Source organism: Mytilus edulis, chromosome 11, assembly GCF_963676685.1.
Source record: "Mytilus edulis chromosome 11, xbMytEdul2.2, whole genome shotgun sequence".
Lineage (NCBI taxonomy): Eukaryota > Metazoa > Mollusca > Bivalvia > Mytilida > Mytilidae > Mytilus > Mytilus edulis.
This window is the reverse complement of record NC_092354.1, coordinates 9,110,218-9,182,306: the sequence shown is the minus strand read 5'-3', so window position 1 is coordinate 9,182,306 and position 72,089 is coordinate 9,110,218. Positions and strand designations below refer to the sequence as shown.

General features: G+C 33.2%; 2 protein-coding genes and 2 pseudogenes across 2 annotated transcripts; 2 read left to right on the top strand and 2 right to left on the bottom strand.

Annotated features, from left to right (window-relative positions):
• LOC139493960 (uncharacterized) overlaps positions 1-145 on the bottom strand; it is a 5,456-nt pseudogene extending 5,311 nt beyond the window's left edge.
• A 14,467-nt stretch (positions 146-14,612) lies between these two features.
• LOC139493959 (uncharacterized) lies at positions 14,613-15,932 on the top strand (annotated as a pseudogene).
• A 16,627-nt stretch (positions 15,933-32,559) lies between these two features.
• On the top strand, positions 32,560-39,658 carry LOC139495071 (uncharacterized). The gene is made up of 6 exons (XM_071283224.1): positions 32,560-33,187; positions 35,144-35,620; positions 36,164-36,643; positions 36,993-37,119; positions 37,564-37,694; positions 38,198-39,658. The coding sequence occupies exons 2-6, from the start codon at positions 35,288-35,290 to the stop codon at positions 39,362-39,364; spliced, it is 2,238 nt and encodes a 745-aa protein (XP_071139325.1). The 5' UTR covers positions 32,560-33,187; positions 35,144-35,287; the 3' UTR covers positions 39,365-39,658.
• A 1,772-nt stretch (positions 39,659-41,430) lies between these two features.
• LOC139494746 (probable ATP-dependent DNA helicase RecS) lies at positions 41,431-42,452 on the bottom strand. The gene has a single exon (XM_071282946.1). It carries the CDS (start codon positions 42,306-42,308, stop codon positions 41,499-41,501), a length of 810 nt encoding a protein of 269 aa, XP_071139047.1. The 5' UTR covers positions 42,309-42,452; the 3' UTR covers positions 41,431-41,498.
• Positions 42,453-72,089: the final 29,637 nt, after the last annotated feature.

Genomic DNA, 72,089 nt, shown 5'->3' with positions numbered 1-72,089 from the left:
CTATTACTTTGTTAAATTTGATTGTTTAACTGATGCCTTGTTCACACATACATTTGATTCGAATTGAATTTGAATTTATGTTCTTGAGCGGTATTTGCGAAAAATACCAGTCCTGAGAATGAATTTCCCTCGCCTTACGGCTCATGAAATTTTACATTTTCTCGACAGGTATTTTTCGCAAATACCCCTCCTTAACATGATATATCTGTTCAAAATAAAACAGAAAACAACGAGGTAATGCAGGTTGATTTCCCTAATTGCATTCACACACTCTTGTTTTTCAATTTGAATTAAATTGAATTGGCTTATTCACATTAGAAATGCGTTTTTTTAATACGAATTAAAAGTTAATGTCGTTAGGACAGTAAAGTGAATTTGTAATTTGAGTTATAATTTACGTTTGGACTTAAACGTTTCGAATGCAATTTAAAGTAATTGGGTAATGCGAATTTAATTAAAATTATGTGTGAACGTAGCATGAAACATGTTTTCTCACACTTTGATCTTTTAATTAAAATTCTTCACACGTATACACATCTATGCACTAATGAAATCAATTATTATTTTTTGTAGAATCTCAAGACTTTTTGGATGAATTCGCTATAAAAGCCGTAACAAAGTTTTTAAAGCGTTCAAAGAGTAAAGACTTGCCAGAGGAAATTTACACATACAATCATGTAACAGAACCAGAATTGAATTCAAAACGATGCAGGACAAGCACCAAAAAAATAAATGAAAGTAAGGAACAAGAGAGTCAATTTAGCAAAAAAAAGCAGAAAAAAACAAAGATAATGATGAACCTAACCAAGAGCCACCCCTTGCAGTTACCAACAAATCCAAAAAATATCTGAAGCAAAATGAAAATGTCAAAGCCACAGATAAAGTAATAAATCCTACAAAGATTAAAGCAAATAAGAAAAAGGCAGAGGAGAATGTTGCTAAATCTCAGGACAACCAGATGTTTGGCTTATCAAATTTGGAAGTCTAGTTTAGCGATGAGAGTTCCATACATAAAGAGACAGTCCTGTCAACATCTGAAGACATGATAAATAACTTGGAGATGTTGCCCTCTAAACCAGCATGTTCTGCAGACCCTAACTTGACAGCATCATCTACAGACAGGAGCAACATATTGCCATCCTCACCTTCGATACTTGCAGAAAGTAATAATTCTGATACAGAATGGTACATACATGCATTGACTTGACTATTCATGTTGGAATACAAATGATTCATTTCGTGAAGAAAGGTATAAAATACTTAATCTAATTATACCAATTGTCTTTTATAATATACTATGTATTTGTGTTTCGTTTGTCCTGTCTCGGTATGTATTATCTTAATATGTTTGTATATATTGTCCTCTTGTACACAAGTATGTGTCTGAGTTTATGAATAAAATCTTGAATCTTAAAATTTCTGCAGGGGATAATGTTTAATTTTGATAAAATGGTACACAATAATTTGACTATACATGTAGTATTCATAACTAACAAATATTTTAAAATTTGTATGTTTTCGAATATCATGAATATAGTTGTGAAAATGAAAGATCGTGCTTCAATAGTGCAGAAAATGTCCTCTCAGTTTACAAAAATAAATAACCGACCAAAAACAAATCCTCCTCGCCCCCTTTCCCCCCAGAATAATAAATGGTCGTTCCCTAAAGGAGGAAGATACAGAACATACATACTATGATTGACAAAACTATTTTATTCAATTATACTACATTTGTGTTAAGTCTTTTTTTATGATATTCATTTGAAGTGAAACTGTACTTGTGTATCCCGTCATACTTTGAACCACATAATTATTTTATGTTATTATTTCTTTATGTTAAGTCTGGTTTTTTTTTTGCTTTTTGGATTCCCTTATTAATTCCTTATCAATATAAACTAGTGTTTTGAAAAGTTAATTACTTTGAAACTGAGAAGCGAGCTCCCTTAAGAGTGAATAAAGTGAGACAACCAAGTTAATTAAATGTCATGTAAAGCTGTCTACAATAATTTGTGCAATTTTGAAATGAGCCAAATATAACGTATGGCACCTACTTGGATACAAACGTTACAAAGGTTTGAAAGGAACAATTTCACTTTTTAGTTTCCTATTTCATGGTTTGATATCCAGAAGAAGAAGAGCAGTAAGTTTATCCACATGTAGATACAAGAAGATATGGAAATTCACTGTAAATCAAATGTGTCGGGGGATTTCTGTGAAGGAACAGTGTTTCTTTTTCTTTACTTGAACGCAACTCTTTGTTATCGTTAGAGACAAGACTTACTTGTTATACGCCTGTGGTTGAATTACTGAAAGCGTTCCTTGCTAAAGACATTTCACTTTGAAAAAAAATATAATGTGCATACTTTGTGACTGCCTGTAAAGATCGTGGTTAATTACGCATTAAAGAACCAATGCCTCTGTCATTGTAAAGTGCTATGATATATCTTCGACTTCGAAACGGAACAATGGGGTGACCAATATTGTGACGTACAACATGCAATGTCCAATAGGAACAACCTATATTATTTATAAGTGATTCATATATTTTTTAATTGAATTCCATCAGGATGACATACTAACTATACCAAATGAAGCTTTCGTACCCAGCAAAGAAGACTTCTCTCAACTTAACCAGAAATACAACATTTTAATTCAAAGGGTTCTTGTTGAGAACATAATACAGTTGAAAGAATGCAAGGAATTTGTAATTTATCATATACCACATCAATTTTCAAAAGAATCCAGAAAAAATGTTCTGTGGTAAGTTCCAAGTGTCAAGTTCTTCAAACCAATTTTAATTTGAACAGATGTTCAGTTTATCAGCATTAGAAAACTGAGCTACTACTTAGTATTTTCCATATTAAACAGGGAAAATTAAAGTTGTTGCTGCTCATGTTATATATAATATCATATAAGATGATTTAAAGATAAATAAGCTAAATGGTTACAATCAATTCAAATTTAATTTAAACACGTGTATTAAACAGGACAAACATTAAAAAAAAGTGTTATTATGTGTACTTTTATAGTGCATTATTGATAATCAATGATAATAATATTTTTCAGATACCATTTGGCATTTTGGAGAAAGATGAAAATAAAACGGGAGAAATGATAGAAATTATAGAACATCTACAACAGTATACACACAAAGCACAAGATTAGATTATGCCACTTTTGATGGGAGGTGATGGACTCTCGGTTGCAAGAGGAGAAGGAGCACAGAAAGCCAGAGCTGATGGGATTTCACAAGAAAATCGCCTAGAATGTTTTATTTGGAAAAGCGAAGACTGGCATGCCCATGTCATATCATTGCAGGTGAGAATTAGTATTGGGGTTTTATTTTTATAATAGCATTTAAACTTATAGCAACTTGCACTTATTTTAACATCCAATTCAAAGTATTTCATTGTTCAAATAACAGAACTATTTTTTTCATTATATAGATACAGATTGTCATGTTGTATATGACTGCTGAAGAGACAACAAGTATTAATAAGCATGTTTCCCATATAAACTTTAACCATCTGAGTACCTGTAAAGTTTTGTACATTTCTTTGTTTAACTTGTTCAATAGCATTTGATATCACCTTACCAATACATTGGAAAATTAATTTATAAATGGTACCCCCCCCCCCCCCCCCAAAAAAAAAAACCGTACAGGACCCTCCATCAATCTGATTTAATTAAAGTTATATTGTTATACATCTTGTCAAAGATACTTTTTATTCCACTAACTTTTCACATTTTTATCTGTAGGACACATTCAATCAGCTGTTTAAAGGAACTTCCTCACCAGAAAAGGGAACATTATTTCAGTTACGAAACCTTTTTAATTGATTGATTGTTGGTTGTTTAACGTCCAGTGGCAAATATTTCATGCATATTCAGGACGAGAACAAGTTCACAATAAATACAATAGGTAGGTTGATACGATGGAGGCCATCATGGATGATGGTCGGGGAAAATTGGACACAGAGGTGTTAAGTCTGAGGTATATATATAGATAAGGATACATCACAGACACTTCATATGAAACAGCACTTCAACTTTAAATTTGACAGTATCAAACTAGAATTCACTTATGATCGTTCTGAAAGTTGGAAGCCACATTGAAAACTAGAGTTGGGATTTACAAAACATAATTATACTGTTTTTGCACAGAAATAAATAATTTTTGTGAGAAAAAATATGAAATTTTTTTTAAGAATTGAACTACATGTATACTTGATATAACAAGGTAGGTGCATTTAGATACATTTAAGGGAGATAATTTTGTCCCATTTACTTAATTTATGAAATCATAACAGTGCAGAGTTGCAGTTTGTACTAGCTAGTCATTATATCGCATATAATACAGACTTGACACGCCTACATAGCTAATGCATACTCATGACTTGATAGATAAGTTTAGGACATGTAAGCATAAACTGGGAGTTGTAGAAATGTAGAATAACTGTGCATATGAAGTTTTGAAAATACAAAATACTGGAAATTTAACAAGTTTCTTTGATAATTGTATTTCATGTAACCTTAAATCGGACATTTGCTTGAGATAATTTTCTAGATTTATTTACAGTTCTATAAGATGTTAATCTTGACCAACCAAATCGATCATTTCTTCAAGATAAACTTTTAGATGTACTGACAGTTATATTAGATGTAAACTTTGATCAACCAGAGCTTCAATGAAATATTACAGCATTTTTACCAAATTTTACCACTTTTTGGATAATTATACCGCAGCTTTAAAAAAGGGAGTATACTGTTTTACCTCTGTCTGTCCTTCCGTCAGTCCGTCAGTCAGTCAGTCAGTCCGTCCGTCCCATGATTATTTTTCGTCGCATTTTTCTCAGGAACTACAATACAAGGATTTCTGAAATTTGGTTTCAGGGTTTATCTAAGTCAGCCAGGTTATTTAATTTCACTTTCAGATATATTGATGATGTTCTTTCCATTAAAAATCCGAACTTTTCTGATTGGGTTCCATTAATATACCCACCAGAACTAGAAATTAAAGAGACCACAGACACGGCTTCCTCCGCCTCATTTTTAGACTTATACCTCGAATTTAACATACACAGTCATTTCGGTACCAGAATCTATGACAAACGAGACGATTTTAATTTTGAAATAATCAATTTCCCCCACCTTAGTAGTAATATACCAACTTCACCTGCATATGGAATATACATTTCCCAACTTATTAAGTATGCGAGAGCTTGCAGCTCCTATTCAGACTTTGTAAAACGTCACCAGTGTCTGAGCAGAAAGTTGATGAACCAGGGGTATGTCAAAGAACGTCTCGTCCTTTTCCTAAAAAAGTGCATCGGAAGATACCCAGAACTTGTTGATAAATATACCGTATCAACTTCACAAATAATACAAGATGGTCTTGAAGTATAGATTTTGCGTACTGACGTGGGTTATCATCTTAATAACGTGTTATAGAATTATTTTATTTGTCTTTATTAATATTACTTGTGTGTTAAGTCAGTTTTTGAGATATTCTTTTGAAGTTACTCTGTGGTTATTTAAAACATCATACTTTGAACGACAAAATTATTTCATTTATCAATATTACTTTTACTTATGGATCTTTTCATACTATGAATGACAAAACAATTTCATTCAATTATACTACTTTTTCTGTTAAGTCTATTTTTTAATACTTTCATTTGACGTGAAACTGTACTTATTTATCCCGTCATACTTTAAACCACATAATTATTTTATTTAATAATATTATTTTATGTTAAGTCTGTTTTTTTGTTAAATCTACTTTACGTGACTCTGCATGTATGTAGGCCGTCATACTTTGAACGACAAAATTATTTTTATGTCTACCTGTGCGAATTTCAAACCCGCAATTTTACACCAGTACTGAAAACCTTCTATCATTTAAAGGTAGACTTAACATATATGCCTTGTTGTGCTTCTTCGTTACATTTGATGTTTCATAGTGATATTAAGATGATAACACAATATTGACTTTTGTACCCCTATTTTTGACGAATGTAGGACAGAAAGTCACAGGACAAAAAGTCACAATTCATTTATTCTGATTTTTTATTTGAATAAGAAATATTTAAGAAGTATTTAAAAAGGAAGACAATAGTTATATCAAAGATGGACTTTTTTTTGTCAGAAGGTGTATAAAATGGCAACTTTTAGTATTCAAAAAGGAAGACAATAGTTATATCAAAGATGGACTTTTTTTTGTCAGAAGGTGTATAAAATGGCAACTTTTAGTATTCAAAAAGGAAGACAATAGTTATATGAAAGATGGACTTTTTTTTGTCAGAAGGTGTATAAAATGGCAACTTTTAGTATTTGAAAAGGAAGACAATAGTTATATCAAAGATGGACTTTTAGTTATTCCAAATGTATCCATATCAAAACAGAAGTTGGACTTTTGATTAAATTTGATCCTCAAAAGAGTACCTTTTGTTAAAAAAATTAACAATTTTATACCTTTTAGAAACAAAATATTGATAAAATAGGAACAAAAGAAAAGCATGGTAGGCAAGATTTCCATATGCATGGCACCTCTTTATTGTTGATGAAATATGCAGAGCAAAACTATGTTTGGGTATCAAAGCAAGTTCAAAGCAACTCTTGACATAAAAGAGATTTTAATTTTTAGCTACCTCGAGTATTGCTTATCCAGAATGCAGCCGTTTTGTACTTCTGCACGTCTGTCTTAAGGGGTCAAGTCATATCACAAATGCAAACCTATAGCTAATATCTTAGTCAAATAATAATGTTCCCTGCTCCAATATATCCTCATCAGTGGTTTGTCCTGTAGTTAAATGTGTGTACTGTTTTAGTTTACCTGTTGTATTGTGTTCAGGGTGTGCTACCCTCAATGAAGCATTTGAATTAAGTTTCTTTTGCATAATCACCTGTCCAATGGCAAGTTTTTAATACATTGTTGCATCTGAATAGACTTAACTGATGTCTCCTTGTATATGGTGATTAATTTTACTTTAAACGCTTTGTCTGTCAATAAGTGGTATTTTCAGATAAATGAATGATTTTAAAAGATTTATTTTACCTGCCTTCACTTATCCTGTATAATTAAGCCGTCAGGTATACTGTAATACATACAGATATGTATGTATTTATTTTCGCGATAATAAACCAACTGTGAGATTCGTGATTATAAATGCGAAAATAAGTACAATTACAGTATATTTAACAAGTGTTAGGGTCTGGCCATTTTTTGTGACAGCAAATTGTAAATAATGATACATACCTCCCTTTTCCTTTCATACAGAGCTCTTTTTCTCTTTTCACCCTCATACTTGTTTTTGCTTATAGCAGGTTGCTGCTGCTTCTTTGTTAAGAAATATCTTGCCATGGCACCTACAAAAATCAGTAGCACAATCAAACCTGTGACTATATGTTTTATAATAAAAAATCATGATGTGCAAATATATATATACTGCAGCTGTGCTATTTGAACAGTCAAATTGCATTGACCGTATATTCATTTGTGATATACAGTCACTGACCATATATCACCTTGTTTATGACGTTGACAATTTGTTTCCGTAGAGTTTTATTTATGACGTCAATAAAACATACAGGTTCGCGGAAATTTAACGTAGTCCGCTTCAAATTAAGAAATGATGTTTTTTACCCAAAATACTTCATTTAAAACAGTTTTAAGAGTTGCTGTACATATAAAAGAATAACCATACATTGTCTCGAAATATCAATGTTATTTTAACTCGGCTCGAAACATGTACCCAAGCGCCTGTGAATTAAGTTGATTAAAATTATGCATTGTGTCAATGTGTGTGTAGCATTCAACTGTTCATTCAAATGGATCATTGTTTTACAAGTTTTATGCAATGCATTTGCAATATTAAATATTTGGCGTACGTTAGAAATGATAGCAATTGGAAAACAGGAATTAAATCAATGCTGCCGTCTTCAATTTCTTCATTCTCGTCTTCTAACATAGACAGAGTTAAAAATGTTGTTAAGAATCTCTGAGGGTCGACTACAATTCATTGAACTAATATAAGTTCAACACATTCCGATGGAAAACGTCCGTAGGTGGCCTGTTGCAAGGCAAACTTTCTGTACCTATCCAATATACCCTTTTTGGGGAAGACGGCTTCAAGCCGTCAATCCCCAATGGGGTTGACCAGAGTGACATTCCCTCACATCATTCATTTTGTTTTTATAGTGTGGAAAACCCCCCAACAAATCTTACTGAGATTGATGAGAAGGGGAGACACAAATGAATAGATTGACTGTAAACACTTTTTTACATATTTCCCTTCTGTTTCTCTTGAAATTATCGTATATTGAGCTCTCCTTTACACTATTTACGTTTCTTTTACAATCCGGAAAAATCAGTATGACGAGATATTCTAAATATATCCAACCTACATTATATTTTATAGTGACGTCATTGTTGGAATTCCACACTACGTTGAAGCAGGGATATCCTTCACTGGTTATTTAAATCATTGAATGATTACATGTGATTCTTCCGGCGGGAGTCAAAATCTCCCGCTTTTAAGACCCTCTTCCGTCCCTCCCGTTAAAATTTGAAATCTTCCTCTTTTTGAGAATGTCAACCTCGAAAAATCTTCAGTAGAAATTTTTGTTTACAAAATTGATACTGACAGGAAAAAAGTCCGAGAAACTCAAAATTCATATTGGAAAAGTCCGAGAAAAACGGAAGTTTCCTTGTTTTGATGTCAAAAGGTAAATAGCCTCGAGTTATCTATGAAGGTGTTAAGGATTAGACTGTATAAACAGCAATAAAAGAGTATTGGCAATTACCTGGTGATCAACTAGCAAGTTTAGGACACATGTCTGGATGATTAAAAGTGAAATACTGACAATGGATTAATTAAAGTTGTATAAACAACGACTTTTTTGTGTACTGTTAAAAACATTGAACAGTTATATTACTTAACCTCAAGACAAATGTCTTAATGATCTCAAATATGATATGTATGCCTACTACACTTGTTGCAAAGCTGACTATGGTGACCATAATGACTTGAACAAACATATGGATACAGCAAACCCACCAGAAAGCTCACAACTCTATCAAGTCAACACCACTGTTTAGTTAGTGGTACCAAAATTGACAATGTAGCTTAAGCAGAGATACTTTTTACCAACTATATATGATGGCTAATCACTCTATCTTGAACTTTATATATAATAAATAAATATTTAAAAAAGCCTTATCTTCTATTTCTATCAAGTAAAAATGGCTATGGAGTTCTAGAATCATTAACAAAAAAGGAAAATATGCAGTTTAAACACCAAAAAACCATTGCGTACGTCGATAAAAATGTTGATAAAAAATCTCTAGTTATGAGGCAAACTCCAGCTGAAAATTTCTAAATCTCCAGTTGAGACTTGACAACTCTGTCACATGTCTCAGACATGAGACATTCTCAAAGATTGTGCAATAATTAAAAAATCGTATTTGTTTAATTTGTAGGTCATCAACTTTTAAAGTAAACAAAGTCCGAGGGCTACATGAGATTGGGGAGAGAAACCATTTTTACCATTTTTTTCTGCAAAACTTTTGTTTTCTTTTCTTTTCAGGAGCACCTCAATTTATGAGTAATTGTCCACTAAAATAAACACTTAAAATGTAACATTTAGTATATGATAAGTAGCTATATATAGTCTTCCATTAAAACTTAATTGTGTGTACCAACATAATCATTGTAATGGTAACAAGAAAAAATTAAATTCCAAATGTTGCATTTTGTTGTTTAAACCTATTCATTCATGAAATTTTACAAATATTTTAAAATGTAATATTTGGAAACAAGCTTCACACAGTTTACATTAATCATATTGTTTTTTTTATTAGTACCTGTTCCCGTGTGATGAGAGTTTCAACTGGGAACTTTATCACTGGAAATTTAAATCTGAATAGATTTTTCAGTCCTAACTTCTTAAGAAATAAAATAAAAGTCTCAAGAGTAGTCACAAAAATTGGAAAATGGCCCTAGCCTGCAGTTCAGTCGTACACTATTAAGATTTCAAAAAATATTGTAGTTGTTGTTAAATGACCAAATTCAACTAGTTGAATTTTAGATAATTAACTATCAACTTTAATTGAATGTTTATATTTAGAAGATGCAGATCTCTTCCATTGGTCTAAATTGAATCCTAAACTAAAGAAACGAAATTACATTAAACAACAATTGATTTCAATATTGTCAACCTTTCTACATGTTTCTAACTATCAAACGATACCACACACCCCTCTCTCCAAAAAAAATGAAATAGAAACAAGGGCCGTCTTTCCCCTCAGAGCTATTCAGCTCTTTGATTTTCCGGTGGCAGTCCAAATTTCTCCGACCATCATCCCAGGTGGCCTCTATTGTATCAACCTACCTATTGTATTTATTGTGAACTTGTTCTCGTCCTGAATATGCATGAAATATTTGTCACTGGACGTTAAGCAACCAACAATCAATCAATCAATTGAGTGAAATGGTTAAATCCTTCATCTTTAAGATCGTAATATGCTACCGATCCGTCCGAAAATACCATACCTCTTGATTAAAAGAATAGGCGTTTGCTTATTTCTTCTATCTACTGGAAACAATATCATCCGGTTGGTAGATCTCTCCCGCATATCCAAACTACACACCCGGTGTCATTTCCCTTGTTGTATTCACCATCTCTACCAAAACGTGACTCATCCAATTCAACATCTCCATCAAACATAAAGAACATGTCATCAGGGACATATTGAGGAAAAAGTCTAAACTTAAATGTTGAACTGCAGCAGCATTTTAACAAAGCTCAGTCATTATTGTCCATTGGGAAAATAAAGTCGCAATTCTAATCATATCTCTATACTGCAACTTCTCGGTCCAGAATAACTGACGTATAAATCTACGTCATTGCACAGCAGGACCTTTACATCTCTGAATTATATGCCATAGCACAGCTGTGATCCTGTCTCTGCTTCTTGCCATTTTTGAAAGATCTTATTAATTGATTTGTGAAATCAACTCACAATGTTGATATACGTTTAACAATTTATTTTGTGTATTTCTTATGTACAATTGTTGACTAATATATAAAAGGAATATTTAAACAGAAAAATCTGAATTTGAGGTTTTTACTGGCAGACTTATTTATTTATAGGTGAAACGTCTAACTTGATATTGACCTGCATTGAAATTTAAAAATCAAAATCATACATTTCAGAATGTAGAATTAAGTATCAAGCTCCCTCTAAATGTCTATATTTGTAACATCTGACCGGATTTTGCGATTGGAAGTCAAAGTCAAGTCATGTAACTAATAATGTAATATTTTATATTAAATACCATTAACATTTCTATACAGATCACACGATCTAAGCTGACATTGACCCTGTTTTTAGGTGAAAGGTCAAGGTCGTGCAGTTCAGATTACCACATTAATGATTTTATTCACAAAAACTGAAGCATGATCTATACAGAGGTTACAGGTTATGGTCATACAATAATAAAATGCAATTTTTATAATCTTTCACCCCCAAAAAATTGGCCAAAAATTCCTGTCATAAAACTGACCCTACATTGGCATTACTTTACGTGAAAGGTCTAGGTCATACATTTACGTGGGTCGCATTCATGATGTTATTCACTATAAAAACTGGAGCATTATATATATAGAGGTTAAAGGTCAAACAATGATAAAAGGCAATTATAACAATTTTCCCCAAAAAAAATCCTGGTCCATTTTTTATAATATCCCAAAAACAAAAACCCTTTTGAAGGTGTATGATTGAAAAATTGTTGTACATCGTCAAAGTGTTTGTTTTCAGTGAAATCATTACTATTTTAAACAATTATATTAATATTCATGGTTTAGTCCCAACTTCTATGTTAAATGAAATATTTTTTCCATATGGATGGGACTAAACCACGATTATGTATATTAAGTTTTGAGGTTGGTATTGAGTTTTTGACTCTTTGTGTGCATTTAATATTGTTATTTTTTTTTAGAAAGGACAAAATAATGCGAGATAAATTATTGCGATTTTTTCAGGAAAATCTGAATACAGTTATATGAATCCGATATCAGATTGCAAGTTCTTATTATAACGATACTAACCCAGTCACATTATTCACATCAATATTTTTTTTAATTAACAGTAATACATTATCAGTAAAAAGTGGTTGAATGTTGTTAACTGGTAATGAATGAAAGAAACGAATTTGATTAAACATTGTATACATAATACATGCATACTCAGGATAAGAAAAAAATCACAATAAATGCAATAGGTAGGTTTTGTCATAATAGAGGCCAATTGTGATGATGGTAGGGGAAATTTGGACTGCCACTTGAAAATGAGGGTATATTGGATAAGGTCAGTAATTTTGCCTTGCAACAGGCCACCTTATATACAATGACAATAAGAACTGGTCAGTTCTACCTACAATTTCTGGTATAATTTTAACCATAGTTTTAGGTATAGTTAGTTGTTGGATTCAGTAGCGGAACTGACAAAGAATGTTGTTAAATCGAGCATTGTTGTTGTTATCTATTGGTGTTCTGTTCTTTCTAGTTGACAACGTTTCATATGATGATGGACATTAAAAAACATCGGCTTCCTTCCCTTCTACCTCTAATGCCGTTTCGGATGAGACATTTCCTAGCATTTGGCTGTTTTTAGTTTTTATCCTGAATACTATTATAGATAGGTGTTATTGTCCTTCATAGTCATTTTTTAACAGTTTTCATAAAATTTGTAAATTCTTACTAACATTTTCCACTGAAACTACTGAGCCAAGTTCATTATAGATAGAGATAATTGTAAGCAGCAAGAATGTTCAGTAAAGTAAGATGTACAAACACATGACCATCAACAAAACACAATTTTGTCATGAATCTATCTGCTTCTACTGTTTAATATTCATATAAACCAAGGAGAGCCTAACAGGCTCTTTACAGACCCTAGTTTTAATGATATATATGTGGATGTATCAGCAATATGGGCTTGCGGCACTTCTGTGTGACATAATGTACATATGCTTTTTGACTAGGCATTAATTTGAATATTGTTTTAACTTAATTATTACAGACATTTTATACTTTGTTTTACAATATACTAGTTACATGTACATGTTCAGTCAGTTCAAATTTTACGGACGCCATCTAAGTAGCAACATTCCAGCAGCACCTGCATACGGGGTATATTGATGTTTCCTTAAATCGGTCATTTCACCAAGACAACTTTCTTATATGTATTGATGTTACCTTTAATCGATCATATGACCATAATACTTTCTAATATGTATTGATAATTGTATAAGAAGTCAACTTGAACCATCCAAACATTTACTATAAAATTGTAAAAATTTTCAATAAATTTTACCACTTTTCGGATAATTTATTCAGATGTTACCTTAAATTGGCCATAATCTTAGGATTATTGTAATTAATACAACAGCAAACTTGTTATTGATATATTGATAATTTTTCGACATTTTACTGTAAATTTGACAATTTTTTGATAATTGTAATTGATGTTACCTTAAATCGGTCATTTGACCAAGACTATTTTCTAATATGTATTGACAATCGTATTTGAGGTCAACTTGAACCAACCAAACCTTTACTATGAAATTGTAATATTTTTCAGTAAATTTAACCACTGTATGGATAATTTATTCAGATGTTACCCTAAATTGATTATGTTCTTAGAATAATTGTATATAATATAACAGCAAACCTGCATCTGGTAAACTGATAATTTTTATGAATTTTACTGTAAATTTGACATTTTTTTTATGATTGTAAATGATGTTACCTTAAATCGGTTATTTCACCAAGACAATTTTCTTATACGTATTGATAATTGTATTTGATGTTACCTTCAATCGGTAATATGACCATAATACTTTCTAATATGTATTGATAATTGTATAAGAAGTCAACTTGAACCAACCAAACATTTACTATAATATTGTAAAAATTTTCAATAAATTTTACTACTTTTTGGATAATTTATTCAGTTGTTACCTTAAATTGGCCATTTGACCAAGACAACTTTCTTTTATGTATTGATAATTGCATTTGATGTTACCTTTAATCGGTCATTTGACCAAAATACTTTCTAATATGTATTGAAAATTGTATTAGAAGTCAACTTGAACCAACTAAACCTTTACTATAAAATTGTCAAAATTTTCAATAAATTTTACCACTTTTCGGATAATTTATTCAGATGTTACCTTAAATTAGCCATAATCTTAGGATTATTGTAATTAATACAACAGCAAACTTGTTATTGATATATTGATCATTTTTTGACATTTTACTGTAAATTTGACAATTTTTTTGATAATTGTAATTGATGTTACCGTAAATCGGTCATTTGACCAAGACTATTTTCTAATATGTATTGACAATCGTATTTGAGGTCAACTTGAACCAACCAAACCTTTACTATAAAATTGTAATTTTTTTTCAGTAAAATTAACCACTGTATGGATAATTTATTTAGATGTTACCTTAAATTGATTATATTTTTAGAATAATTGTATATAATATAACAGCAAACCTGCATCTGGTATACTGATCATTTTCATGCATTTTACTGTAACTTTCAAAACTACCAGCAAAATTTGCTGACACATTACAGTACATAATGAAAGCATCACCAAATAAGAGACAAGCTCTAGAGGAAAAGGGATTAATTGCAACGAAAAACGATAAATGCAATCGAAAAATTATTGAAATAATGAAGGAGAACTTCAGAATACAAAGTTAAAAAAATCACTTCTTCCTGGATTAAAGGTAATGAAAAAGTATCAGCTATTGAAAACAACAGCTTTAAACCTTGGGGTTAGCCAGTCTAGTCTGAGTAGAATCCCTGACGAACCAAGAAAGTCTAGAATTAATCCAAATACAGAGATGCATGTGAGTAATTTCTTTCAGGATACAAGTACTCCTGTCCCAGACAGGAAATCTGTCAAAAGGAAGGAACCGGAGGGAAGCATAAAAATTCTCGACAGGCCGTTGAAATCAGTTTATTCCGATTATAAAGAGGCGGGAGGTAGTTTAGGATTTTCTACATTTGCCAGAAAAATATTTTCAAACATAAAAACAGGTACTAAACAGCAATGGTATAGTTGCCTTTGTGAATATTGTACAAATGTGGATTTAAAAATTAGAGCTTTAAATGACTTTGCAAATAAAGTAGATATTACTGATTGCAAAATAAATGATAGATATCATGCAGTTAAAATTACACTCTGTGACAAAGAAGGCAGTCAATTCCACAAAAGGAAATGAATTGAAAGAAAATGCAATATTTGTCACGCAGATCATCTTGTTGCTTATCTTGAACCTCTTTTTAACAAACCATGGACATGAGATGATACAATATACTATTTGGGAGAAGTAAGATGGGGATTTAAACAAAAAGGGCAACAAAACAGTCCGTGTAATGATGGTCAAGAAAAAAGAACCCTTAAACTCCATGTTCATCAAGTTGGCAACTCATATTGAAACGCTGGCCAATCATTTGTTTATTGCAAGATGGCAACAATTGAAATTTACGGAACTTATCAACAACATACCTCAAAAATGCGTTGTATTGAATCTTGATTTTGCCGAAAATTATTCATGCATATCTCAAATGGAGATCCAGACAGCACACTGGGGACACAACCAAGCCACTTTATACCCAATTATAAGCTATTATAATTGCATCATAGAGGGATGTGAACTCAAGGACCATGTCCAAGAAACATTAATATTCATTTCAAATGATCTGAAACATGATAATCATGCAGTTAACTGCTTCATAAAAAAAACAAGTTCAATTTTGTGATGGATGTGCTGGACAGTACAGGTCGTGTCTTCCTTTTTGCTATATTTCCTATTCTATGCAAGACTTTGGATTTGTGACAGAGAGCTGTTAGCACGGAGCTTAGGATTGCTGACTTGTGTACCTATTGTAATATTGTTAACTTGTTCTCGTCCTGAATATGCATGAAATATTTGCCACTGGACGTTAAGCAACCAACAATCAATCAATCTTCTCCATGGTAAGAACGCTCCCTGCAATGATGGCAACTAGAACTGGAAGAACTGGACGAACTAGAAAAAGATTCCTTTGGCACACTTGGGCTGTTACTTTGTTGTCTCAGGGTGATGTGGTCCCACTCACTGGCAGGGTGGGTGAGGTCTACCTCCTGCGGAATAGCGGCCGGCAACAGTTGCTGCAGGATATCCTCATCGTCCTGTCTATCTCTCAGCATTACTTCTCGGACTGGGGTGGCCAAAGATGGAGTGGAGACGAGTGGTGAGGCTGGTTGAGATCGGAGGAAGCTGCAGCTTGAATCCAAGTCAGAATCGGTCAACAATTGGATGGAGACTTCCATAGGTTCAGGAACTGGACCATACTGTTGGCACTCGGCTGGAACTGTGAAATCTTGCGGGAAAGGCAACTGCCCAAATCTGAAGTCTGGCAGAATTGAGGATGATTCTGATGAGGCCAGCTCAGCATCGGACTCTGGTGGACCATAGGTAGGCACGATGGGTCTTATGGCAGTCAAATCCAACGAACAGGTGCTACCCCCAGTTGAACAGCTAATTGAATCTTGTTGGGTGCGTTTGGTACTCATCAATTTATAGTCTTCCTCCGGCTTTGGTTGATATGGTTGCTCACTCTTGCGGAAGTATAAATTATCTCCCTCAAAAGTCCTGGCAGCCATAGCCTCTTCCCTCTGCACTATATGCTGTCGGTGGAAGGCAGGATGAGCCTTCAACTGACTCTCCTTGGTGGTTTTGTATCCACATAGCAAGCAGTAATATGGAACCTGTGTTATTTCTACGTGTTTAAGTGAAATGTGAATTATGACTTTGAATCTCGGGCCCTGGTAGGGGTTCTCCTCTGGACACCGAAGACATACTGTTGCCCTTCTAACGGCCTTGTTACTGTCATAACTGTAAGTACTCATCTGAAAATAACACAGGACCTATGAAACTTGCCTAATTATATATTTTTATTAAGATAAACAAAATCTCAACTTTGCTCATCTGGAGATAAAAATTTACTGTTTCATTAGCTAGAAACTTTGACATAATTTCCTATTTATTTATATAAAATTTTATTTGCAGATCAAAATATCCACAAACCATGAATTGGAAAAGAAAACTGACGATGTATATGCAGCCAATACACAGCAATATTGATGCTGCAGTGAATAGGGAGTTAATCAAACAGTTTACAAAAGGGAGATAATCATCTAACAGTACAATGAATTATTCATCAATTGTAAAAAAAAATTGATTTCAAAAATTATCTATCTGATATTATTAGCTTATGTTAATTATCAATTGCATTTCATTGATTCATTAGACATTTATGCTTCTTAAAAAAAACCATTCTTAAGTTAACACCCAAATTGTTAACTAATTAATTTTTATTAATATACAAGCAATATGTACACAAATTTAACTTTTACTGATAATGTGAACCAGATAATGTGATAATCAGAACAACATTTGGTACAGTCAATCTACTCAAATATTTAAAAACAGTATATAAGGTAATTCAGAAACACCTCAAATCTTTTTATTTTCAAGTTTTCTCATCCATTTAGAAATATTTCCCCCCCCCCCCCCCCCCGATAGGGCTTTACCTTGTCATCGTTGACATATAAATGGATGACAAATGCGACTATGCACTGTACCTATATGAAACAGAGGCATGATGACTAATTTATGGTCGAAAGAAGAGAATCGGCACACAAAAAGTCTTCTCGTTTAATAAAATATATTAACTTTTAAGTGGGACATTACATTAATATTGTAATATTACCCCCAAAAAAAGAATGTTAAAATTGATGAGGCATTTAAAACAGCAAAATGCCTATACCCTTTCTGGTTCAGGGTCCAGTAAGCCGGCCAACCATCAGAAAAAAATCTCTGCCAGCTTCTATGTGTCTTTTTATCAATGGTAGCAACACCTCGTTAGACATCTTGTCCACCGGGTATAGAACTATTCTGTTGGAAGATTTCTCTATAATCTCGAAACACCCAAACTTTTGTTCCACTATCTTACCTTTAGGAATTGCAGTTTAATTTTTGAAAATTCGGAAATGCAATTTCTCCGATCGATCAGCTTTCTATAAATTTCATTACAGCTAATGAAATCCGTAGTTTCTTAATTCCAAATGTCCTGGATAGTTGTGATACCGCTTTTTAAAAAAAGAATAGTAGAGCAGTGGTTTATTTTTGAAACGAATAGAAGAGTTTCCAAATATCCTCATATTTAAAATCGCACATTTATATGAAGGTATTTCAACATTTTGACCCCCAAGGGTGACTGGGGAATAGAAATATGGTCTCTTAGTCTTCTTTCGACCGGCAGTAAAACGCTTGCCGAAGTGAGGCGTCCGTTTGGCTGTGCGGGATGTATCAAGTACGCAGTCCCGTCCGGTCAGATTGGGGACGTTAAATCCGATGCCTCGTGTGAGGAGAGTGCCACGCTCTTTGCACGTTAAGAACCCTTGCAACTTCTCTTTGAGGGGTCCGTAGGTGGCCTGTTGCAAGGCAAAATTTCTGTCCCTATCCAATATACCCTCATTTTCCAGTGGCAGTCCAAATTTCCCCGACCATCATCCCAGATGCCCTCTTTTGTATCAACCTACCTATTGTATTTATTGTAAACTTGTTCTCGTCCTGAATATGCATGAAATATTTGCCACTGGACGTTAAGCAACCAACAATCAATCAATCAATCAACATTTTGAATACATTTTGAATAAAGACAAACGATCTTTATTTATATACAACCCATAATTAGTACTCGCCTTAAAAAGAACTAACTCTTATTTCTATACTGTCGTATCGTATTTACACTGAATGGCCATAATGCGGCAGCGCAATTTATCATTCCTGCAGTGTTGTATAATAGTGTATTCTAATCTATTCCCGCAGTGTTTTATATAATTTATAGTTCTATGTAATCTATAAAATCTAACTTGAGGAAGACTAAAAAAAATCACCATTTAAAATTCCTATGGAGATTTGCATTGAAAAGGGGGATAACTCTTGCAAAAAAGGCAGAAATATCAATAAAAATGTATACAAAATTACAACTCAACCGCTTCTATTCATTAGAATGTATTGATTTTTGATTTTTTAGCAGTCTTTAGAGTATAACAAACAACTCTTAAGGTGTTTTCATATCTTTTATCAAGCTATAATCTAGAGTTCGTAATTCATAAGCTGACCATTTATTGAATTTCTCAACATGTCAAGATAAAGAATCTCAAATTTAATCAAAATAATTAAGCCTGTATTCTTCTTTTTGTGGTTTAAAGTTTCTTTAGATAAGTAAGTTGCTGAAAAAATATAATATACAGATATAAACATTACCAAATTTTCACATAATTTTTTCAAAATTGTCACAAAGCTTCAGATTTGCAATTTCTATAATGAAAAAATGCGGGAAAAAAATTAAAACTACCCATAGCACTTGGGTTATGTACATTTCATGAGCAGAAGATAATATAATTTAGTAAAAAAAAAATGCTTATTACCCCATCAAGTATCATACTTTACATAAATTTCAAGAAAAGAACAAAAAACTGACTACTCTGCACGAAGTTATTATGCTTTCAACCCCGCCACTTTTTCTAGCACTATATATACGGTGAACTCGTACTAATGCGAGTTTCACACACTTACGCACGCTACATAAGGGACATATCTTACTTTATTCCCTACTTTCAGGTAAGCACATTTTCTTTTATGCCTTATCATGCATGTACTTATATCGTAATTAATAGTTCAATTTGTAAGGAAACTTCAAGTTAACATTTGAAATAATTGTTTATTATAATTATGTACTTTCAGTGTGAATAAATGGTTTTGCTTCATCGTTATTCGTCACAATATTCAACGCCCTAATTATAAAGACCAAGTGGCCATATTACCCTGTGACAATTCGGAGGTTACACCGAGATCATTATTAGCAATCCTTATTTCATGCTGTACCATTATTGTTTATGAAGTCCGTTGTCAGTTTTATATTCGGCACACTATAGATGTCTGGTTATAGCTCCACATTCCGTCAAGTAACAGTTTCTCAGTTTCAAAACGAAAACAACGAAAACCGTTTGACGAGAAAATTATACATGCCGGCCTGATGTCGTATTATTATGGAGAGTATATTTTTAATGTGTTCCGTGTTACAAGGTACGCAAAAGTATAATTACTACAGTGTTTAGCGCATACCTTTATAGAAAGATTTGTGAATTGTTTCAATTAGTTTGAAATTAATGTTAGTTTCATGTGAAAATGTATATATCTAACATATTAAAAAAGTTTGTGAATGTATTACATATGATGTGCTTATCAGTATATCCGTTTAATATGTATTGATTGTGGAGTGAACTTCATTTATTATTTTGTTTTACTACGAATCTACTCAACCGTAGGATTGATTACGACTACCTACATATAAATGTACTGTAATAAATAGCTATGGTGACATTTAAATGAACATTGCTGATAAATTGTTTCAAAATATGTGCTCATAAATTGTTTCAAAAAATGTGCTCACCGATTGACATCACTACTTTAACTACTTTAACTTACTTTTACATCAGAAAAATCTACATTTTACATAAGCAAAGCTTAAAATACAATATAATAAGTTAACTTCTTAATTATCATTAATTAAAGCATACTTTCTGTATCTTTCTATTCTTTTTTCTTCTCTCTCAATTATGCTTCTCCACTTTCCCTCAGAGCTATCACCCAAGATATCTTGGAGATAGCTCTTGAAACTTTTCCAAAAGTCCTCAAGAGGCATTCCATTCTGCGTGCGCAGTTGCCTCTTTTCATGGCAAAAAGATCTCTAAAAAAATATTTATGCATATACAGTATATTTGAAACCAATGCAAGTTCATGCAAGAGTGAACTTTACAATTAAATACTTTCTATTTATAACCTATAATAGACACTGATGCTAATAATTTTTTACAATATTTAAGTCTGTTTGGGCTATATCCACATTGATATGAAAATATTTGCCACATGTGAATAAAAAAAAGATCATGGTTTAAACTACATGGAGACCTTTATATTTATTTGTCCTTATAATGAAATTAAACTAGAAGATTTATTAAAGAGGGCTTAGCAAGTGCTGCACACCTTCATCAACTTGTACATATTCAGCTATTCATTGTCACACTTATTTACTATTGTGATTTTATAATTTGAATGTCTGTTTTGGTAATTATTATGTTTCAACTGAAAAAGAATATTATGTTATTCAGGTCTCAGACAGGGTATATACTGTGACATTTCCGGCTTAGAGTTTATATAAGCCCTAAGCCAGGAATGTCACAGTTTATACCCTTTCCGAGACCTAAATTACACATATATTACGGATTACCCCCGACTTAATGTTATTTTCCAGTGCAGGTATTTGTTGACAACACATATATATGAAAAACCCAATCTGATATGTTCAGCATAGGTGAGGGATTTTCTAATTTACTGTGAGCATAGTTTTATCGTGTATGTAATAATTTATAATAACACTTTCAACTTTAAATTTAAATATTAAAAGTGTAAATTGCGTGATAATGCATTCTGATATAACATTATATCGACCATATTCTAAAGATAGTTGTTCAGAATATATTATCAAACCTGCCAACGGTTTTAATGACGATTTTTTAAAAATATTACTGTAAATTTGACAACTTTTTCGATAATTGTAATAGATGATAACTTAAATCTGTCATTTGATCAAGATAAATTTATAATATGTAATGACAAGTGTACCTGAAGTAAACTTGAACCAACTTAATTTCTTTTAAGGTTTATGTACCCTTCTGTAGCTATTTTTGTACGAATTTTTCAAACCTCAATTGTATCAAAACTACAGAAATAATGAATAATAGAGAAAGGCCATATAGAACATATTCCAAGGGGAAACTTGATGCAAAGCATTATTTTTTACTGTTTCATTGCATTTGATAGAAAAAGAGGATTTTGTGGCAAATAAATCAAGATTTTTGTAGAAAATCCACAGTCTTTAATACGATCGAACTCTTGTTCGCATAGTCTTCCTGTCTTTGAATCATCTTTTCCAGGTATGTTATCAAAAACATTACCAATAACATCAGCAATTGTGTGCATTCCATCTGGTTGCATCTGTTCTGATCTCTTGTGATATGGTAGTTTCATGAAGCTGTATATACCTTTCAAACCTGTTCTTTTCTGCATACTAGTATTGTTTTTTTGGTTTTTGTTTGATAGATCATCATACTGCTTCCTTAGGTCAGACTCTTCTTCGTTGGTATACAAGTGCTGAGTTGTTGAAGATACCTCCCTCTTTGATGTAAGTTTTTGGTATCTAATCGTAGATGATGGTTGGTAGGTAAAAATGACCTGTTGCTTAAGAGGACAACTTTTAGCAGGTTTATACAGTATTCCTTAGTTTCTCTGCAGTATGAGCATCCTCTTAATGCTGCCTGTTTTGAAACATATAATAGTGCCACTTTAACATTGCATGATGCTGCTTTGTAGGTGTTTAATAGTTTACATTCGGATAAAGACAATAGTTCATCAACAATTAATTATAAATACGGATCAAGATGTTTTGGTTCCTGAGATAATACCAACACGCAAATTTAACCTTGTCAAAACGAGTGGTCACATTGACTTTTGGGTAGCCATTTTTTTCCTTCGGGTTAAGTCCATCTGTAAATAAAACCATTGGTGGACGTTTCGTCCCCGAGGGTATCACCAGCCCAGTAGTCAACATTTCAGTGTTGACATGGATATCAATAATGTATTATTATTAAGTATGCCAGTCAATTTATAAACTTTAAACAGAGAATTAAAATTCCTTAAAACAGATAACAGTTAATGAAAATTATAAACACGTTTATGTGATGTAACGTTAACAATGACCCCTATTTCTTCAAGTTAATGAGTTCTAGCCAAACAAAATAACATTGTATCAGTAATTACGTGAATTAGAGACCCAAAAAGATAACAATCATATTTAAAGTAAATTTTTGTAAATTTTTTGAAAATATTTCACTGTAATTACTGGACCAAGTTCAATATAGATAGAGATAATTGTACCAACAAGAATGTTCAGTAAAGTAAGATCTACATACTCATCACCATCACCAAAACACTATTTTGTCATGAATTTATATGTGTCCATTGTTTAATATGCACATAGACCAAGGTGAGCGACACAGGCTCTTAAGAGCCTCTAGTTTTTAATATTCGTTTCTTCAACATTTAAGCACTAATTTAGACAAAAATACTTATAATAAAAAAGTTATATGTAGTGAGATACCAAAGGTAGTAAAGCACTAATAAATTACAGTTCAAATAAAATAAAATAATAGATATCAGTTCAACAAAATAACAAATGAATGTCACTAGAGCACTAAAGAGTCGAATGAAATGTTCGCAAAAAACCGGCCTTGCGGATACCTAGATGTATAAGGTCCTTACTGGTCGACATCTTGTAGTTTGATGACACTATCAAATTATGAATCTCTTAAGTATTGTCTTTTTGGTTGTTGTTTCGGTTGATAACCTTGGCGGTGGAAATGGGATTTTAGTTGTTGGTTAAACTCCCTGTTGAATGAGAGATTTAATGGTTGCAGTCAATCACTGCAGGGTGTTGGTACCCACCAACGAACAATGCCGTTGGCTTTGAGTAGATCTAACAGTTTCCCACCACAGTTATCTTGAAAAGCGACGGAGATAGCTTTCGGTGTTGTTGTGGCATAGTCTCTGATTTCGTCTACATAGGGAACTATGACATTGTTGACGAACTGTATAGCAATGTCCTCGTTGCCCCTGTGTCTATGTGTATGTGACATCCCAGGTTGACGGAAAGTCGACTCCCAATGGATAAGCGGCCAACTTTGGTGACTTACGATGGGTTTTTTTTTCGGAAAAAAAGGAAGAAAATTCTAAACAGCTATATGTTTATCTACTGCGTAACTTAAGTTTCTTTGAACATAAGAGCCAATTAATTCAAAGTTATATACAAGATTTGTACATTAACAGAAGAAATATCAGTTACTTGAGAGATACATGAGCGGGTTTTGAAATTTGGGGTACAAATTTCCCGACGGAGATTCCCTGCCCTGAACAGTTTTCCTATCATTCTTATTATCTGATTATTTCTACGTCAAACTTTTTATAACCTTAGTAATTGTATGAACTGCTTTTCCACCTTAATCTAAGAGACACCCAACTAGATGTGGAGTAACGTAACATCATTTTTTTGAAAAAGTATATCTTATGTTAGAAGAATGAGAGAATTGCCTTGATTTTGCTGTAAATATAATGGTCTCACCTTCAACTCTGGTTCTATTTATCACCTTTGTTATTTTGTTCGATGTTACAGTACACGTGACATTTCAGTCGATTCATTCTCTTTCAACTATTAAAATTATCTTAGTGTATTGAGAGATAGTTGAAGTCAGATTTGCATTTCTTAATTATTATTTTTTAATAACTTCAAAATGTAAAAAACACGAATGAATTTACTTGAAGAAATAAAACGCAATATCAAATATAGAATATTTTTTTTAACTAAAATGAGTCTCCTTCCGATACATGCAGATCTTAACACTTTTGGGTATAAAATCAGTGAGTGGAGGATCCACCTGTACTACCCAACATCGTTCACTTCTCCCAGAGAGCTGGCAAATTTCACCAGACCAAAACCATAAAAGGTGTTTCTTAAGGACATAACGACGCATGGTCCTCTTTATCTAAAATAAACCCAAACGAGTTTATATTACAATCAGAGCATGAAAATAATCTAGAACAAATATCACAACATTGATGAATAGTTATAATAGTTATAGACTCCTCTGGAGCAAAATGCATAATTGGGAAGTGCAATTTAAGCTTACAGCATGCATAAGTACAGATACTGATATATTCATGTTATGATAATAATCAATGGAGAATGCAGATCACCATCTCTACCTACCCTACCACTCTCCTGCATAAAACCGTTCAGACTTCTAGGTGCTCCCAAGTAAATAACATATCGGATGTCTGGATATTCCAAATGCCGTTGTGGCTATTACATTTCTTGTTTTGCTATCTGATTTAAAATAAATTTATCCCAAGATATTTTTCTTGTTTTTGTCCATTGTAGCATGATGAAACCGCCCATAAACAATTTTTTGAGGATGGTTGTCAACAATAAAAATGGTCAGTACCAAGCTCATCTAAAAAAAAATACATAAATTTGAGAACAAGCTTTAATATTCGGCAGTTTATAATTATCTTTGGTGTACTAACTCCTTTCAGTTTAATTACTGAGATGAGCCAAGAAAGAGTTTCTGTCAAGGAATGTGAAGCCTCTTGGCAAAAGAAGAAGATATTACTTCTGTCACATGATGAAAGTACTAATTTGTAGTCTTGCATTTTTTACTTCCTCGAGAAATTCTTGTCGTTTAAAACTATAAGAAGTGAATTTGCCTATGTGTGTATTTGGCTTTTTACCTGAAGCAAGTTTGGTCTGTAGGTCATCATTTTCAGTCATTTGTTGGGTTGTCTCTCGAATTGATATCATAATTTATTTTTTTTCAACAGCCGATTTCTAGGGGACATGTTCATAACATCTGCCAACGTTTCCTTAAAATTAATGTTATATTGGGTTTCAATAATTAACATTTTGAACTGTTGTTTTTCAGTTGACGAAGACGGTGACACAATAATCTCATTGATGTTGTTTACAAGGTCTTTACATGGCTAGACTAATGATGAAGCATGAGAATATGATTTGTGCAGAGATGATATGCTGCCAGCTGCCATGGGTGGTAAAACAGGTGGAGCAATCTTGCAAATTGTGGCTTTGGTTTTCATTTTCTGGAAGTTTAAGCCAATTGAATAGAGAGAAGTTATCAGTGAACCTCAGTTTGCACCAGCTTTGCCATTATGCACAAATATTAGCTGTCTGTCACAAAATTTTGAAGTTAAGGGAGCTGGTTTTTGAATATGTCATATGATGGTATCTGTAGATTTCTGTATTTTGTCATAAAAATGTTGTAGTTTTCATGTCTCTGCTGAATTGATATACTATTTATATACTTTACTTTTACAAAATTTGATGTAGTTTTGGAATTATCATAATTATTAAAAAAAAAATCAATTGCTGCACTGTCTTTTGTTGATCTGGCCAAAATAACCTTTGAAAAGTTGTAGTAGTTCATGTTTCTAAGTTTGTCATTGATGAACATAAAATGTAGAAGAGTGAAATACACATTAAATGTTATTGTGGTACATTAGGACATAATTTGACTCCTGTAATCAGCATGGCTGCTGTGTCTTGAATGATCCCTACTTAGTGCAGAGGCCCCTTTCTACACACAAAAATATATATCCCCAAAAACGGCAAAAGACGCAGGGAAAACGGGTGAAAACAAATAAACATAATCATTAAAAAATACAAGTGAAATTTACATCATTTTATTGCAATGATAAATGGAGAGGATATATTTCCTCAACTGTATATGGGACATTATACATGTACATGTATGCCAAAATGTTAATTCATACACATTAAAACCCTACAAAAGAACAAAATAGTATTTCAACAATATTTCACTCATGAGCACCCAAACAAAATTGTTGTCTCTTGTGTGCGAGGGTTTATGTTAGTGTTTTCAGATGTTAATAGGGACATCAGATGGGCTTATTTTTAGTTAGGTTTACTCTAGATCTATATTTATAGTAAAGTTATATCATAAATTGTTTATATATGCATACACAATTTTATTCTTAACACATATGAAGCTTAAATATAGACGTTTTAGAAATCTTTTCAAATTTATGGTCAACTTTATTAGATTTCTCATTCCTTGCAAATTGTTGTCAGAATGTTGACAATTCCAACTCCTCTCTAAGAACAAACTTGAGCTAATTATTTTTTATCATCACTAGCTCATATCCTGTACAAGGGAAGATAACGAATATTGTCTTCAGGTTGGTCTTTTCCTCAGTTGTCCGAGATAGAACATTTACATTGTAGATACTTTCTAGATACCATGGGTACTAAACGTAAACTACGTCTGTGGAAACTGTTCCAGTCACTAGAAGGAATTGCCAAGGAATACTAAAAAGTATATAAATCAACATAAAGGTAACCTATTTTAATGAATGCAAACAAAAATGCAAGAAATGATGAATACAATCGCGAGTCATATCGATTTGAGATATCGTTTTTTTCATTTTAAATTTTGGTGTCATTTCATATTTGGTTTGGCTTCTACGGGTGGAACCCATTTGGCAATTGGGTCAGCTGCGGCTTTTGGTGTTGCTGTTTTCTCATTAAAATCTGTAGTTGGTTTCTCCTGGTGCTTGGTTGTGATGTTTTTCTTAGCTCCATGTTTCCTAGTAAATGTAGCTGGGCAATGAAGGCATTCTAAAATTGTAACTGTCGGTTCATGAAAAGTCTTGTGGTGTCTGGCGATTTTTTTTTATCACACTTTAAACATTGGATTCGTGTCTTTAAATTTTTTCCTGAATTTCAAAAGCATTCAACTTTTTTCGAAGTTGTTTTCGTGTTGGCCATATTATTTTCTTCTATTTAGTCCCCAAGGTTCGGCAGTTCCTAGTTTGTGTATTAAGCTTTCTTCTGTGCGTAGTCTAATGTTTACATCGTTTTTCGTTATGACTATGCCCTCAATTGTGACGTTATCCCTACTGTGATGTTCTGATGTGAAGTGTTGTGATACCGGTTTGTGTTGGTTTTGTACATTAATGTCATTCAAATGGCCCTTAAATCTCTTTTGAACTGTTGACTGTTTGTCCAACGTATTGTTTTTTTTTTACATTTTGTACATTCTATAACGTAAACCACGTTAATGGTTTCACATGTAATTTCATCCCTGATTTGGTATTGATTTGACGCGCTTTTTATGCTGTTTATAGGTTTCATGAATCTACATAAATAACACTTTTTACCGCATAGGCGGGTTTCTGGAATTTTGTTTGTGTTTGTGATACCGGTATGTACTAAAATACTTCTTAGTATTGTTCATCGGCGGTGAGTGGTTACAAATTTTGTCCGTGATAAATTTTGCGTATCTGGTGTTCTTGTAAGTATGTTTTTTCTGTGATTGAAGATCCTATTGATATTTTTGGTACTATTACTAAACGAAGTCACTAAAGTTATGTTCGGGTCAGTGTTTTTTTCTACTGGTTCTAATAAGGTGGTTCTATTTTTCTGTTTGGCCTTTTCGATTGCTTGATTAACTAAGTTCGGGGAATATCCCCGTAATATGAAGTTCCTTTGTAAATTTTCTGCATGTGCCGTAAATTCTTCCTTCTTGCTGCAGATTCGTCTTATTCGTAATGCTTGACTATACGTTATTTTTGGTGTTTTTGGATGAATAGTGTAGGTAAAGATTTGCATCCGTAGGTTTTTTTATAAAGGGTAGTTGTTAGGTTTCCGTCGTCATCCAAATTTACAATTGTGTCTAAAAAGTGTACACTCCTCTTGTTTATGGTGAAGGTGAATTTAATAGTGTGGTGATAATCGTTTAGGGCCGTAGTGAAGGATTTTAGTTCCTCGCTCGAGTGGGGCAATATTATAAAAATGTCATCTATAAATCTCCACCATACTAAAGGTTTATTGTGTTGTGTATTTAATAATTCCCTTTCAATTTTGTCCATAAAGATAATGGCATATTCCATATTTTCAGTAAGATAAAATTTCATTTGGATTTTGATGTGTATGATCTTCCTGTTTTAAAGATCTGTCCTTCCGAACGTGAACAGCATTTCTAGCGTAAGGACTGTTTGACTCCCTTATTCAGCCCTCATCCAACATTTCACTTGCATGTTCTCTTACCTCATCTGCCAATGCTGTTTGAAAACGCCTGTTAGCTTGTCTAAGAGGTTTGTCATCTGATAACCCACCCCAAGGGTGACTGGTGTATAGAAATATGGTCACTTCGTCTTCTCCCGACCGACAGTAAAACGGCAAGCGAAGTGGGGCGTCCGTTTGGCTGTGCGGGATATATCAAGTTCTCAGTCACGTCCGGTCAGAAGGGGGACGTTAAATCCGATGCCTCGTGTAAAGAGAGTGTCACGCTCTTTGCACTTTAAGAAACCTAGCAACAACTCTTTGAGGGGTCCGTAGGTGGCCTGTTGCAAGGCAAAATTTCTGACCCCCATTTTACAGTGGCAGTTCAAATTTCCCCGACCATCATCCCAGGTAGCCTCTATTGTATCAACCGACCTATTGTATTTATTGTGAACTTGTTCTCGTCCTGAATATGCATGCAATATTTGCCACTGGACGTTAAGCAACCAACAATCAATCAATCAATCTTCTGAAATTTCTCAGTTTTGCATCCGAAACTACTATAATAATTTTAATTTTATTTAATATAAATAAACAGCTTTGAAAGTATGCAATAATTCTCGTATAATCATTAAACAGCTTGGAATATTTTAAATTGATATTGAAAAATACCTTTTTAAACGAAATATTCTTTAATTAATTGATGGAATACAGCAGGGAATTAATATTCATTAAAATGGCATGTCCCTTCAAGTTCAAAATTATAAAAAAAAAAGCTCTGACATGTGCGCTTACACAAAAGTTCGGAAACTTTGTTGTTCTTCTAACTGTTCTTAATCTCAATCGGAAAAACATCAATGAATTTGGTTAGCATATTGGTCTTGTCCCATTCAATTTTAGAGTCCAATCCTCTGGTATCACTATGGGCGGTATCGGGTCCAATTGCTGATGAACTATGTATTTCCCAATAAGATAGATGGTAGAAAACTTTCACATAGTTTCGAACGATACCATACCATTAGAATGGTCACAAAACTCACTATTTCAACCTTTGGATGTAAAAACGAGCATTTTCATTGCAATATTCACCACAATGTGGCCACGGTTAAAACTGTACTCGGTGTTAGACTTAATCGGTAGTGATTGTTTATATTACGACACCGACAGCTGTGTGTATTTGTCTCGTAAAAGCACAAAAGAGCCAACACTTGGAAATTACCTTGGAGAACTGACGTCCGAAATATCACCAGAGGAAGGTCACATTGTGGAATTTGTATGTGGAGATCCTAAGAACTATGCATACAAGAACTACAGAAACATGCAAGGTGAAAGGTCTTACTCTGAATTTTGCGAATTCAAACATAGTGAATTTCGATGCTATTAAAAGCATGATTTCTCATGATAGGAGTGTGCATTAAACACTGACTAACCCAAGCAAAATCAACGGCCTCGCAACGCACATAAAAAAATATATAGTCGAGAGGAAAACAAAAAGTACTGTATCACATACAATATACGAGTTTTACTAGACAATTACGACACCATTCCTTACTAATATTGATTAAAGAGAGACATTTTTGTTTTACCACAATTTATTGAGAAATAAAGATAGTGATTGTCAAAACAAATAAATTCAATATTTTAACCAGTGTTTCGTTCCGTTCGTATTTCTCAAGCCGGTACAACGTCATGCCTTCCTCCTCTTCTCTTAACGAACATTCCACCTGAATGTTTGAATTGACACTTTCCTTTTCCTGTTATTAGCCTTTCAGGTACATGTAGTTTTTCTAAAATGTCTTTGAACGTTTTGTCACCAAATGGCGTGTTTTCCCCTGGACACACAGAATGGCGAATCAGATCAATAATGTGTGACCCCTTAATGCATTCTCCATTAACGACTAATTCACCTTGCCCGTTATAACTCAGCTCGTTTTGATCTTGAGCCACAATGAACTTGTAAAGTTCCACAGGACGTTTGTTCATCCTTTTAGGTATAGAATTATCTATCATTGACAGCAACTTACTATCGTTTTTTTTCCTTCGTTGGTATCTTGATCCATTTTTTTTCCCATCTGTGTCTTTCTTGATCGTTAGGAATGTCTGTTTCATTAAACGATCATAGCGTTTTTTCGGATAATTGTGTTAAAACTTCAATAAATCATATTCTAAAATTAATTGTATAGACTAATACAAAACCTGTCGACATTTGACTGTAAAGTTGACAAGTATTTTAATATTTTTAGAAATCGACCATTTCGTAATAGATATTTGTATAGAGTGTTCACTAAACCTGCCATCAGTGCATTGATAATTTTCCACAATTTAATGTGATTTTGACAATTTTTTGGATAATTTTATATGTGTTGACATTCACAACAATTTGCGCATTTACAAGTTAATTGTACTTGTAAGAATATAACAGTTGTCTTATAAAAAGGAAAAAAATCGATGCGAAAATTATTTTGGAGCAGGAATTTCAGATGTTGAGAAATGTAAACTGAATATTGATAAAACAAAACAAAGATATTCGTTACTGTGTCAGTTCAAAATAAATAATGCCCGCTTGGTTAGAACCTACATCCGCTGTACGATGATACACGTTGGTAATGGAAAATATTTAAATCATCTACAGGATGAAGAGATCCAGTTATGAGTCATATTCATGACTTGGTACAAGCATTTTCAAATGTAGAAAATGGTGACTGCAGCTGGAGGTGAAATTGGTTGGGGATTTATACCAGGTTTTGTCCATTAAAATAACCTTTTGAGAATTCTGTGATTTAATTTCAGGTCATTTATGGATTTATCCGTATTTATAAAGTGGTGGTTTAGTTGGGCATGAAATATGAAGATAGACTTTATGAAACTTTGTCCTATCTGCAAAGTTAAACCTAAACAACTTGCCTGTGATGGAACAAAAGTTGGTATTGGTTTCAGACCTGCTTCTTTTGAGGATATAAGTAAACCAGATAATCCTGACTATATACTGCCTACATTACATCGTAGAATAGCCAGATGCTTACCTTTTGACAGAGTTGGAGATAAAGAACAACTTACCATCTCTAGACACCATATGAACTACTTAGCAAAGTTAAATCTTGATAGCTTAAAAAATGCCACCTCAAGAAATATTGTCTGGTGAAGATTCTCAGCAATGAGACAACATACTACTAGAAATATAAGACAACTCGGTAAGGCCTTCTTTCGGACGCTTTAAATTAACAAATAGATTTAAGAAAGAAAGGAGTTGCTATTATTACCCATTCAGAACCATAATGTAGCATTTATAGAATGTGTCCTTAGTTAACAGATGCTAAACTTGCTCTATCATATTCTATGTTTAGTAAATTCATCAAAATCTAATTTGGCATCCCTTTCGATAATGTTAAAATAAATTTTGATTGTCTAAAACAGTTGCTTTCAATCAACCTTTATTTTTTTTTTTAATTAGCAATATATATTTACAAATTTAACAAGCAAAGTCGAGTCAGTGGAAGGAACTATTTGCGCCAATCTAATTGAAATTAAATCTCTCACTCGCTATTTTTTTTATTCTTGGTCGCTGCGTGGGAGATCTAACAACATCCCATTTGACAGGGCGTCAGAGCTCAAAATCGATTGTCCAATCAAAACAGTGCTCCCAAAATCTTCACTGTGAAGTAGACTGGCACAGTCAGTCGCAATTTTTATCCGTAAAAGGGAAATAATTCATAACAACAAACTAAACAAAATGGTAGCCCCCAGTACAAATGTAACAAATGGCTTCGGGTGGATTGTCAACACCTAGACGACTTTATAGTCGATCTAACGTGTGTATTTTATGCAACTTTTCGTTTATTGTAACCGAAATTAATGAAAATGGACAAAAAATTGAGAAAAAACTGTTTCATGAAAAATATAAATTGACCACGGAAAGAGTAATCGCTATCCGAAAAATTATCCCCGATTTTAAAACTGTTGATGACACAAACAATGGGGTGTGTAAGAAATGTTTCCGGCGGATTGAAAAGGTTAATCATTTAAGAGAAGAGGCAAAACGACACGAGGCGGACATTTTAAAGAGTTACTCAGCCGTTCAGAGTGTGTCTCACGTTTCAGACATTTCAAACAAAAGACTCCTAAGGTCTCCATCAACGCCAGATCCATCTAAAAAGAAAAACAAACAATTTCCGTCCATAGAATTGAGGCATTTAGTGCAAATTCCAAATTTGTTTGCACATACATCTACCCAGGTTCATGATGTTAGACCTCTGTATAGCCAACCTACCAACTTGCCAGACATGTCAGAAGCAACCATTGCACTGCCGCTTAAAATAATACCAACACAGACAAGCATTAAAATTGGTAAGTTTACAGTAACAACATACATTTACTTACTTTCTTTTAATATGTCATGTCAGTAGTTTCATGAATTTGGGGTTCATATGAAAAAAAAAAAGGTATGGGGTTCATATGGAAAAAAAAGTATTGTTTCATTGTAGAAATAGTATGAAATTAAGGAATGTACAGCCCAGTTCTTGCTGATTCCTTGGCTAATTTTGGCTATACATTTTTGTACTTTGGTTTGCTTCATGGTCAGTTCCATGTAACATGTTTATCAGCTCTGCAATATGTTTGTATAATTTATTGACCTTACAAATATTTTCATCTTGAGCTTGAGCACCACTGGGGAGACATTATTTATTTATGTAAATGCACATGGCACATACAAATTTGTAAACTGTTATGTTACAAATAAGGCTTACATTGTACAATTCTTGGTTGAATTGTTTCATGTTTTTCATGTCAATGCTTTTATTGGTTTGCTAATCATTGATGATTGTTGCCTATTACACCCTCTTCATTTGAACCTTGGTCATGTTGAGGGTTGTCTCATTGACAATCATACCTCAATTTCTTTTTTTTACTATTTGACAAACAAAATGTTTGTGTTAACTACAAATGTATATATATATCATCATCACCAGATAATGCACCAGATTTTAAATCTGCTAAGAGATCTCTTGGGTTTTATAACCAAGAAAAAGAGAACCAGAATTCATCTCTCAAGGACGGAACTGTCAAGGTTTAACAAAAAATGTTTTGTTTTTTGTTCAGCATGTTCAGTTTGAAACATTTTTATGCAGCATTGTATGATTAAGTTTTCAAATTCATTCAAAATTTCTAAATTTGTTGACCATTTAAAGGATTTTTTTTTTTTTTAATCAAATAATACATTGAGATAATAATGAGTTTAATAGCACAATGCATATGTATACATGTATACAGATACATGTATTTATATGAAAGTATGTTTTTCTTGTAACATAAGTTTTAATCTTTATAGATCAGATCTCTGAATTCAAAATAGATCTTACCTAATCATATCATGCTGCGTTTGTTATATAATGAGAAAAAAAAGTTTCGCAACACATTTTTGACCACACAACAATAGTCTTTGAATGAAAAAATATTGAAAAGAATTTAGTTGTATCATGTATGTTTAATTGTCTACCATAAACTTCCTTTACTTAGCTAACTCGTTTCTTCTTTTTGTCAAAAAAGTGTTAACATGTTAAGTTCATGTGTGCTTTAAGCAATATGCATGTTGTGATTTCCCCTTTCGTGGGAAAAATTTGGTTGATTATATAGGGGATCACTGAAGCATGACTGGAGCGGCCCCCCTTAGGTCAGTCAGCGCCCCCCCCCCCCCCCCTTTATGAAAAGTCCTGGATTCGCCATTGATATAAACAAATAGAAAATGTCATTAAAATAGGTACCTTAAATGTTGCAAAACTTTTTTTACTCAGTATAATTTATGTTTAAATTTAAAAATTCTGTTTTTTTGCATTTAGTTTAGTCATGAATGTAGAGTTGACAGTTGTCACATGCATGACATACATGTACTGTGTATCTGAATGATGTGTAACAGTTTATTGATTCAGAAAGTAGCAATCACAATCATCCAACAGATTAAGTGAAAGGATGTCATAGACAATCTGAGAAAGCATCACCATTTGCAATTTCAAAACATATAAACACACATGTACATTAAATCAATATATAGGACCTGATGATTTTTTTCGCCACAATTTTTTTCTCCGCAAAATGTGAAATGGCGCCAGTGGAAACCCTTGGGCCATACATTTTCAAAATGCATGACAATACACTTTTAGGTATATGCTTTTATATAAAAACAAAATAATTTTTTAACAATAAAAATCATATTCATAGATCTCGGCTATGATGTTTATATTGATTCATGGATATATCTAAAATAATTTATGTTAAAATTATTTATTACTATATATTCTCCTTTAGGTATCGATATACTATCCAAGTGGAAAGAAAACTTCAGTTATAACAGCAGAAGCTTATAAAACCATTTGCAGAGCTCTCGTAAGAGGAACTGATAATGTTAATATTGACCGAACAATTGTACAAACTTTATGCAAGTCTAACCCAATGCAAGTTGTACATGGAACTGCAGGGTTAATACAAGAAGAATGCAAGATAATCTGCAAGAGAGGCACCCAAACTTTATTTCAAAAGAAAGGCTATGATGATTTTTTCAAATTCAACTGGGACCATATGTACAATGAGTTAAAAATGATGTGCCCATCAACGCTGGCTATAATATCATCAATAGTTAGTGATATTCCACCTAGTGTTAATACCAAGCCTTTCATGCATATAATGGTAACTGCTGCAATTGGATTACATGGACGATCACAAGAAATGTCAGCAATACAATACATGGTTGGATTTCTTTTGACTCATGGAGGCTGTACACAAAGAGTATGTTCTTCATTATTTCTTATACAAGTTAATGGTTAATGTATTCATTATTATAAGAATTGTACAATATTCACTCTCAGTTTTAGGGGCATATCATGATGTACTTGCTGCTGAACATGACATATATCCACAATTCCATCATCATTATAAAATAAGAATCTTATATTTGGATCTGCAAAGATATATTTTTTTCTAAACACTAAGTAGCTATATCATTTGTCTAACATTCTAAAACTTTAGACATTAAAATATATAAAAACATCTACACAAGATACAGAGGTACAATGTACATGTAGTTCAATTAAAACAATGAACAAATTACATGTTTCTACTTTGTTGGGCACTTTTAAGAAAAGTGTCTTGTTACATATAAAAGTGACTGCTAATTATTGATAATGGTTACATTATTCTTGATACAAGAACATGATGGATACATTTAGTCATCAGTTTATACATGTCTTAGATGCATATATTTGTATTTAATTATTTTAGGCATCTATGCTACCTATTAACTATAATTTATTCATTTTTTTATAATTATAGGATATTGAAAGACTAGCGAAAATCGGAGTTTGTGTGCACCCACAGACAATTCATAATAAGTTAGCAAGCTGGCAAGACAAACTTGACTTAGAAATACTGTCTATTCGAGATTCATGGGCAAATGGTGGAACTACAAAATACCAATTAATTGGAGATAACTGGGATAAAAACATCCTCCCATCTTACCGCACTTCTGATCAGAAAACACTTTCCTTACACTTGTTTAACATGTATGCCATTGTAGACAGAGTTCCAGCAGAAAAAAATACAAGTGAAAGTTTCCTAGATGTGTCAGACCTTGACCTGTTAACATTCATTCCATCTTTAACAGAACAAAAACAATTGATGCAGGAACTCACTTTTATTTTTGCAACATCTGTTATTCAGAATGTGCCTCAGATTGGACGACTTTTCAAGAAAATATATCCAGAACATTTAAACCATACCTACAGTGACTATGCTGGATTAAAGACAGCCCAGGTATTTGTAACTCCTATTATTTTAATTATTAAACAACATACTTCATCAAACTATATCATTTGTTAAAGTGACTTTAAAGGTCATATTTCTCTTCATCTGACTTAGACATAGGACCTCAAGATAAAAAATACAGATAAAAATACCTTGTGGAGGTGGGGAAATTAACTTTTTCATTTTTTGACATATATAGACTCTTGATACATGTACATGTATTTGGCAAATGAATGTGATGTTTCATGTACCATTGAAGATATATAATAGTTTGTATGGGTATTTTACATTTCAACCTGTACATGATTTGTTTTCAATTTGTTCATGCCATTCATTATAATATATATATTGTTTTCAGTATCCTCTTGGAATATATGACTGTAATGAAAACAAGACACAGGAAGTCATTCAACTTTTAAAAGAACTGTCGGACAAGTATGTGCCATTGAAGGATGGTAAAATAGTAGAACCAGTCTTTTTTGGAGGTATGCATGTTTTATAATTCTTCTGGCACCTCCATTTCCTCAACCCTTTAAAATTGGTGCCATGATTTAGTCAATAGTGCTGAAAGTGGCATTAAACACCAACAACCAATCAACTAACTATTGACTTTTTCAGTTTCAAGGTCACATCAAATTTAACCTGTTCTTTCATCATGTCCTGAACAGTACAGTGACAATAAATTGTAAGCCAGGGATCTAAAAATTCTTATTGAAAATTTTTTTTTTTTTAAAATTATTTATGAGCACATGCTTACAAATTCTACACTGGAACAATCAATATGTCTTTTCAATATGACCTACACACAACTATTTCGCAAAACAAACGATGTTGTAACTGACAATAGGCTTTACTCTTCTCCATTACAAATGATTAAGAATATTTTATTGTAAAATCTGAAAATTAAATCAATATTTATCATTTTAAAGGAGACAGACTAACAGATGAGCGAATACAGGGTGCTCATAGTGCCATGGGCAATGCAGACACAGCAAAAGAAAAATTGGAAGGATTCATCTCTAAAACTGAGGATTTCCATAGGCTGATGAATTTCTTAGAGGTAAATTACTAAAACATTCTATAAACTGGCATATATGTACATTTTGTATGTACTCCAACATGTTCAATTTTACTAATATGCTAATCTGTAAGCATTGCTTTGGGCATTAAAATTTACTTTTCTCTGTCTACATTAAGTAAAATATTAATTTCCATTTCTGGAAAACTAGATTTGTATAAAAATAAGGAGATATGGTATGATTGCCAATGAGACAACAATCCACAAATGTTTAAATGTGGATGAAAGCAATTATAGGCAAGCATATGGCCTTCAACAATGAGATAAACCCATACTGTATAGTAGTCTTTCCTCATGATCAATACTTTATGAAAAATCAGAAGATAAGCAGACCAGATATTTTAATGCGTACATTCAAGTATGTAATATTTAAAATGTATAGAATTCAAATAAGAACAATGACTACTACCCATAACTATTAACAGAATGTACCTTTACTGAAAAAAACCTATTTATTTAATTTTATGATCGACCTATGTTTGCAGGCTATACACAAGTTGACATACAACAGTGGAAGTGGAAATGACCCATGTACAGCCTACTACTATCGAAACCTACTCAATATGAGAAATGTGAAAGGCAAAGTTAAAAACTCTTATAGGCCATATAAGCTACTGTATTATACAATTTTGGATTCTGTTTTATTGTTAATGTTTTTCACATACTTCAACTTAGCTGATTTAGACTCAGACATCCCTATTCCAGAGAACTTTGAAGACATGGACAAAATAAAACAAATTGATTGGCTTGATACAATCTGTAGAAATATTCTTCAGCAATTCTTTTTTGAAAATAATGAAGACATATGTCATGCTGTTAGGGAAGTTCTGTCAGATCCAGAGCATGAAGTGAATTATTGGACTGCAAACCTTGAAGATGGACATGTGAAATGTCATTTTTGTGCAAAGACATATACTTATGTTGGCTCATTAAAGTCCCATGAAATGAAAGTACACGGTGTTCAAATAAAAAAAGAAAAGAAAAAAGCTACTGTAAAAGATCAAGATCAGCTACAAGACTATATTTTGATGCTCTTTAAACTAACACTCCTTCATAAAAACCTTGACACTGCAGTTGACATGGGAGATGGTGAGAGATGTGTAAGATCAACCAAGTATGAATTGCCCATTTATAACAAAACTAACAAAGTGAAATATGTTATTGCTTCTGTACACTTAACAAGTTTAATATCAGGTGTTCTTCCTGGTGATCAGTCTCAAAGCTTGATATCAAACAGATTTGTGAATGTACAGGGTGGTAAAAATAATAATATAGCTCTTGATCATTTAGAAATGCTCAATCGTGACAGCAAGATCACTTGTACTGGACACCAAACGAAAGAAAGCATCATCAAACATTCTAAGGAATATGCTCACTTAATCAACTACATAAAGTATTTCGAGCTTATCAGCGGTACTAGAAAACGCAAGGGATTTCATCACTTGCCATCTTATTGTGAGGATGTGAGAAAAGTTGCTAAGGACTTATTGGAACACAGTGCACTTAAACATACAATCAATCGTAAATTAAAATGTAAAGACTTAAAAATTGACAGAAATCCGTTTGAAAATTGTGTGTCAGGACTGTCATCTATGATTCATCGTCATAAACCGCCAACTCCATTTCGTCGTTTACGTGACAAGCATATTTAGTAGTTGTGTGATACCGTGTCTTAGTGTAGTATTTTCTCACTGGCTATATATAGCTATTAAACCATGCCTTATCCTTGTCAAACTCTACATCTAGTCTCTGGTGGAACTTTTCTCATTGGCAATCAAACCAAATCATGCAAATCTTATTTCGTATAAAGATCAATTTATATATACAAGACCTTCTCACAAGCAGACATGTGCTTAAAATGTGTGAATATCAAGTTGGCTAGGAGCTCTATAAACCTCATGTTTACTATGCTTTGTTTGTCTCTAAATAAAATTTACTTGCTTAAACTTACTTCTGAGTATTCACTATTCATGCTACATGTATTATAATTTACTGATATAATTATTGTCTTGCAAATGAATAATATGAGATCTGATGTATATGTCAACGAGACAGCAACCCAATTATAACAAGAGTGGACACACTAAAATGTCTCACCTTTTCTAGTGTTCTCAATTGAATTAATGTTGATAAGTTTTTTCTACAAGCATTGATTAAATTCAATGTTCACATGTTTAAGGTGAAATAAACAATCACAGGCTGAACAATCATTCCAAACACCAAATTCAGTTAGCCTATTGCTAAAAGTATCTTAGAAACAAACCTAATCAAAAAATTTTAACTTTGACCAATGAACCATGAAATGAGGTCAAGGTAAGATACATCTTACTATTATTCAATACACAACTATAAATAACTTATAATATCTGAAAAACTATCCCATTTAAAACTTAATATTGACCAACCACGAAAATTAGATCAGAGTCAAATAATACCTGCCAGACAGATGTAAACATCTTACAATTATTCTATACACCAAATGAAGTTCTATCCCTATTGTATCTGGAAAACAGACTAAATCATATCAATGAACCATGAAATAAGGTCAAGGTAAGATGAAGCATACCAGACATATTTACATGTATACACATTACATTATGATTCATTCCATAGATTGTAAACCAAATAAAGTTCTTGTATTCCTAGCTTATAGTATATCAAATTAAAAAAAAAACAGCATTGACCAATGAAACAATGAAAATGAGGCGTCAGGTAGGTGATCGTTGGCAGCGTAAGCTCTCAACTTAAAAGCTTAGTGTTTCAGTAGTAGAAGACCTGGATGCTTCATACTTTGTATATAGATGTTACAAACTTTTTGTCTGTCTTATGACAAACATCCTAAACTTAAGGTCTCATTATATATCAACTTATCAAGCTGTATATTGTCCTGAGGTTGAGCCTCTCAAAATTGTTGATAAATTTAACACAAAACTTTCAACAAATTCTTCAAATGAAAATAAAACACAAAAACTCAACATTGGCCAATGAACCATGAAACTGAGGTCAAAGGAAGACGTGTGATACCGGCTAGACAGACATTTTCAGTGGTTGTCTTTTGTTAGTGTGTTTCATATATGTTTCTCGCTTCTTGTTTTGTAAATAGATTAGACTGTTTAGATTTTCTGTTTGAATTGTGTTACACTGGTTATTTTGGGGCCCTTTATAGCTTACTGTTCGATGTGAGCTTTTGCTCCGTGTTGAAGGCCGTACTTTGACCTATAACTGTTTTAACTTTTTATACATTGTTACTTGGATGGAGAGTTGTCTCATTGGCACTCATACCGCATCTTCTTATTTATATGTACACCTTTTGTGCTTACAATCATTCCATATTCCACATATAGTTGACCTACTGCTAAGTAGTATTTAAGATATAACTTGAACCTTAAGCTTGAAGCGAGGTTCTGACAGACATGTATCTAGTCGTTTTAAGGTACCCATCTGAAATGCTGACATGAAGCTTGATACAAAATTTCAGGAAGTTGCTGAGAGTGGCACAAAATTTTATGGGACAGACATATCAGTGAACTTTCTTTTGGAAAGGTGGTTTAATTACAACAGGTGCCTAGATATGAAAAGTTGCTGGCTGTCTCATTGGTAATGATAACCATTTTCCTTTTTCCATTTAGATACAACAGAAAGGCAAATGAATTTATCTGTCTCATTGGCATTGTCACACTCATACAACTCATTTGACCAAACAGTAAATTATATGCGGTTAACTTTGGAAAAAAATGGCTTTATTTACATGATTTATTTACTACTTTTGTCAATTCATATTCTTTTTTAATCATCACAAATGTCTAGATCTGGTAGTCCCATTAGTTCAGCTTCATACTCAGCCCAGTCATAACTTTCTGTGTTGGAATCAGATTCACTTTCACTTATATTTGATGTGTCTGTGAACATTATTTCAAGTGGTAAAGATTCACATATTCCACAACTACATTTTAAAGCACAAAGATCACAACATGTGTGGCTGGTTTCTACACTTCTCAATTTATCCATGTCGGATTTCTTTAAGAAAGGTTGAAGTAAAGCTGTTCTGCGGCAATCTTTACTGCTGTACACTTGTTTAACGTCTACATGAACATGCCTACTGTTGTAAGAATTGTACAGAATTAGTCCCAAAGAAGGTTTACCATTTCTTCCAGCTCTACCCATTTGTTGAATAAGATCAAGTGTGGTTTTCGGTGCACCATACAAAATAATGTTTTGGCAGTCACAGATGTCAACACCCATGCCCAGTGCTGAGGTGGCTACGATAATTCGTAAAGAACTATCTGGCTTTTTAAGTTCCGTTAAAATCTTGTCTTTTCTTGATGTTGTACTCTCTGAATGATACATATTAATGTATCCAATATAACTAGGGAGTTCATTTGATATATATTTATACATTTTAGAAACGTCTATAATTGATGTACAATAAATTAATGTTTTAGGAAAATTTTCCTTCTCTTTATGCAAGCCATCTATAAGCCAGCACATAGCTATCTCCAGTTCAGTGTTAACTTTATTGACCACAATCTTAATGTTTTCCTTGTTTGGTGACATTGTAATGTCAGTCACATCTGGGCTTAGGTTTAGGGCATTCATTACACGCTTTCTTATTTTTAATGTACATGTTGCACTTAATGCGAGAACACTGGCAGTGGGACATATGGATCTAATTTCTCCTATGTGCTGGAACCATTTTCTGAATGCTGGTTTCCCATCAATATCTTCTCCCCTGAAATACAAATTTAGATAATTTAGCAACAGATATGTATAGTTGTTCTTATTTCATAATGCAGTTAAAACATTGCACCAGGCTAGGGGAGGGTTTTGCAACAATACATATCAATACATATTAGAAAGTTGTCTTGGTCAAATGACTGATTTAAGATAACATCAATAACAATTATAAAAAAAATGGTCAAATTTACAGTAAAATGTCAAAAAGTTATCAATATACCTACAACAGGTTTGCTGTTGAATTATTTACAATTATCCTATAAATATGGTCAATTGAAGGTAACATCTGATTGAATTATCCAAAAAGTGGTAAAATTTACAAACTAGAGGCTCTAAAGAGCCTGTGTCGCTCACCTTGGTCTATGTGACTATTAAACAAAGGAAGCAGATGGATTCATGACAAAATTGTATTTTGGTGATGGTGATGTGTTTGTACATCTTACTTTACTGAACATCCTTGCTGCTTACAATTATCTCTATCTATAATGAAGTTGGCCCAGTAGTTTCAGTGGAAAATGTTAGTAAAAATTTACAAATTTTATAAAAATTGTTGAAAATTGACTATAAAGGACAATAACTCCTTAGAGGGTCAATTGACCATTTCGGTCATGTTGACTTATTTGTAAATCTTACTTTGCTGAACATTATTGCTGTTTACAGTTTATTTCTATCTATAATAATTTTCAAGATAATAACCAAAAACAGTAAAATTTCCTTAAAATTACCAATTCAGGGGCAGGAACCCAACAACGGGTTGTCCGATTTATCTGAAAATTTCAGGGCAGATAGATCTTGACTTGATAAACAATTTATCCCCCTGTCAGATTTGCTCTAAAGGCTTTGGTTTTTGAGTTATAAGCCAAAAACTGCATTTTACCCCTATCTTTTATTTTTAGCCATGGCGGCCATCTTGGTTGGATGGCCGGGTCATCGGACACATTTTTGAAACTAGATACCCAAAAGATGATTGTGGATAAGTTTGGATTAATTTGGCCCAGTAGTTTCAGAGGAGAAGATTTTTGTAAAAGATTACTAAGATTTACGAAAAATGGTTAAAAATTGACTATAAAGGACAATAACTCCTATATGGGTCAACTGACCATTTCGGTCATGTTGACTTATTTGTAAATCTTACTTTGCTGAACATTATTGCTGTTTACAGTTTATTTCTATCTTTAATAATTTTCAAGATAATAACCAAAAACAGTAAAATTTCCTTAAAATTACCAATTCAGGGGCAGCAACCCAACAACAGGTTGTCAGATTCATCTGAAAATTTCAGGGTAGATAGATCTTGACCTGATAAACAATTTTCTAATAGTCAGATTTGCTCTTAATGCTTTGGTTTTTAAGTTATAAGCCAAAAACTGCATTTTACCCCTATGTTCTATTTTTAGCCATGGCGGCCATCTTGGTTGGTTGGCCGGGTCCCTGGACACATTTTTTAAACTAGATACCCCAAAGATAATTGTGGCCAAGTTTGGATAAATTTGGCCCAGTGGTTTCAGAGGAGAAAATTTTTGTAAAAGATTACTAAGATTTACGAAAAATGGTTAAAAATTGACTATAAAGGGCAATAACTCCTATATGGGTCAACTGACCATTTCGGTCATGTTGACTTATTTGTAGATCTTACTTTGCTGAACATTATTGCTGTTTACAGTTTATCTCTATCTATAATAATATTCAAGATAATAACCATATAACGGCAAAATTTCCTTAAAATTGCCAATTCAGGGGCAGCAACCCAACAACCGGTTGTCCGATTCGTCTGAAAATTTTAGGGCAGATAGATCTTGACTTAATAAACAATTTAACCCCATGTCAGTTTTCCCCTAAATGCTTCGGTTTCAGAGTTATAAGCCAAAAACTGCATTTGACCCCTATGTTCTATTTTTAGCCATGGCGGCCATCTTGGTTGGTTGGCCGGGTAACCGAACACATTTTTTAAACTAGATACCCCAATGATGATTGTGGCCAAGTTTGGTTAAATTTGGCCCAGTAGTTTCAGAGGAGAAGATTTTTGTAAAAGTTAACGACGACGGACGCCGGACGACGCCGGACGACGACGGACGCCGGACGCCAAGTGATGAGAAAAGCTCACTTGGCCCTTCGGGCCAGGTGAGCTAAAAAAGGATTATAAATCTATAATGAAGGTTTGGTTGGTCCAAATTCACTTCAAATACGTTTGTCAATACATATATTATCAGAAAGTATCTCGGTCAAATGACCGATTTGAGGTAACATCAAATACAATTATCATTACATATTAGAAAGTTGTCTTGGTCAAATGACCTATTTAAGGTAACATCAATTACAATTTTCAATACATATTGAAAATTGTATTTGATGTTACAGGTCAGGTCAGGTGAGCTAAAAAAATGGGCAAATTTACAGTAAAATGTCGAAAAAGTTATCAATTTACCAACAGGTTTTAACACATGTATTATACATTAATGTAAGCTAATGATTATCATTATAGATACATACCCCTACTATTATAAATGCCAAAACAATAAAAGTGTCAGATGAACTGTTTTCAAATCTTCATTTTCATTTGAGTGACTCAATACATTACTGTGACCCCATTACTGACATGTCATTAGAAACAAGAAATATTGCATCAATAAACGAGTTGTGTTGGTCAGACCTATTGTACATATGCTATTTTATTAAGGAGTAAAATAAAAATTATATGGCATGCAATAAGGGTTGAAAAAATTTCTGAAACTATTTAATCCAATACACTGCTTCAATTTCATTTAAGTGCCATCAGCTGGAGTTTTAACAGTATGAAAAGGCTTGTTAAGAAATGATGTACAGGTCTGTCTGAAAGCAGTGATAGCTTGGTCTACAAGACAGCATCTATGTAGTGAAAGAAAGGTACACGTATATTTATCACACATTTTTTTATAAATGAAATATTCGCTGATTCTTTTATTGTCAATTCTATGAAAAGTATTGGTTCCCGTAGTAATTATTAGATCTGGATTCTGATATCTGATATTCTCAAAATGTTGTGCTAGATTATGTTAATCTTACTCTTGACTGCAAAAACATATGTTCCTGAAAAGATGAGGATGACATAATCATTATGTTGTTCTAATATTTTATAGGAATATTATAAGATCACTGTTGGTAAGAAGTATTCTTGTCCTTTTTTGGCTAATTCTGCAATTAACATGAAACTTGATTAGACTGCTGCAAGCAGTTGTCACTCAACTGGCTGGTTTATAATTGCTGCACAACACCGTCACCAACTTCAGTGAGGACCTCACATGTATGGGATGTGGCAGGTTGGATAGGAAAATCCTTAAATAAGATCAGCAACCATTCTTATCCACATGTCTTTAAAGTAGAAAAGAGAGATGGACAGACCAAATTATTCTATAAAAAGTGGTCAACAGATAAGGTAAATTCTTAAACGCAATCTCTATGTAACAATTGTGTGCATTGTCTTACGATTTAATTTACTTTTTAAAACTGCAGTTGCAACTGTCCATTCCATCAAATGATAGCTACAACTCTTCCATAATAGTACTGATGTCCCTTAAATATACATTCAGTATATAAGCAAACTCTTGAGTACATTAGCTTGGCTATTAATACAATCCAGAATTTACTATGTTAGGGATAACATCAAAAGTTCAATGAAGGATAAAAAACTAAATTTACATAGTTTTTGCGTTTACCCCCTACCTCCCTCTTAACTTAATTTGGGAAAAATTGACTGACTAATAAGGATATATGAAAAATCAATGTCAACTTGCAGCAATTTGCCCCCCCCCCCCCCCCAAAAAAAACTATTTAAATTAAATGTTTAACCTTTATTGATTTCTTGATGCCGTCCCTTACTCCAGCCATTCATTACATCTTCCTATTTATATACTAGACAAATGGACAGCCTTTGAGATGTTCCCTTGGTATTTTCTACCCCTTGTTTAGCACATAAGTATTTTATCTTGGTTTAATAAATAATTTTAAGGTCTATATATCAGACTGATTTTAATCAATATTTTTTTTCAAGGTATGGCTTGAAACATCAGAAAAACTTTTAATGAATATACCTACAGATGCACCACAGCCTGTTGTTCCAAATTTGACCTATTCGACATAAAAAAATGGTTGATTGTATATAAAGAAACACTGAAATATGACTGAAGCAGGTCCCCTCTTAGACAGTCAGTTGGCCCCCTCCAGAAAATTTCTGGATCCGCCACTGATCTCAACCTGATGTTTTGCATGAACAAATGTTGAACTTTATCAATTCACAGATATTACAGTCATCACAGTATATGCTTTTTTGCCGAACAAGAATTAGGATGCATACAGAGATTAATTTCAGTCACTGGTTGTAAATTTTAAAGCCAGCAACCTACAGTTGAATGTGCAGACTAATGTAACTGACTTTGAAAATGTCGCCATATCAACTACCAGATGTGATTCTATCATCTTACCCAGGCAACATAGAGAAAGATACAGAGCCTTGGCTTGGTTCCCAAATACGAGATCAGTGATGACTTGTGCTTGTTCTGTGGTATCATGGATTGCTTAGCCTCTCCTGTTGTCGCGGATTTATCAAATGGTGTCCACCTTCTAAGAACCTTGTTTCCAGATTACCCACCAGAAGCAAGCCTTGATTATTTTGACGCAACGCAGCTTCATGTCAATGTCTTTGTATACTAATGCGCCAGACTTCAGCAATGTTTCCACCAACTATATGGAACGTCCATGATGCGACAGTCAACGGTGATTGAAGAACCAACAATGTATGTAAAGGTATAGTGTTTTTTCGCATCAGTTCCCTAGCTGTATTTTTCAATAATTAATTTGTCATTTTACACATTAACATGAATATATTTTGTTTCAGGTATATTTGGAAAAGCTAAAGAGACAGAATAAGTACCAAGTACTTTATAGTATCCATCCTATGTTTAAAGTCGGTGCCAAAATGTTAAGGGATATTTTTTTCCTGTATAATCATGATGACATGTGTAGCAAAACTCATTCACAGTAGAGTTGAACTAAGTACTACTCGTTATACATGAAGTCATACGTCCACTCACATTTCACAATTTGTATTTTTGGTGAATTGCATATTTTATATGAAGTTTGCAATTTTCTCACCACAGTTCCAATTAATCCAGTTGTGCCTTAAAATTATTCTCCTTAGAACAAAAAATAAACACATATATCTTTTGTCAATTCTGTACACATATATGCAAAAGACACACTTTGCACACCAGATTGAGTGATTTTATTAATTTTCATTTGACAAGACTGCAGTTTTTTAATCAAACTATTACTCCAAGAATTACAATTTATGATAGCCATGTTACTGTGACTTTAATCATTTATCGAGAGAAGACCAAGTGACCATATTTTAGAGCTCTTTATTTTTGTTAGATAAATTCCTCATTATATCAGCTGAAGTAATCAATTAGGATTGTAAAACTAAATAACATTGGTATCAACCTGTAAATTTGGATTCTTTTTTTAAGTTTATCATCATTTGCATATGCATAATTGGGGGCAAAATAAAATTGCAACTTATTGAAAATGCTCCAAGGACTTTTTAACTCCATGAAAGTAATTGTGAATTGCGAATTGTTGTAGTATCATAAAGTTGACAGTGGCCAAAGAAGGACAGTCAGAGACCTGTTAATTGAGGAGGCTAAAAACCTGTTAACAGATGACAAATTACTTTACAAGAATATGATTTGTTTATTTTTCTTCAAAAATATTTTAATATGTCAAAGGAAACGTATAGTATATATCTGATCCAAAACATAGCACATTTGTATTTTTTGAAAAAAAAAGTGAGACTATTTATGATTTCTACATTTTTATATGTTCTGCATACACATGTTGAGCGGTTCACACAAATTTTGCTCTGCCAGATTGATAAACAACTTGTTTATGTATATTCCACAGCTGATAGCCCAAGTACCCGTTCCAAAATCATAGACAATGACCAGACATTGGAAGAGGATAATAAAGGGTACTTAACTGTGCATCTTTTTATTTATTGAATCTTTATTAGGCTGTAAATCACTTACTTCAAATAAAATATAACCAACCATCCTGTCAGTTGAAATCAATCAATCTTATTTAAAAGACTATGAATGGCTCCCGTGGTAAAGTTATTGCATCTTTTAGGAAGGTAAATATATATATAAATGCACATCTGATGCCAGGAGCCTGGAATTAATTTTTGACACAATATAGGTTATAAATGTCTTAGACATTAGGAAAAGAGCAACTTTTTTTTCAAATGTTTTTCATACCCCTTGGAAATATAAAATCAGACGAAAACAGGGGACATTGGAAATCTCCTTATTTTCATATTCAAACTTGTATCTATAAACATGCATGTCTTTTTATTAATGTAAATATTTCTTAGCTTTCAGAATCACATCCTTCTCTTTTAGCATCTCAGTTGGAGGAGCAAATATTTCCTGTGGACCAAATTCCAAAGTACCAGATAATGTTCTGTCATGTAAGAGATCTATCATCTCACATCTTTCATACTTCCACATTAACCAAAACGCAGTTGAAAATGAGGGAGAGCTGATAAAACTACGGGGAGGGCTTTTCTTGGAGGAAATATCAACCCTGACTGTATGCCTTAACCACAGACAAAAGATTGGACTAGGTTGGAGCTGTGGAAAACTGTGTACATTGTCTTACTGTCCTGGTTACAATATTTTGACAAAAGATCAGTCAAGTTATCTGCTCCTTAAGGAAAACATATGTATAGGAAATATCTCAGGTAAGGCCACAATAAGGAAAAATATTTGCTTAAGCCGTGAACTGACCCGTTTTAAGTCTATAGGTTAAATCAAATTTCTTGATTTTTTATGGAGTTTTTCAAAAAAGAATACAAATTATATACAGTCCAAATCCTACAGGTTCATTCATAGTTTTATATAAATAAATATACCCCTATGTTCTATTTTTAGCCATGGCGTCCCTTTTGGTTGTTTGGCCGGGTCACGCTACACAATTTTTAAACTAGATACCCCAATGATGATTGTGGCCAAGTTTGGTTAAAGTTGGCCCAGTAGTTTCTGAGGAGAAGATTTTTGTAAAAGTGTACGGACGACGGACTTCAAGTGATGAGAATAGCTCACAGGTCGGGTGAGCTGAAAAGGTTAAGACTATATATCTTGATTTTCATATTTCAGATTGTGAATATATTTTGTAACAATAAAACTACAAAGTTACATTTTTATTGACTTAGTTTAGGCCGTCGGGACCCTTCTTCCTTTAATAGCAGAAGAGTCCTTCATGTTTTACAAACAACATTTGCAATCTGTTGTTTTAAGAACATGCTTAACTTGACAGAAAGGTGAACAACATAACTAGTAGCAGTAACTTAAAATTTCATTGCGGCTAGAAGCATTACTCCTTCGCACCAAACGCATATAAACAAGTGAAAGCCAATTCAATAAAACTCAAATTAACTGATTGTGAAAGTCTAATGATATATGTTTAACTTAATACAACGTATGCCGGGATCATTCAGAAGCTAACTTGTAAATATATTAGCCTTGTGGCAAAGCAAGAAAGAACCTTTACAAAAAAATACTCTGGAGATTGGAAAGTTTCACTCAAGCCATTAATCGAGAAAAAAAATCAGCTTTAGGCCACAGCAATTTATTTCTTGGTCTACGGATATTTGGACTCCAAAATTTGGGGCGAGCGAGCGATATGAAAATTTTAATACAAAAATATCTAATTTGCAAATTTTTGAGGCGAAGCTTGAAAAGTAAAGGCGAGCGATTGTAATTTTTTTTGCAAACATAAATTAGTAGGTTTGGACAATATTGAAACTTGATTTATCACTTGTACTTTGACATTTCTTTAATTTCTGAAATATTGTTTCCTGTTCACCAAGAAATAAAAAGTAAAAACACAAACATACTGAACTCCGAGGAAAATTCAAAAAGGGAAATCAAAAATCAAAATCAAATGTCCAAAATAATTAAATCTGGTCTATGTATGTGTGACTGACAATGAGACAATTCTCCACCCAAGTCATAATCAGTTTGGGGGCAACCCCTCAATGTTATAAATATCCCTTTTACATGTATTATGAGGGATCAATATAAGTTATAATATATTTGTTTGTACAAAAGGGCTCATATTTTCTCAAAGAACTATAAATATATCTGGTATTAAATGGTCAAAACATTTTGTAATATTCCTGAACTTTAACCATGTTTAACACATGTACTTTTAACAGTTGAATAATATTCAAAATAAGTGGACCCCTCTTTTAGAAAAAGTTGTTTAAAATATGATGTGACTCTTCTTTGTTTGAGTAAATAATTCTAAGTTTTCAAAGGTTTTGAATAGAAAAACTATACAAATCTTTGGTATTTCTTTTTCTTTTCTACATCAGTAAAATGATCCCTTGTCTGAGGGAGGGTTTTTCTCAACCTGATAATATTAAACACAGGTCAAAGTACGGCCTTTTACACAGGGCTTTGATACAGACCTAACAGCAAGCTATAAAAAAACCAAAATTATAAGCGTACACAATTCGAACAGGAAAACCAACGATCTAATTTATATATCCAAACGGGAAAATACCAATGAACAACACCAACAAACGGTAACTGCTGAACGACAGGCCCCTGAATCAATCAGGACAGGTGCTTAAACATGAAGCGGCTATAGATAGTTTTGTTTCGCCAGCATACAATATAATTGCAGTTGAAGGCAAATCCTTCAGAAGTTCTTTGTACTAACTTTATTCTAACAACGATCATTTTTTGAAAGGGAATATAAGTAAAGGGGAACGGAACCAATTTTGTGTTCCTTACAGATATTTCCGCTGTTTTAAGTTTAATAAATTTATTTCGGAGCACTCCTACTTTGGATAAATAGGTTTAATGCTAAAACAAATATTCTCATAGATATTTACACAGTTGGTGGGGTGCTTTAATATTTAAAATCGTTCTATACCGGCAAGACTGTGATTTTAAAAACAAATGTTGATATCTTTTTATAATATTTACAAACTGAAAACGGTGCGGGAAATGGACATGATTACATTTCCGGATGCGGGAAGGGGGAATATAGAAAAATCTGTTTTGACAAAAATAGGTAGGGCGGGTCCGTCGAACAAAGAATCAAATTGGTGTGGCGTTACAATGTTTTACAACGACAGAAAACATTTACCTTTTGTCTAGAAAAAGGTGTGTATCTATTACCTCTGTTTAAAAAAGAGTTTATAATTTAATCATGTCTCAAGATAGTTAATCAAAAAGTAACCGTTATTCCAGCTGCACAAAGGTTTATTAAAGGTTTATTAGAGGCAAGTAACACTTAAAAAGTGGCAAAGGGGTAATTTTAAATATTTAAATATCGATTAAATATGGAAGACATGCTGCTTTTCGGCAACCTTGCTGGTAATATAAGGCCACTATTGGCACATAGAAAGTATAGAGAAAGGCTACTTACCCTAAATGATCTGACAGACAAGCAGCTTCGTTCCAGATATAGATTTGGGAGACAATCTATCCAAAGGATAACTGATATTGTTCGTGATGATATTACACGCCCGACCCAGAGAAGTCACGAACTAAGAGCAGAAATGCAGGTACAAATGTAGATTTAAAACATTCTTGTAAACATGGTTTAAAAAACAGGCACATTATCCAATGTTTGTTTCTAATTTTGTGTGTTTTAAGAACATAACCACCATTTGCGACATCTTTTTTCTTAAACAGCTACACAAGATCACCTGCACAGTTAGTATTAAATCCTTTCATAAATGCCGAAATCCAAAATATTTGTCAAACATTTCCCACAATCAACTTTGTTTAAGTTTTTTCAAAGGGACGTAATACATTTTCCTTTAAAATTAAACTTTTTGTAAAGTCATTTGGAGAGGGCAGGGAAATGGGTTATTATATCTATGGAACTCCTTACAATTTATGTGACATTAATAGTGATCTCAAAGGGACATGCTGTTAAAAAACAATATTTTTTCTTTAACACTTAACTTCACAATTATCCTTTTCAGCGAATTATTTTGAATAGATATGGAAATTGGGTCTTTGTCAAGTTTGTAAATCAGTGGCAATTTATTATTTTTTATGAGTAACGCCCCTTGTAAACATTAACCATATGGATAATTGCATTGTTGTTGCTTTCGTGTATACAAATTTTGCCTATATCAGCAATGGATTTGATGATTTGGAAATCTGTGCTGAAATTTTTTTTTTAAAAGAGTTAATGCCTCTTGGAAATAATAAATATATGAATACTATTATGTACACAATGCGTGCCAGATTTTTCTGAAATTCATATTATAGGTTTATATGGGCAATAAGTTCTATAAAACAATTTTTGGAATGAGTTATGACCCAAGTAAATATTAATAAAGAACTTTTGGATGTTCCCATATGAGAGGTTCAATCATACATTGACATAACCAATATCAAACAACCAACACCCAGAAGTCAGTGCTGTGGAAAAAATGAAGGTATGTTTGGGTTGTAACCCAATTTCTTTTTAATTGAATGTGAAGTGTGTAGCCAGCGTTATAAAGTTAAACGAAGTACAGCAGAATCGTATACAGGGCTATGAAAAGAGCAATACACTGACTGATACATAGTAGACAAGAACACATTTAAATAATTGATGAGTTATATCTTTTGCTAAATGGCATTCAAATTTAGAATAAAACAATTAATTTCAATTGATATAGCAACCTCTTAAAAAAGTACAGAATGATTTTTAAGTCGAAGAGGAACTAAAAATGTGTACCTGATTTGATGTTAGATCGGTGGTTTTGTTTTGCTAGAGTCCATTATTTTCGTATCTAAGAAGTGTTTTTTGACAAAAGTATGTCATCAAATTTGGAAAGTGTAAAAAATATTTTCGCATTGAAATACTTGTTCTACCTGTCTTCAAACTTCATGATTCTTTTTTTATTTTTAGGTTACTCTCTCGCAGTGGTTTCTTGGAACCACCGAAGAAGGCAGTCAAGTGCGTAGATAGCAGTCTATATCGCGGTCGACACAACCCAGTGACACGTCATACCTCTCCAGGGGAATTACTCGACATACATGCCTACTTCAAGGAAAGACATGTTTCCCCACTCATCACAACCTTCCACCATGCAAGAACACTAAAAGGTAGTTACCCGAGAAACGACCATCGAGAGTGAAACAAAAAAGGAAAGAGGGTCTATGGTGCTGTTTAATAAATGTGTTGGATCCATTTCGCTCTTCTTCAGTTTTGAAGATCATTCAGTAGTGAAGATCATGCCTTTATTTGATGGTTTGGATATCTGGACTATGATACTGGTTCCGGGTGTTATTTTGTGAAAACGAGCAGGAACTTTCCCAATTGTGTTGTACCTGTGAAAGATGTTTCAGCCCCACTATTGTATGCTGAGGAAAACTGGGTCATTAGGATTCCAAAACTTCCAGACTTATGAATGAAATGTATGCCGTGTCTTGACATTCGTCAGTTGTTAATTCTTATATGTTGTTTTTGTTTTATCATTTATTTTGTGAATATTGTAAAAATTAACTGTATTTATAAATATTTTAATATAAACTGAATTGTTTCCTTTGTAAAAAGTTATATACATCATATATATATCATGTACAGTTTAATTAACTACTTTGTAGACCGACCTAAAATTTGCAATTTGATCTTTTGATTTTTAACTCATTATTAAATTTAGACAAATTAAATACAAATATAAAATATGATTTTTTGTCATTTTGGTTCATTCCGTGCTTAAAAAATAGTACTTTTTTTTTTGCTCATCTGACCCAAAGGTTCAATTCGTGCTTACAAATTAGTACTTTTTTTTTCCACAGGGCCAAGTGAGCTTTTCTCATCACCCGTCGTCGTCGTCGTTATTTTAAGATAAACGTGATATAGCTCGATGGAAGTAAATTAAATGTAATAGTGTGAAAAAGGAGATATAAAAGGCAATGTTTAGCACATACTATTTCATATAAATTAATATAGGTCTTGTTTTTGAATTTCAGCAATATAATAGAAGTAAAAGAGGAGTACTTAAATATACCAAAAACACTGTTAATGTCAGTTTTTCCTTCTGGGATATTTGTTACAAACATAAATATTTGTGCCAAAAAGAAGTAGGGAAGAGGTTATCGAAATGTAAGTACTTTTTTACTTTTGGTCCGATATGTTCCTCTCTTCACATAAAATCGGACATCAGAAACGGTTTAGTTGAGAAGAATAAAAAGACTGCTTTTCGCTTATCGTTATGGCGTCAATAAGTATCTGTGAATAATTATTAAAAAGAAATCTGTAAAAAGAATGTTTGAAAGACTTCTGAATATATTGAACAACTCTCACGCATCGGTGGGAAATGCGTAATTTTATTTCTCAAACTTAAGTAAGGTTTAATAATGTATTCTTCCTGAATTCCCCATATAGAGCCCTTCAAAGCTATGCCTCATGGGAAAATTCCCATGATGCATCCTTCTTCCTCTCGGCTTTCATTAATGAAAGACGATTTTTGAATTCAATTTTTTAAATCTATCAACATCAACGGTTACGAAAAACTTCTAACGCAAATAATTAATTCTTATTGGCACAAAGTGCAAAGAGAAGATCATCTATGGATGATTTGCATGATTTAGGGACAGAAGTCCACAAAGATGCATCGTCTGCTACGACAGACCATGCTACCAGCCAAGATGGCAAAAAGTGTCTAAGAGAATATAAGATTCCTAAAAAGACTCGCTCAAGCAAATACGATTATAGAGAATCCTCAGATGACGATTCCGAGACCGACCCATATGAGAAGCATAGCATATGAAAAATACTAATTAGTAGTTCAGTTTTCTAATGCTGATAAACTGAACATATTTTCGAATTAAAATTGGTTTAAAGAACTTTACACTTGGAACTTACTACAGAACATTTTTTTCGGGATTCTTTTGAAAATTGATGTGGTATATGATAAATTACAAATTCCTTGCATTCTTTAAACTGTATTATGTTCTCAACAAGAACCCTTTGAATTAAAATGTTGTATTTCTGGTTAAGTTGAGAGATGTCTTCTTTGCTGGGTAGGAAAGCTTCATTTGGTGTAGTTAGTATGTCAGCCTGATGGAATTCAATTAAAAAATATATGAATCGCTTATATATTATAAACCAGATAATATAGGTTGTTCCTATGGACATTGCATGTTGTACGTCACAATATTGGTCACCCCATTGTTCCGTTTTGAAGTCGAAGAATATCATAGCACTTTTCAATGACAGAGGCATTGGTTCTTTAATGCGTTATTAACCACGATCTTTACAGGCAGTCACAAGGTATGCACATTATATGTTTTTTCAAAGTGAAATGTCTTTAGCACGTCGAAAAAATTTAGTGGATCAAAAGTGTTATTGGGAGTGTTGTAGACATATGTTTCTTCGGAGAAAGAAACTGATATTGTACAAGAGGTTAGGGATGTCCTAAATGATCGTGACCATCTTAAAAATGTGCAGATTATGTATGAAGGACGTTTTTACTGCCACTTTTGTTTTTATACCGCAATTAAACAAAATACTACTGCTACTGTAACTATTTTTGATTGTAGCTCATCTGGACTAGAATTTGGATTGTTTCTGACATAAGCAATATCGTGATCATCCACACAACCAACAACTTTCTTAGTACGTTCATCAACTTCAGCCGCAGATTTAGGAGCCGTGGCATGAATAACCATGGACACAGCGTATATCTTAGTAGTTTTGTTTTCGATGAAAGGCTGTATTCCATCTGTTTTCTGGAGAAGTAATGAAAATGGTCAGCAAAAGAGAACCAATGAAATCACTGCGTGTAGTGTACCCAGCCTTCGCAGACCCTTGCTGACCAGTGGGATCCTCAATAATTTAATAGATGTTTTGTGATGTCATTTAGATATCCGGAACTCTGGCCAGCGAAAAGAAAATAATGTTTTGCAACCATCTAGATATTCTATTAAATTATGAAATTCTTAAACGTCTACATCGTATGGATGTCTTGGCTAAACAAAACCTATGTACTACATTATAGTTGTGCTTGTAGAATATAGAATGTCTTGAGTCCGAGAACACAATTAATTCGTAGTGCATTTCGTTTAGAACATTAATGAAAATAAAAAAAATTCCACCTGCGCTTTCTCAAAGAAACTTTTACAGTGTGTTGTACTACTTTTAGGACAAATTATATCAAAATTATAGAAAACTTCATCGTCTCAAACTCCAAATATGGACAATTGTATGTTTAGGGCGTCTTGAAAACTTTTGACAGCTTCCGAAGTGCTAATTTTCAACCTTTTTCAGCTGGACCAAATCACTACTTTCCTTTAAAATTCTGGACCCAAATTTTATTTCAAGTGTAATTTCACCCCCCTACTTTCAGTTTGAGGCATTAAACATGGAGAAATAAATTTCGAAGGGGTAAAAAAAATAATGGCAAGTAACCCACTGTCAACCCTAGGGACTATATTTGTGAACAACGAAAATCCAGGGACGAAAACGGTGGTCTCGGACCATTAGTTCATTTAATTTAATTCAAAATGTATTTACTTGTGTGATGATTATTACAAGAAACGGCGTATACTAAATCCTCATTGAGATTCCTAAACACAGCTATTTTAGAGATACGAAAAGTGATACCTATGGAAAGCTAACAGATTACTCTTTCAAATTAATGCAGATTTAGTATAATACAACAATTATGTAATTCATTATAATGATAAATGTGTCAATGTATCGCAATGTCACACCGTCTCCAGCAGGTATCAGTGTAGAATTGAATACTACATTGGTATAGGATACTAGTCTTGACAAATTTTTGGTCCCGTTTTCAAATTGGTCTACGTTAAGGTTCAAAGGGTCCAAAATTAAACTAAGTTTGATTTTAACAAAAATTGAATTCTCGGGCTCCTTTGATATGGTGAATCTAAACATGTACTTAGACTTTTGATTATGAGCCCAGTTTTCAAGTTGGTCCAAATCAGGATCCTAAATTATTATATTAAGAATTGTGCAATAGCAAGACATTTTCAATTGCACAGTATTGTGCAATAGCAAGAAATATCTGTTTGCACAATATTGCGCAATTGCAAGAAATTGTCGATTTGAGATATCTTTCTTTGTCCAGAATAGTAGTAAAATCATTGTTTTATTCAATATACAATGTACATTCACTTTTACTACCAACTGATAAGTGAAAACAATCTTTACCATTAGAAATTTGAATTGAGATCATTTTTGGAATAAGGAAAAGGGGGATGTGAATAAAAATGGGGTGGATCAATTTTTCTCATTTCAGATTTCATAAATAAAAGAAAATTTCTTCAAACATTTTTTTCAGAGGATTAATATTTAACAGCATAGTGAATTGCTCAAAGGAAAAAAAATACTTCTTAAGACCACATTCATTCTTTGTCCGAAACCTATGTGTGTCAACTGTTTTATCATAATCCAAATTTAGAGCTGAATCTAGCTTGAATGTTGTGTTTTTATACTAGCCCCATCCGTTCAGGGTTCAACCTCTCCGGTCGTATAAAGCTGGACCCTGCGGAATATCTGATTCAGAAATGTGTTTTTTGTCAAGAGCATCATCCTCCTCTTCAGTCAATTCTAAATCGGCTATCACGTCCTCACATATGTCTTCAAATATTTCATTGTTTTAAAACATGCGCAACACATTTGTTACCAAGTCTTTTATTAATTTTTTAAAGAACAGCTTTTTAGCTCACCTGGCCCGAAGGGCCAAGTGAGCTTTTCCCATCACTTGGCGTCCGTCGTCCGTCGTCGTCCTGCGTCCGTCGTCCGGCGTTAACTTTTACAAAAATCTTCTCCTCTGAAACTACTGGGCCAAATTAAACCAAACATGGCCACAATCATCATTGGGGTATCTAGTTTAAAAAATGTGTCCGGTGACCCGGCCAACTAACAAAGATGGCCGCCATGGCTAAAAATAGAACATAGGGGTAAAATGCAGTTTTTGGCTTATAACTCAAAAACCAAAGCATTTAAAGCAAATCTGACACGGGGTAAAATTGTTTATCAGGTCAAGATCTATCTGCCCTGAAATTTTCAGATAAATCGAACAACCCTTTGTTGGGTTGCTGCCCCTGAATTGGTAATTTTAAGAAAATATTGCTGTTTTTGGTTATTATCTTGAATATTATTATAGATAGAGATAAACTGTAAAAAACAATAATGTTCAACAAGGTAAGATTTACAAATAAGTCAACTTGACCGAATTGGTCAATTGACCCCTTTAGGAGTTATTGCCCTTTATAGTCAATTTTTAACCATTTTTCGTAAATCTTAGTAATCTTTTAGAAAAATCTTCTCCTCTGAAACTACTGGGCCAAATTAAACCAAACTTGGCCACAATCATCATTGGGGTATCTAGTTTAAAAAATGTGTCCGGTGACTCGGCCAACCAACCAAGGTGGCCGCCACAGCTAAAAATAGAACATAGGAGTAAAATGCAGTTTTTGGCTTATAACTCAAAAACCAAATCATTTAGAGCTAATCTGATATGGAATAAAATTGATTATCAGGTCAAGATCTATCTGCCCTGAATTTTTCAGATGAATCGGACAACCTGTTGTTGGGTTGCTGCCCCTGAATTGGTAATTTTAAAGAAATTTTGCTGTTTTTGGTTATTATCTTGAATATTATTATAGATAGAGATAAACTGTAAACAGCAATAATGTTCAGCAAAGTAAAATTTACAAATAAGTCAACATGACTGAAATGGTCAGTTGACCCCTTTAGGAGTTATTGCCCTTTATAGTCAATTTTTAACCATTTTTTGTAAATCTTAGTAATCTTTTACAAAAATCTTCTCCTCTGAAACTAGTGGGCCAAATTAAACCAAACTTAGTCACAATCATCATTGGGGTATTTAGTTTAAAAAATTTGTGGGGTGACCAGGCCAACCAACCAAGATGGCCGCCAAGGCTAAAAATAGAACATAGGGGTAAAATTCAGTTTTTGGCTTATAACTCAAAAACCAAAGCATTTAAAGTAAATCTGACACGAGGTAAAATTGTTTATCAGGTCAAGATCTATCTGCCCTGAAATTTTCAGATGAATCGGATAACCCGTTGTTGGGTTGCTGCTCCTGAATTGGTAATTTTAAGGAAATTTTGCTGTTTTTGGTTATTATCTTGAATATTATTACAGATAGAGATAAACTGTAAAAAGCAATAAATGTCGTCAAAGTATGATCTACAAATAAGTCAACATGACCGAAATCGTCAGTTGACCCCTTTAGGAGTTATTGCCCTTTATAGTCAATTTTTAACCATTTTTCGTAAATCTTAGTTATCTTTTACAAAAATCTTCTCCTCTGAAACTACTGGGCCAAGTTCATTATAAATAGAGATAATTGTAAGCAGCAAGAATGTTCAGTAAAGTAAGATGTACAAACACATCACCATCACCAAAATACAATTTTGTCATGAATCCATCTGCGTCCTTTGTTTAATATTCACATAGACCAAGGTGAGCGACAAAGAGCCTCTAGTTATAGTTTTCTTGCATAATATCTTTCATGCGTTTATTCATTTTATATTTTTCTTTTATGAAGTCAATATTTTGTATATCAGATATATTTAAATTATTTTCATGAGTTATATTTTTTACAAAAGTATACCAAGAATAGGTTCCTGTTTCATCCAACTGAAAACCTATTCTTGGTATACTTTTGTAAAAAATATAACTCATGAAAATAATTTAAATATATCTGATATACAAAATATTGACTTCATAAAAGAAAAATATAAAATGAATAAACACATGAAAGATATTATGCAAGAAAACTATAAAAAGCTGTTCTTTAAAAAATTAAATTCTTTAACAGAAAATAATAAATTATTTATCTATAGTAAAATCAAAAAAAAAATATGAAACTGAGCCTTATTTACTTAAAGAGAATAACTTTGAAATAAGGAAAAAATTTACTAAATTAAGGGCAAGTGACCATATTTTGGAAATTGAAAGGGGTAGATACAAAAATATAAAAAGGGAAGAACGTTTATGTCAACATTGTTGTCTAAATAAAATAGATGATGAAGAACATTTTTTATTTACATGTATTAAAAATAAAGATTTGAGACTTCAATTTTTGCAGAAAGTTAGAAATACCTATTCTGCTATAGATAATATGGATGATGTGGATAAATTGGTTTTATGTCTTTCGTGTCCGTCAATTATGCAGTATACGGCTCCATTTGTTAAAAAGTCATGGTCACTGAGGAGAGTGGACTCAACAACTGCATGATAGATACTTATATGTATATAATGTTTGTTCTTTTGTTGCTATTTTTGTATGATATATTGTGTTCATTTATATATGCCTTCAACCCCATTGGGGTATAAATGTGCATTTATTCAATAAACATTATGTAGAGCCATTAAAGCTTCCAGCCGAGAAAACGACAGACATGAGACCACGTGGAAGAAGAAAGCCTAGTCATTAAGAGAAAGTGAACAAGGAAGAAAAGAGCGCTGCTGAAAGATAGTAAAAAGAGGTTTTACAGGAAGAAGAAGGAACAAGACCATGGGGCAAAGAAGCAGATGACAGTCTTTGGGAACTTGTATGTAGAGGATCATATGGTATTTGGAAAAGGATTGGAGAAAAAGAAGGTACACGAAAATTGAAAACCCAAGGAAAAAAGAAGAGCGATGAGAAAAAGTTGAGAAGGAGAGTAACAAGGGAAAAGAGGAGAAGGCTAGCAAGAAAGGAGATGGGAAGCTAGAGAAAATAAGGAATGAATCAGTGCAAAAGATGAAAGATGCACTTTCTATTTATTGAAGGAGATGGTGAATTCCTGAGTGGGAAGTCTCGAGGTAATTTCCCTTTGTGATCCGGAAGATGATGCTTGTTTTGAGGATATTGTGGGTTTCACTTCGGCAGTGGAACCTATTTTTCCTCTTTCAGAGTTGCTCCTTTTCTGTGTCAGGGTCATTGCCATTATATTACTCACGTAAATCATACGAAACAATACTTTTGAGTAAAGAAGGGCCATCATCTCAGAAGATTTGAAGGCAGGTTATTAAAAGTGCACCACATTGTTGAAAAACATTGTTTGTTATAAGACTGTTGGTGGCTTATATTAATTTTTTGGTTAATGTTTTACTTTTGGTAATTTCAGCCTAGCAAGATTGATTGATTGATTGTTGGTTGCTTAACGTCCAGTGGCAAATATTTCATGCATATTCAGGACGAGAACAAGTTCACAATAAATACAATAGGTAGGTTGTTGTAATAGAGGCCATCTAGGATGATGGTCGGGGAAATTTGGACTGCCACTGGGAAATGAGGGTATATTGGATAGGGACGGAAATTTTGCCTTGCAACAGGCCACCTACGGACCCCTCAAAGAGTTGTTGCAAGGGTTCTTAACGTGCAAAGAGCGTGGCTCTCTCTTTACACGAGGCATCGGATTTAACGTCCCCTTCTGACGGACGTGACTGCGAACTTGATACATCCCGCACCGCCAAACGGACGCCCCACTTCAGCAAGCGTTTTACTGCCGGTCGGGAGAAGACCAAGTGACCATATTTCTATACCCCAGTCACCCTTGGGGTTCAGCCTAGCAAGACATAAATATTACAAGCATAGAGCAAAAGCTAGATTCAGTCACCAACACTAATTGCCATTGATTATAGATAAGTTGGACCAGGCATAATATCACCCACAATGATAGCATTTTGTTCAATCACAGAAAGGATTTTCGAGCATGCGTATTCTGTTGCCATAGTTAAGCGTCCTTAAGTTCAAAGGGTACAAACAGAAACTATACAGATAACGTCGAAAAATAGTGCACATATATATTATTAGTGCTTTATTAAAAAATAATAAGTTACAAAATTTGGCATTTAAAAAAATATTTCAAAATCGTGGCTGACACTCGGGTAACTGAGAGATTAGACTGTTAATCTATATTGAGTAGGCAACTATGTGGGTGGTTGGTCTGTTAATCAATTTTGAGACAGCCTATTAATCTAAATCGACAAAATCATTGCAAGGTCAGCATGTTTCATTTTATAACATTTTAAATACATTTGTACAATGTACATTCTCATAATAAAAACTATTCATGTATGGCAAAATAGTTCAGTGTACTGAACCAGCGGTGTAATAGTTTGTATGTCCCCGCAAAAAATTTGTAGGTGCCATATTATTTTACCCTTGTCTAAAATTACGTCATTCCGTAACAAACCATTATACAGATTTTTTTCCTAAACGCCTTCAGATATTGGGCTGATTTTTTTTAAGTGAGTTAACCATGCTGAGTTACAGATCAAGTTTAAGTTTCGATCTTTTCACCAAACTTTAACGAAATTATAGGATTTGAACTTTAAGAAATTGTGGAAAATCACAGTTATACAGACTTTTTTTCTAATTTTTTTTTATTGTATACATTTTCATTAATGACAGAATTATTGAGAATGTTGAACTTTGTGTTTTCCAATGATTTCATTTTTACAATTTATTGGTCAATCTTTATGTTTCTTTATTTTGTTTGTTTCTCAGATACTTTGTGGTACTACTAAACAATATATGTATGTAATCATCATTGATTATCACTTATAATATTTCCTGGTTTAGATTATTTCTAAAACATGCAATAGGTTATCTATATAAAAGCAATTTTAATGCATCAATGTCAATGATTGAAAGATGAAATCATATTTCCAATTTGGTTATTTGACGCCAAACCAACTTTCAACATCAAAGGCTGCTGCATACTTTTTTGTTCAGGGTGTGAAGAATTATGGGGTACCCAGCAGAATACGTGCTGACTACGGTACAGAATATGCAGACACTGGGCGGTTCATGATTTCAGTAAACAGTGAGGAACGAGGCTGCTTCATGACTGGGCCTTCTGTCCACAATCAAAGAATCGAAAGATTATGGCGTGACATATTTATCAAAGTCCTTGATGTTTTCTACAAACCATTTTGTCTTATGGAAGAACAGAATATTCTTAACACCACAAACAGTATCCACAGATTGGTCTTGCAGTATGTTTTCGTACCACGTATTGACTTTGCTTTAAGAGAGTGGATGAATACCAACAATAACCATAAGATCAGAACTGAGGGTAATAAAATACCAAATATGATGTGGTTCAAATCACTTCTTTTACTAGGGAATCCAGAAAAGAAAACAAGCATCCACAACATAGAGAATCCACCGGATGAGCGTGTTGATGAGGTCATTCAAACTCTAAACCTTGAACTGAATGGGACAATCTTCTTAAAACCAAGAGACAACTGCCCATTAATAGAAGATGAATTCACGGAATTAAGGAAAACCATTGACATAACAAAATATTCAGTATCACATGGACTAGAGATGTTATGCTCCATGTTATGTCTAAACAAACTTAAACACTACTTTTTGATATACAATGTATAACTGTAAATGTAATATTAAAAGTATAAGCTTTTATATAAATGCAATATTTGATATTGGAGTAATCTCCTTCTTTTGTATTAAAGCATATATATATATATATACTTAGATTCAGTGCAAATGTATATTCTGTGTTCAAATTGCATGGTTTCTCCATCAATTTCTAAAAAAATCCTATTAAATTGGTGAGGTTAAATTATTTTTGAGCAATGATATCAGTATGTATTTCTTGACCAGATTTAACCCTTGCATACCAGGAATTATGTGTTTTACTGAACAGAATATGAAGTGTATGATCTAAGCTGTCAGTCTCTAATATTTGTGGTGATACTGTGATAAATTTCTGGTTTTTTTTTCACTTTCAAATCTATAGTTTAAATCCTAGTATGCATAATAAGGCCCTTAATTTTACTGCTAATAATAATTTTGTATACAGCCTTCAACACAGAGCAAAAGCCCACACGTTATACTTAGCTTTGAATCATTCCACAGTGACAAGTGAAAAAAAATGTAAATATGCAAGCAGCCTCATTTATATGCACAATTTAAAACAAAATCAAAAGTAAATACCGATACAATGACAACCCCTTTGCTTATGGGCTAGATATGTCCTGATGGGGAACAGGTACAGGCGTTAATGGGAGGGGTAAACAAAATGAGTGCCAAACCCTACATTAAACTGAAACTGTACAAGTGGCGTTATGACAGTAGGTAAAAATTAGTTGAAATAGGCTGAGATCAACGAACTTCAACAATAAACAAAACAATGAATAATACTCAAAGTTATGATCTAATAGTAATATCTTTTTTAGTTGAGCCTGCATTTTGTGTCCATATCTCAGATACTATAAGCAATAGGTCTAGAACATCCAGTGTATGTAAGGTGTACATGGCCAACTGACAAGTGTCATCTTACTTTGACCTCATCTTTGTTTTTTGGTCTTTTTCTTAAACTATAAACAATAGATCAACTATATTTGTTGTATGGATGAATTGTTAGCTGTACATGTATGCCTGGCATTGTTAATCTGACCTTGGACCTCATTTTGATGGTTCATGGGTCAATGTTTAGTTTTCTTGGTAACTGTAAAGTTTATGTGATTATGGATTGAAGAGCATGCCACTAATGTATGCATGGAAACAAATGTAAAGATAACATTAATAGCAGTACCATTAACAATTACATTTGTACCCTGCAACTCAACCTAAAACTCGAGTCCTTTCTATCCCTGCATCTCAAACAGATTATAACACTAAAGTCCCTTCTAACCCTCCACCTCCCCCACAAGTTTCTTCTTAAACCCGATCTCAACCACCACAACACAGAAGTCTCAACCATCCCAGTAGCCTAACACATTAGTTCCTTCTAATCTTCCATCTACCAGGCAACCTGACCCTCTAGTCCTTTCCACCCTTGCGACTCAACTGCCATGATATAAATAATGTGACCACGGACATCCAACAACCAACCTCATCCTGTATGTCTACCGCTCTAAGAGCACTGCAATTTATGGGAAACGAAAATAATAATGAAAGTGTAGATATTTAAGATAAAAACATTAATATTTAAAATGAGGAGTGTCAAGGTTGCATAAATTAATCTCTAAAAAGAAAAAGTTGTGAATAGGTACCACTAGCTGTTGTAATATTTAGTTATACGAAATTTGAATGCATTTACAATTAATTAAACTGCCGAACAATTATTTGTAGCATATTAATCTAGTATCAAGCCATCAATTGAATTTTAGATTTGTGAGTGATATACTATAGTATGGTAATTTGTATAGGTGTAACAGACATTCCGTTAAAAAATGTCATACTATAGCAAAATTATGTTCTGTTAACAAAAATACAAGTCAATATCAAGATTGAGCGACCACAACTGCATATCTCTGCAATGTTCCTACATGTATATATAAATAATAAATATCAATCCTTATTTTTTTTTTTGCAGTATTGTGAAGAAGTATTACTGTGTCCCACTTTGTCACAGTACATCAGACACTGTTTCAGAAAATGGCTCCTTGGGCGATTCTCCACAGACTTCCAATGTAAGAAAAAAAATATCACGCCAGGAAGCAATGTATAACCAAATTTAACAATGTATGGGCTAATTTTGTGGTAAATGAGAATTGGCAGTGAACATTTTGAAGGTCCATTCACAAACCAATCATTACCAACAAGATTTCCATCAAAGCCTCAAAAGGAAGATAAAACAAGAAGACCTATTTTGAAGCATGAATTTTGAGTTGATAACAATAATAACACTCCTTAATCTAATATAATCAGTACACAAATGATCCATAACGATGCAACCCTTTTAGGAGATTTCAATGAGAATGCACATGATACACAAAACTTTATATAAAAAAAAATCTATAAAATACTTACATTAGGCTTTTGTTCCTTTTAAGTTTTAGCAATTGATATAATCTCCTTAGGTTACTTTTGTAATGAGAATAATTATATGTTTATAGGATATTTAAGATGTTTCTATTGTATGGCCGGCATATAACTTTTTATCATATACTTAGCATGGATATGAGTTTTTATTCAGTGTAACGAGTGGAAGTAAAGTAGCCATTATATTCACACACAGACTGAAAAAAAATAATATCAACCCTATGTGGCCTCATATAGTTTAGTTGATATATGGGGTGTGTTATGAAATCAGTATGGGTCATTTTGAAACAGGCCATGTATAAATGTGTTCCTTATTGTTACTATTGTCATAAGGTTGACAAATTGACACAACATAAAATGAGTACCTCTTATTTTAACAGGTAAAATTACTTGAACCCCACGACATACTGGTCGATAAAGATTTACTCAGAAATGCCATATCGGCAGCCAAAAAACACAAAAGGTGGGATACACGCTGTGCTACAACCTTTTATCAGGCATGCTTTCCATACCAGAGCTGGCAAATTCAAGGGGACAGGGTTTTTGTAAAAGGATTGATTGATTGTTGGTTGCTTAACGACCAGTGGCAAATATTTCATGCATATTCAGGACGAGAACAAGTTAACAATAAATACAATAGGTAGGTTGTTGCAATAGAGGCCATCTAGGATGATGGTCGGGGAAATTAGGACTGCCACACGGAAAATGAGGGTATATTGGATAGGGACAGAAATGTTGCCTTGCAACAGGCCACCTACGGACCCCTCATAGAGTTGTTGCAAGGGTTTTTAACGGGCAAAGAGTGTGGCACTCTCTTGACACGAGGCATCGGATTTAACGTCCCCCTTCTGACCGGACGTGACTGCGAACTTGATACATCCCGCACAGCCAAACGGACGCCCCACTTCGGCAAGCGTTTTACTGCCGGTCGGGAGAAGACCAAGTGACCATATTTCTATACCCCAGTCACCCTTGGGGATTTGGTAAAATATTTCAGATTTTAAAGCGTCACATCAGATGGGTTAAAAGAAATCCCTTTGAATATGCAGATGGAAATGAGAAAAAGCATAGCAGACCATTGTGAGCAACAAAACTACTTCGGTAGTAAGTTAACTATCAAAAGTCGTTGCCTAGTATTCTTTAAAAAAGAACCATTTAAGATTGTAAGCACAAATAAGTTTTGTTTTTCATATATATATATATTTGTTGATTAATTAACTTTTCAACTTTAATTTTGGATGCATTATGTATATATAAGTTTCATTTAAATAGATCTACCAACATTTCAGATGTAATTTGTGATACTGCATGTAGTGTAACTGACAAAGACAGAACTGGTGATGGTAAAAGACTTCAAACATGACACAGATGCAAAAATCAACCCCAAAAGATCAGTAACTACAAACAGAAAGAAATGGTCGGAAGAGGAAATGCCAAAACGATGACGATTGATATGTTATTTCTAGACCTACGTGAAAATGCCTGTGCAAAGGAAGGACTATGACCGTACGTGTCCATTCGCTATTCGATCGCGCGCCGACAGAAAGAAATTCGTTTTCAACACTAAAAGTTGGTTATGACAATAAGTTACTGACAGCAGAAAGTTAGCACGTCGTGAAACGGCTGTGAAAAAATAAAATAAAATTATGAGAATGATTCTTATGACGTTAATGTGTCTGACTGTACTGGGTTTAGAAGCTCTAGACATTTCTGTAAATAATGGCAATAAAAACGTATCCCAAGGCTACATGTAGTTTTATTACTTACTTACGTAATCTACCTAGTATGATGAGACGGACTTTCTTGTTCATGACGACCATCCCTATGCTGAAAAATGGTCACACATGTATGCAGACAACATCAGCTCTATGTTGTGTCATGTGTTGTATTATTTGTCTGATTGTCTTTTTCATTTTAGCCAGACGTTGCCTGTCTTTAAGATGTTATTTTGTACTGTGGTTATCATAATTATGCAAATTTGTGTTATTTTTCGGTTCTTTATTTTAGATATAAGCCGATAACCACATGTTTCTATTTAGGATAAACAGTACAAGTGTACAAAATAAAACTAGATGCTCTCAAGAGCCTATGTCGCTCACCTTGGTTTATGTGCATATTACACAATGGACATAGATAAATTCATAACAAAATTTTGTTTTGGTGATGTGTTTGTAGATATTACTTTTTATTGTTGCTACAATTATTTCTCTAATGAACTTGGCCACGTAATTACAGTTGAAACTATTTTCTAAAAATCAATAATAACTTATGAAAAGTGTTAAAAAATTACTATAAAGGACAATAACTCTTGAAGGGGTCAACTGACCATATCGGTCGTGTTGACTTATTTTTAAATCTTACTTTGCTGAACATTATTGCTGTTTACTGTTTATCTCTATCTATAATATTATTAAAGACCAAAAACCAGCATAATTTCCTTAAAATTAAAAGTAAACTGTTCCAAAAAGATGAAAACACGACCTAGAGGATGGAACTTATTGGCTTTACTGAAGTGTACGGCCGCACTTTCCGACGAGAATCTTATTAGACAACAACCGTTCAAGATTGGTAATAAACAAAACTAAATATAAGAAAAAATAAATAATATGTTAAAAAAAGATATTTTAGAACCAAATACTAGTCCTTGGGCAACGCCATGACTACTTGTAGCTAAGAAAAACAATAGCGAATATAGATTCGTGGTTGATTATAGACAAATAAATTCCATAACAGAACAAGATGCACATCCTCTTTTAACTGCTGACGATGCATTAGAAAGCTTGGGGGCCACCCAACCCTCATACTTTAGTTGTTTGGACCTTCGTATTGGATTTTATAAGACTCAGAAATATCCTGCAATAGTCACAAAACTTTAATACTTTTAAAAAATGTATTTTTTTTATTTCAGAAATATTGGACAATTGTGGAGTCCCTTTTAAATATTATTAGATTTGTTGTATATATGTTTCTGCTATATCAATAGTTTAGAAAATAGTTATTTTGTAGAATTAGAAAGCTTTATTTTTATCAAGTCGTGACATATGTTTGTGCTATATCAATAGTTTAGAAAATAGTCCTTTTGAATAATGAGAAAGCTTTATTTTAATCAAGTCGTGAAATTTAGTTGGGAATTTTTAACCTTTTGATTTATAACTATTTTTGAAAAAAATTACGAGACTAATTTCATTGGTTTTTATTGGCATCTTTAGTTGAAACTTGAAATTAGAAAGCTTTATTTTAATCAAGTCGTTCATAAAATTTGGAATTTTAACCTTTTTTCTTTAACCTTTTGATTTGTAATCATTTGCAAACATTATATTTAAAAAAAAAAGTAAGAATAATTTCGTTATTTTATTGGCATCTTTAATTTAATTACCATATTGACTTGATGTATAATTCTTAGATTTCTTTTAAGATTTTTAAAATCAAATTTTACAGTATTCCTGTCTTATTTGCAGCTAATTCCCTATTTCACAGCTAGCCAAAATCACACAGACTTTTTTAACCGCTTCCATCCCTTCGTAACTATTCTTCTCAACACCCTAGAGTCAATATCAGGCAACGGTTAAATTTCATTGTGTCAAAAGGACTTGGACAGTTAAGGGGTTAGTGGTTGTACATTCCTGTGAACACTAGTCAATATCCTTTAAATTTAGACCAAACTTTATACATTGCAAATAAATATAAAGATCTGGACAACTATCGCTTTTAAAGGCAAAGGTCAGAGTCACATTAGGCAATTTAGAGGTTGTACGTTCTTGTGAAAACACTATGGTCCATATGCTTACATGTATATTGAATTTGTCCTCACTTAGTACATAGAAAATAAATGTAGAGAATTGGACACTTATTGATATTCAAGGTCACAATTGGACTTCCTAGTTTTTAGACTGTCTGAATGTGCAATTTACTGTTTACAAATTTAGGATTTTTTTGAAATACTAAGTCTCAGGCATAGATTACCTTAGCTGTATTTGGCAAAACTCTTAGGAATTTTGGTTGTCAATGCTCTTCAACTTCGTACTTTATTCGGCCTTTTTAACTCTTTGGATTCGAGCGTCACTGATGAGTCTTTTGTAGACGAATCGCGCGTCAGGCGTATATACTAAACTTAGGTCTGGTAGCTACAGTGGAGATCACTTTTAACCTCTCGTTAAATCTGTCAGGAGAACTGTTCTAGAACAGTACGTAGAACTGTCAGCCTGACACCTTTTAGTCAGTTCTAGGTTAGAACTGTTCAAGCTAGAACTGATTTGGTCAGTTCTACTTAGAACTGATTTGGACAGTTCTACCTAGAACTGATCCTAACAGTTCTACCCTAGAACTGATTTGGACAGTTCTACCTAGAACTGATCCTGACAGTTCTACCCTAGAACAGTTTTAGTCAGTTCTACTTCTAGAACAGTTCTGCGGTTAGAATTGATTACAAATTCTACGGCTAGAATTGATTTATAAATTCTACGGATAGATTTTGATTTATAAATTCTACGGCTAGAATTGATTTATAAATCCTACGGCTAAAATTGATTTATAAATCCTACGGCTAAAATTGATTTATATATTCTACGTCTAGAATTGATTTATAAGTTTTAAGAACTCTTTGTCTAAATATAAAGGCTTCGGCTAAATAGCGATTAATATTATAAAGAGTTTTGTTATTTTGCCGGTTTTATTTCAAATTTTTCGTCGGCAAGAGAACATGTTTAACCCCGCCATATTTTGCATGTATGTGACTGTCCCAAGTCAGGAGCATGTAATTCAGTGCTTTTCTTTTGTTGATGTGTTACATAAGTTATTTGTTTTCTTCCATTTTTATACGACTGCAAAATTTGAAAAATTTTCGTCGTATATTGCTATCACGTTGGCGTCGTCGTCGTTGTCCAAATACTTTTAGTTTTCGCACTCTTACTTTAGTAAAGGGGAATAGAAATCTATGAAATTTTAACACAAGGTTTATGACCACAAAAGGAAGGTTGAGATTGATTTTGGGGGTTTTGATCCCAACATTTTAGGAATTAGGGGCCAAAAAGGGCCCAAATAAGCATATTCTTTTTTTTCACACAGTAACTTTAGTTTAAGTAAATAGAAATCTATGAAATTTTGACACAAGGTTTATAACCACAAAAGAAAGGTTGGGATTGATTTTGGGAGTTTTGGTTCTAATAGTTTAGAAATTAGGGGCCAAAAAAGCATTTTTCTTGGTTTTTAAGTACATAGAAATCATTGGAGTTATCTTTCTTTGTATAGAATAGTAGTTGAATCAACTTTTTTGCACCATAACTTTAGTATTAGTGAATGGAAATCTATGAAATTTAATCAGAAGGTGTATGACCTCAAAAGGAAGATTGGTATTGATTTTGGGAGTTTTGGTCCTTAAAGTTTAGGAATTTGGGGCCAAAAAGGGGTCCAAATAAGCATTATTTTTTGTTTTCGTACCATAACTTTAGTATAAGTAAATAGAAATCTATGAAATTTTAACACAAGGTTTATGACCATAAAAGGAAGGTTGGTATTGATTTTTGGAGTTTTGGTCCTAACAGTTTAGGAATAAGGGGCCCAAAGGGTCCAAAATTAAAGTTTGTTTGATAATATCAAAAATTGAATAATTGGGGTTCTTTGATATGCCGAATCTAACTGTGTATGTAGATTCTTAATTTTTGGTCTCGTTTTCAAATTGGTCTACATTAAGGTCCAAAGGGTCCAAAATTAAACTTAGTTTGATTTTGACAAAAATTGAATCCTTGGGGTTCTTTGATATGCTGAATCTAAAAATGAACTTAGATTTTTGATTATTGGCCCAGTTTTTA

Coding starts and splice junctions, on each gene's coding strand:
- LOC139495071 (XM_071283224.1), top strand. CDS start 35,288: ATGCAAGTTGTACATGGAACTGCAGGGTTAATACAAGAAGAATGCAAG. Junction 36,644..36,992: donor CTGGATTAAAGACAGCCCAG/GTATTTGTAACT, acceptor TATTGTTTTCAG/TATCCTCTTGGAATATATGA. Junction 37,120..37,563: donor AGAACCAGTCTTTTTTGGAG/GTATGCATGTTT, acceptor ATCATTTTAAAG/GAGACAGACTAACAGATGAG.
- LOC139494746 (XM_071282946.1), bottom strand. CDS start 42,308: ATGAATGCCCTAAACCTAAGCCCAGATGTGACTGACATTACAATGTCA.